At 35.5% G+C, this 72,089-nt stretch overlaps 3 protein-coding genes across 3 annotated transcripts; all 3 read left to right on the plus strand.

Moving 5' to 3' along the window:
• The first annotated feature begins 9,520 nt into the window (after nucleotides 1-9,520).
• Nucleotides 9,521-57,853, plus strand: LOC129305541 (nuclear pore complex protein GP210). Its single transcript, XM_054945543.1, has 36 exons — nucleotides 9,521-9,832; nucleotides 11,364-11,629; nucleotides 12,015-12,181; nucleotides 12,276-12,492; nucleotides 13,038-13,384; nucleotides 14,837-15,016; nucleotides 15,305-15,443; nucleotides 15,548-15,696; nucleotides 16,756-16,867; nucleotides 16,944-17,536; nucleotides 17,635-17,758; nucleotides 17,854-18,128; nucleotides 18,601-18,708; nucleotides 18,895-18,957; nucleotides 20,276-20,467; nucleotides 21,811-21,870; nucleotides 21,949-22,017; nucleotides 22,219-22,365; nucleotides 22,459-22,578; nucleotides 22,743-22,862; nucleotides 44,525-44,680; nucleotides 44,791-44,853; nucleotides 45,398-45,531; nucleotides 46,428-46,842; nucleotides 52,738-52,840; nucleotides 52,934-53,046; nucleotides 53,300-53,371; nucleotides 54,280-54,355; nucleotides 54,703-54,810; nucleotides 54,917-55,058; nucleotides 55,139-55,225; nucleotides 55,316-55,532; nucleotides 55,760-55,826; nucleotides 56,143-56,234; nucleotides 57,401-57,461; nucleotides 57,576-57,853. Exons 1-36 carry the CDS (start codon nucleotides 9,657-9,659, stop codon nucleotides 57,848-57,850), a joined length of 5,805 nt encoding a protein of 1,934 aa, XP_054801518.1. The 5' UTR covers nucleotides 9,521-9,656; the 3' UTR covers nucleotides 57,851-57,853.
• A 5,053-nt stretch (nucleotides 57,854-62,906) lies between these two features.
• LOC129306885 (protein kinase PVPK-1-like) lies at nucleotides 62,907-64,867 on the plus strand. The gene is given in 4 exon segments (XM_054947664.1): nucleotides 62,907-63,131; nucleotides 63,134-63,175; nucleotides 63,178-63,298; nucleotides 63,753-64,867. Coding segments are annotated over 4 exon segments (1,143 nt in total). The 5' UTR covers nucleotides 62,907-62,980; the 3' UTR covers nucleotides 64,582-64,867.
• Nucleotides 64,868-65,517: 650 nt separating this feature from the next.
• LOC129304471 (protein LOW PHOTOSYNTHETIC EFFICIENCY 1, chloroplastic-like) lies at nucleotides 65,518-68,299 on the plus strand. The gene is given in 3 exon segments (XM_054944141.1): nucleotides 65,518-66,752; nucleotides 66,754-67,023; nucleotides 67,025-68,299. Coding segments are annotated over 3 exon segments (2,232 nt in total). The 5' UTR covers nucleotides 65,518-65,918; the 3' UTR covers nucleotides 68,153-68,299.
• Nucleotides 68,300-72,089: the final 3,790 nt, after the last annotated feature.

Here is a 72,089-nt window from a genome sequence, read left to right on the forward strand (position 1 = left end):
CGACACCTTAGAGATTTGAGAATGAGAGAAGCCATAGTCTAAGAGTGAGTGTGGTGATTTTTAGCTGGATCACTCATAATTAATGAGTTAAGTAGTCCATTCACACAAAAGGAGCCCTCTTTAAATTGTAGCCTATAGTTTTGGTCGAAAGATGTAAATAAGATATAAGGATGGTTAAATCATCCAACATGACACATGATTATTAAGTTTATGACAAGTTATGCTATTTGCTTTTGCCATTGTCACATGGTTGTTATTATTATGACAATGTGCATTGTCAAATGATTGTAGAAAATGATAATGTGATTTCCTTACAAGTTGATAAATTTGTATGTTTATGAGTATTTGCATATGATAAGTTGTCAGTTAATAAGCAATTAGATAGGATAAACATACTTTGATTATTGAGTGGTTGTACTTACTGCTCTTTCTTAATATTTTATAGATTTTAGCTTAGGTGTAAGAAAAGGGAAAACTCCGAAGGCTTAGGGATCTAGAATTTCAACTGTAAAGCCTCATATTTTATTTTATTTATATGTAATTATAAGGATTATTGCCTTTAAAATCCTTAAATACTAAACACAATTAAAGCCAAAATCAAAGGTAATCTACGAATTAACCTACAAGAGATTATCAAGTTTGAAATTTGTAGAAATAGAACTCAAGTTTTTATAGTTTAAAATAGATTAAAATCACTTGTTAAACTTTTAATCATAATAATAACAATGAAACGGAAGCATATGATACCTTAGAGGAGTGAAATGATTCAAAAATAGTTGAAAAACATTAAAGGCTAAAAAATATAGCAATATGCTATAGCTTCTCACTCTGTGCCACATGCCGTGTTACATGATATCATATAGCATATCTATTATCATTTGATGACAATTTCAAATAACTTTTGACGTACCCCATTTCTCCTTCCAAAGTTTGAATAAGATGATTTAGGTGTTTATGGAAAACTCTTTTCATAAATTAGCTAAGAGCACTTGTTTTACTTCAAAATTAAGTCACACATAAAAGTTAGACACCTAAATATATTTTTACAACTTTTCACAACACAAGGGTGTCTGAAAACCCATACATATGTCAATTGTCATTCCTAATACCCAGACCATATTCATTGGAATTATGATTACCTGTATAACACTGCATGCATATAAAAATTACCATATCAAATTTTTACCCCTCAACCCCTTTAATACCAAAAATAGAAAGGGAAAGTTTTAGCATTGCATTTCAATATCAACATTCACAATTGTAATCAAATGAACATCTCTATACTTGCATTCGTATGTTGGCCTTATAATACATTTGAGAAACATACTAGCAATAACCCACGGCTCAAAATACATTTAAAAAATCATAAACATCAAAAGTACAAGTGTATGCAAATTATAAACCTAATTAGCAATATATCAATCATTACACAAAGAAAATAGGGTCAAAAGGCTATACAGTAGGAATCCTAGATCCCTAAGTCTTTGTAGCTTTTTCTTACTTCATACAGGAGCTTAAGCCTATAAAATATTGAAATAGAAAGGTGAGTCTAATCATTCAGTAACCAAAGTATTTTTACCCTATGCTGTTGTATATTAATTGGAATAAACACACATAAAAGTTAGTTAAATATTCAAAGATATCAATTACATATGATGCAAGTTATATTTTCACAATTTAATAAATATTCATATTCCTCATCTTAATCACAGAGTGCATTACCATAAGACACTTAGACACATGACAATGACTCAACTCATCATTTCAATACACATTACTAATATAATGGCACAATTTTTATCGCGACTTGCCATAAACTTAACAACCATGTGAAACTTCAAATAAACACATATACATGATTGAGCCATCCTTATACTCTACTTATGTCTTCTGACTAAAATCATGAGCTATAATATCAAACAAGGCTCCGTCCACGTAACTAAACTATCCAAGCTCACTAATTGTGAGGTGCGACCCAGCCAAAGATCACAATCCTCATTCTCGAACCACAGTTTTCCTTACTCTTGAATCTTTAGGGTGTCATATACCCTAAGCTAACTTCCTCACTAAACAAGTGGAGATAGTTAGGTTCTAGTTTCTCAACAAACTATAGGATAGTCGCTCAACAAACTATAAGGTAGTCTCTCAACAAACAATAGGACAAGGCTTATGTCGTTGTGTATCGAAAGGCATCCATAAATACCATATAGATTTTATCTACTCTCCTTAGACAAACTCTCGGTAACTAATTATGCAATGTAAAATGCTCACTCATTTCACAATTTTATTATTTTAATAGTAATATATTGGGCTTATGATAATACGCTATCTAAGTAAGCATTATTATTATTTTCACAATCATCACCCATTTAAATTCTCAATTTCATAACATGCTCCCATTTCTTGTTTAGCTATAGCATAATGCTCACATCTTAATGCAACCATGCTATCTTCATATCCCATATCACATACTTCTCATTCCAATGCAACATTGTATTTTCAAATTCACTTTTCCATTTGTGGTCAAATCAAAACAAATATACTATCACATGTTTCATAGCATGTTTACACATTCACAATCACAAATATACAAATAAATAAACACAATTCACTGTACAATATAATTAATAAACAACTACTCAAGATAGAATTTCTCTAATTACCTAAAACCTTTAAAAGGTCAAAGGTTTATCCTTCAATAATTAGCTTCCAAGCTTGCTTTTCAAGCCCAAAGTGGTGCTTGGGAAATTAATTTACAATCAATCAAGTCTAGACTCAATCAACAATACTGAAAACACATTTTCAACTTTCATTTTTCACTTCTAATATATTAAATACTTTTATTTCTCACATTTAGCCCTACCCAATTTATTAACTCTTTTTAGCTTTCAATAGCTTTATTAAACTCTCAAGCCATTATTAATGGTTCCTAACTAACTCTAACCCCCTTATTTGTTCCACATTTTCAGGCATTAATGCCTTCTCAACTATTAAAATTTGTAAACTCATAAATTTAATGTTTAAATATCTCAAACAACTCACATTAACTCTATTTGAGTTAATAGCTTTAGACCCATAATCTATATGGATATTAAAACAATCTCCTATTATTAAACTTTAACAAAAAACTTCAAGAAAATGGAAGATAAAGGGAGATTAAGGCTTGGAGAACTTACCTTAAGTGATTGGAGGATTTAAAATGCTCCCAAATCTTTGAATCTTCAAACCCTAGTAGAGCAAAGAATGTTCTCTTCATTTTCCCTTTCTTCCTATTTTGATTTTTATCTTAGTTTGCGATCGATTTATCAAAAATTTAGCCATGAGCCATGACACATAGCATAGAGAGCTTTCCCTCTTACGTTTGTTAGCTATGCACTATGGTGGATGTGTTGTGCACTGTGGCATGTGGCACAGAGACAATCCATTCATGTTTTCTTCTTATTTTGATGCCTAGGTGGCCTGATTTTACTTTGGACCCATAATTAGGGTTGAAATTACATCTGAATACACTTATTAGACTTCTTTAGCACCACACCATATCAATTCAATCAATTATCATAATTAAACTTGATTAATCCTTGGTAATCTAAGGATTAAAATTTAAGATGTTACATTACCAGTTAGGGTTGCATTTGATTATATACTTGCATTATAGGAAATTGCATGATTTGGTTGTTTTATTTTGGGTTCTAAAGTCATTGTAGATAAATTTAATTATTTTCAATAATATCAAAATACTAGTGCAAGTATAGGGAAGAAATTGTGATGTCTTAAATAATTGAATATTTTGAGTTTATGCAATGTGAACCCCTTTCTATTTTTTACATTAAAGGGTTAAAAGTTGAAAATGAGAAATATGTTTGATGACTGTGGCATGTTGCACAGCTAGTCCTAAATTTATTGAGTACGGTATAAGTGTTGTTTGTGAGGTTTAGCACTTGTGATGGTTTTTGGACACCCTTGCTGTGTGTAAATGTATGAAAATGGTATTTGGGTATTCAATTCCCTCGTGTGAAATTATTTAGGAGCAAAATCAGTGCCATCATCTAGTTTATAAAAAGAGTTTTATGTAGACACTTATATTACTTTGATAGAACTTTGGATGGAGAAGTGAGGTACATCAAAAGTTGTCTTAGGATGCTATCAAATGAAAACATGTTGTTATCAAAATTTTATATAATGTGATATAGGACATGGTGCCTACATCATGGCACACGGCATAAATGCATAAGCCACAGTGCGTCCCTTTATTTTCCTTCTTGCTTGATGTCTTTCACTAATTATGGGACTTTTTGGCTACTAATTGATATCCCATACTTTTGTACTTATTTATACTTTTTTGTTTTGCTTATAAAGTCATATTTGAATTGTTTTGTAAAGTTTAAACTTGGGTCCCAAGTATTAAAAGTAATACCTTTAGATTTTGAAATGCTTTTAAATGGTTGACCATGGTTGGATAATTCTCTTAAGTTAGTTATAGGGATTACTAATGGTGTGTTTAGTTAAGTATTATTTTAGTAAGGGTGATCTTATAGCCTTTATGTTTTAATGACTCATGCGCTGTGGCATCCCATATATACATCATGGTATGTGACATAGAGCCATTTTCTTTTGTTTTTCTACCTTCTTGAGCTGTAGATGTCTCAACTCAGCTTTAGATCCAATCTTATGGTTAAAACCATAACCTAAAACATTCATTAACTCTTTATAACTACACGCCACATTAATTTTCTTAATTGTCCTTGTTTAATTTAATTAATTAAGGCAAATTTTGAGGATGGTATGTATATGGTGTTGGGTGGATGTTGTATATGCATGTGTTGAGTTGTTGATGTGAAATGGTTGTTTGGAATGGGTTTGAGTTGGTCAAGTGTACTACACATTAGCTATGAACTCTGGTTTTAGGTTTGTGAAGTGTAAAAGTGTGTTTTGTCTCTAAAAAGGATTTTGTGAGTAAAATCCTCATTTGAAATTTTTTTTATACCAAACTAAAACCATTAGTTGGATCTTTTAATAAGCTTTGTGTGGATGCTGAATTACTCAATTTGAATATTTGTAGAGAAAGTTATGTTGATTTGAAGTTCGTTGTCACTGTTCATGTTGTTATTATGCTGATACGGCATCGTGCACCGAGACATATGTTGCGTATACTAGACATATGTCATAGAGATAGAGGGTGAATTTCTCTCTATGCGATATGTCTAACATATGGCACGTATGTCGTGACATGTGGTGTAAATTTTTTAAAATTGTCATTGTTATGTTTTTCCCTTTTGAAATGGCTCCTTTGACCCTTTAAGTTATTTTTGGATAGTTTTATTGATTTTAAACTATTGACTTTCAATATGACCCCATTATGGAGAAATACTTAGGTAGATCGGGTGCATTACATTATTTGTAGTCTGTCCAATTAAAATGCTCTAAGTAATCTAAATAAATCTCATATAACATTTTTTAAATTGATTTTATTCTTATAACAGAATGCATATTTGATTTCTTATCTATTCTCTCTTTATTATCATTAATATCATAATTAATTTATATATAATGTCATTTGAAAGTCATGTTTTTATTAGACAGACCACAAATAATGAGGTACACTTGATGTACCTAAGAATTTCTCTCCCATTAGGTGCAAATTAATTAACTTATCGTACTGATTGTTTTTTCTTATATATGCTGCTTGTTTCCAAAATTATCATGGTAAGTTTTATGCGTTTAGTTTCTTCTCCTTTGGTAGATCTTTTTCTATCATGATAGTCTAATTTGAGAAATATTTTATAGTAGAAAGACTTTTTCTGCCTTGGTATACTTTTGTGAAATGATTTTAATTCTTAATTACTATAATAGCCCTTCTTCTACCATGATAGGATTTCAAAATATTATTTAAAGGCTTTTTCGTACCCATGGTAAACCTTTATTTACTATAGTAGTGTTTTGAAAAGTAAGGTTTTACTCTTTATTAATATAATAGATTATTTTCTATCATGATATATATTTAATGGAGAAAGTTTGTTGTGAAATTATATAATTTATGAAAAATTGGTGTAAATTTTAGAGTGTTATACCTTCATATTTTTGTTTAAAATAGAGAAAATAGCAATCAAGAACTTTTGTATGAAATTATATTTGTCGAGAATTAGTTATTATCAAAATTTGAATGGATATTTGCCTATTTAGATTAGCCTTTTATCAACAAGTATTCATTTAGATTTTAATAATAACTTATTTTAAATTAACAACAGTGTATTCATGCTTATTTTTTATTCAGGTTTTGATAACAATTAATTTTTAATTGATATAAATTTCATACACAAGATTGCTATTTTTCCTTTTTCTATAAGTTGAAAATTGCATTTTATTTTCATAAATTTATGTAAAATGTGTAGAGACACATGTAAGTTATTCAGTATATATAAATGTATTCCACATGAAGATTAATATCATCAATATATATATATATACAAATCTTGTAGCTTTAATTTGATTGGTAAAAAAATTTGACTCTCATTGATTAATGGATTTTAGGTTAATGTTAATATCAAAGTTTCTCTTAATTCATTAATGTGATTTAATTTATTTTCTATTTTTTATACATTTTCAGTCTACTTTCACAAAAGTATTTAATAAGATTTAATTTATTTTTTTATTTTTTATGTATTTTCAATTTACTTTGATGGGAGCATTTAATGAAATTTAATTTATTTTTCATGCATTTCAACTTACTTTCACAGGAGCATTGATTCAAGAGCAGCCTCATTTTGTTAAAAAATTGACTCTTATTAGTTAATAGATTTTAAGTTGATATTAACATAAAAATTTCTCTTGATTCATTAATAAGACTTAATTTATTTTTTTATGTATTTTCAATCTACTTTCATGAGAGCATTAATTTAAAAATAGTCCTATTTTTAAATTTTCTCAATTATTAGCATTAGCTCTTATCATTTGGCATTTGTTATACTTTCTCATGCCTTTTAAATTTTCCTGATCAATGGAATTTAATTTTTTTTCTTATTTTTCATGTACTTTCTTAATTCATTGTACTCAATATCAATTAACTCTTATTATTCATCTATAAACATTATCTGTAAAAAGAAAAAAAGAAAATAAAAAAAAGTTTAAGTTTGATATGGATCATCAATCCTTATCTTATGGTCTAGACCCTTCAAATTGTGGATGTTTTGCCATATATTGCTCGTTGACAAAATAACGTGGCGACTATTTAAGTATTCTAAGCAGGAAAAATTTGAGTGGTAAATTTATCTTTTTGATAGTCCTTTTGTTTTACACATAAAAAAAGAAGAATATAAACCAACAAATACGAAAGAATCAAATACAATTTTTTTTTTTAAGAAGAGTGATCCTTTTAGATTCTTTCTTATATACATATGTATGGAAATACAATTTATGTTACAATTCATAAACTAGTGTCTACTTTTCTTATGTAATAAAAAAGAGGAGTTATGGATAATTCTAAAGAAATAATTTTTTTGGGCCAATATTCTTTGAGCATTCTAAAAACATGTATTTTTTAGACAGGCTTTTTGCTATTGATTCAAGAAATAAAGACAAAATGTGTGCAGATAAAATTTTTAAAAAGGAAAATGATTATAGAGAAATTTTAATTAACCAATGTGTCATAATTTATATTGATAATAACTTGTGTAATGCATGAGAAATTATTTAATTACAATTATAATTGTACACACTCGGAGGATAATCATCATATTATATTGGATCTGATTTTTATGCGTTTCAAGGTCAGACATCACAGACATACACAAGATTTTTATTTTAAAAATATGATCAATTGAGTAATAAAAATATTTTTCAACTACAGATGACATATGTTGTTCAAAAAAAAAAAAAAACTACAGATGATATATGGTGTTTCGTGCAGCGTTCATTCCTCTAATATTTAAATTTTGTAATGCACGTGAAGGGAAAAATTTAAAATATAAATTAGATTAGAGTTCTACCGAGCGTATTAAAATATGTGGAAAATATTAAAAAGTGAAGAATGCACAAAACAGAAAAAGTATTTTATAAATTGCTGATACTGTATTTATTAAAATTTTTTATATTAATAATATATTACTGTCAAACGATTACTACTTTCTATATTTAGTATTCCGTGCGAACCCTCAGTTTTACCAGCCAACCTTGTAAAGAAATCTATCTAACTTCAATTAATAAAACTGGTCTCCGAGGCTGGACATGATTGAAATGCTAGCTAGCATGTGATGAAATCCAACTTCAAAATATAAGCACAGCGTAACCAAGGATGCATTTATAAAATATTTGAAGAATATATCTAATATGTATTTAATTAAATTTAAGAATTTTTGTATATTTATAAGGTAATTTAAGCATATAATTTCTTTGTAATTTGCATCGGTTTGCCATTGTAGTTCTACAGCGCCATCGATGCAATTATTTTTTTATAAATTAAAATTGCTTTAAAAATTAATTTTTAATAGCATAAATACAAATAAAAATTACATTTTATATTTTAGATTTTTAAAATTTAAATTTTACTCTTTTATTTAAAAATATAAGATATTTTTTTGAGAAGTTTGATATTAAAAAATATAAGATATTTTTAGTATTTGAAAGTATAATTAGTGTGTTTTTTTTACAAATATCCAGAACAAATAAATAATTTTATATTTATTTTAAAATAAAAAATCATGTTAAATTATGGTAAGTATAAAAATATGGTATTAATTTAAATTTTAAAGGTAATTGACTACTTTATTAAAGTATAAAATTCAGTTAAAAATATTTTATATTTTTAAAAATAAAATATTAGTTTCATATTTTGTATAATAAATTGTGTGAAAAATAAAATAAATTATTTTTTATATTTCTATATTCTAATGATTAAAATTTTTTATATTATACTAGGAATAAAATAATTTAGATAATAATAGCTGTTAAAAAAATTTAAAAATATAATTTTTTTACTTGTTATTTTAAAAAATTAATAAATTTAATTTTTACTTTTCTCTCTTCTATTTCTCTGCAACAATGTGATTAAAGTACATGGTTAAAAAATTTAGTTATTTAAAAAAGGATTTTACGAAATAATGATAATATAGTATAATGATAGTAATAAAGCTAAATATCATTAGTCATACACTGTCTTTAGTCATACGACGGTTAATGTTACTTTTCCCTCGTTTTTTCTCCTGCGACAGCAGTACTTTTTCGGGGGGGGGGGGGAATAGACAGCATTGCTTTTTCTTTTTAATTTTTTGAACACATTGCTTTTTCAGTTTTTCTTGATTGGCTTAAAAAAGTTACTTTTCCTAGTTATTTAACTTATTATCGCCACGGGCCCACTCTTCAGAGAGAAAAAGGAGCCAGGTGCCCGCCGCACGAAAGCGAGAGCGCCAGAACGCCCTATATCCCCGCGAGTTGGCGCCCGACCCGATCTGACATAATTTTAATAATTAATCAATTCCACCTGTCACCTGAGAATATTTTTAATTTTTCTACGCTCCAAAACCCTAAACCCTCTCATTTTCACTGCACTTGCATTATTGCACTAAAAAATCTTACCATTTTGGCAGCGATTGCAAATCCGCAATGCAACTTGGGCAAGCTCCGGTGGACTTTCGTCGTCAGCCGTGATCCCTGCGGACTTGAAGATGATAAACCTCCTTTTGTTCATCTGTCTTCTCCTGGGACTAGGAGGGTCGTTGGAGAAGTCTACATCCTATGCTGGTTCTGGCCCTCACATTGCAGATGTTAATATACTCTTGCCACCGAAAATGACTTACCCTGTGGTGTACAGGCTACAAGGAAGCGATGGTTGCTTCAAATGGTTGGCTTTCATCTCGTTCCCTTTATTATTCTAAGTAATTAATCACTTTTGGATTTTGTTTTCTTTTTTAGTACAATGCAGTTTAGTATAGACTATATTATTCGACTTTGGTTCTGCAAGCTTGTTCTGCTGATCGTACAAGAATGGGTAGAGTATATCTTTAATACCAGCCTTGGCAACAGTTTTATGAAAGTTGCAACAGTACATACCGGGTAATACATGCTATGGAATGCTATTGATAAGTATGCAGCGTAACAAATGGCTATAAGTTATATGGCAGCTTGAACACTAATAGCTTAATTGTTTAATGATTATCAGCCTTGTATAGTTTGTAAATTGGCTGATCTTAATCCTACTCAGCTACCCCATAACAAATAGTTCCAATTTGATTGGCATGATTATTGACTTAAAATCAACCCATTTGATCTATTACATGTTCACGGTTAGAAAACTCCAGGGAACTTAATTATACATAAATATAATGTGAATTTCGCAATTTAATGGTGAAACTTTGTTCTCTGCTCTCGTTCACATTTTGCAAAGTGGAAAAAAACCAGTCAGTCGTGAGATATTTCAAGCCGTAGAACAACTGAAGCATAATCCAATTACAGATAAGGTCAAATAGGCATAGTTCAACCCATTTTGACTTAATTCAATGGGTGAGTACTCCAACCGTCTCCTTGCTGGCAGATTTCTTCCTGCCATTTTTTTTTAATTGAATCCAAAGGGTCCCTCAACGCAACAATACTTAGGTATTATTCACGTATTTTACGTTGTTTAGCAATAAGTTATATCTATAATGGGCTTTTTGGCATGCTTTGAGAAGGTTTCTTCTCAGGGTTTGGACATATTTTTGTTGATTTAGATCTAGATGATTTTGCAGAAGTAAATGAAGCAAGACTTTGTGCAAGTGTGCATATTGCTTCTATTTGGTCATTAAGTTGGTATGCAAGTAATGCTTCAACTTTTTCAAACAGTTTTCTTTCTTGTCCCCTAATATTGTATATGACCTTTTACTTGGCCACTATTTGGTGCTTAACTTTTAAGCATTTTCAAGGAGTTTCTTTGCTAATATGCAGGGTGGACTAAAGGCTCTGCATTGATGATATTTTCCTCTGCCAGTTTTGCTCTTATTTGCATTTGTTTTCGAAGTGGATATTGTCAAGGACAACTTCATCTCAAAAGTTTATACTATACAAGAAGGCCAAGAAGTAGTTTTGATACATATCTCTATCATGCTTCTTCACCCAGAAGTCCTTTGGGCTTAAGAGTGAAAAAAACATTGGTTCACTTCACCTTCACCTTAAGTAGAAATTAATGAGGAGAATGAAAGTATAAGGATTGAATTTCATACCATTTATTCATGAGGGTTATGGTACCATGTCATGGACTGTTTCCTAAAAGCTTTAGCTCAAGAATGGTTTGATATGTATCTCTAACGTATACTATATCCTCCATAAACGCACTTCCTTTCTCAGAAACAATATATTGTACCCCCCTGATATTTTACATTTCCTTATTAATTTTATAGGTCATGGGATCATCATGATATTTTATCTGTTGTACCTGAATACAATTCAAGCAGCCATTGCTCAACCAGTGCAAGCCTGAGATCAATTGCCCCATATAGTGGTCGAAAGGAGACTGCTGTTTATGCTGCAGATGTGCATACTGGAATTATGATTCGATGCAAAGTCTTCATTGACAATATATCCAGAATCCAGATATTTCATAATTCCATTAAGCTTGATTTAGATGGGCTTGCCACACTTCGTGTCCGTGCCTTTGATAGTGAAGGTATTCATAAATTTTTTATGTCTTTACGGGTAGGGGTAATTTAAATGCTAATGTGTGTATGAGTGGGTGCTTTAAATGATCACATTTTTATTAAGACGCATTATTTTATTGCCTTCACAAAGTTATTTACTTGAAGCATGCTTTGTTTTTTTCCCTTTAAAAATTAAAAACAACCTTTCAATGAATGATAGAAAGCATCTCATTACAGGATTGACATAAAAAGTATAGATTGGTTCATCTTGCTTTTTTTTTGAACGCATCATGCTGCCTCTTGGTTATTTTTTAAAGCCAAATATTTGCAACTAATTTCAATTTCCGCCTTTTTTCCTCATTATTATTTTTGGAGAATTCAGCATATTTATATCATTAGTCTACTGTACTGCAGAAAATGTATTTTCTTCGTTGGTTGGCTTACAGTTCATGTGGCGCCTCATTCCTGAAGCCAATAAACTGCCTCATCACCTTGTCAATGTTCCTCTAAAGGATTCCCCCCTTAGTGATTGTGGAGGACTCTGTGGGGACCTAGATATACAAATAAAACTTGAGGACAATGTAAGTCTGATGCTAGCAGGTTTAAATGAGTTAAGCCACCATGCTATAATGCTCACATGGTTATTTTACCATTTTATCTGGTCTTGTGGTGCAGGGTGTATTTTCTGATATATTTGTGGTGAAGGGAAATGAGATTGGCCACGAGAATGTTTCAGTGCAATTGATTGAGCCACAGTTTAAGAATTTGGCTGATCAGATTGTTCTAACTGTGGCAGAAGCTATGTCACTGGATCCTCCTTCACCAGTTTTTGTTCTTATTGGTGCTCTAATTCCCTATACCCTTAAAGTCATCCGTGGAAATGTTCCTCAAGGTTTTGTTTTTTAAATTATTTTTTTTGGGTTTTAATTTTCATAGCAATCTTCTAAAATTGTAATCTTATGGTTGTGAGATTATGATTTATGTTGTCAAAACATAGCTGCTAAAATTGTTTGTTATTTATAGATTGGGGATTCTTGTTTTGCTGTCATTTTAAGGATGATTTTTGTCTTCCTCCCATGAACTTTTCTTCTTGCTTTTAATAATCAATCATCAATACCAATGCCAACAAACCTTATCCGACCATATTATAGGAAGCCACACAATTCATAAACCATAACATTCGCTTTTTGCCTTTGACCAGGATTGATGTGAGGTTTTTTTCTTGCAAACAGTGTTACAAAATTGATGAGTGATGACCATATTGGCAATTTCAAAGATGATTTGTGTCTTTGACTGGGATTAATGCAAGGGTGTTTTTTTATTAACTATTATTCCACTTTTACTTTGAAGGTTTGACCATTAATTTGCAAACTTGTCCTTGCCAGTTTCTTTTATGTTTTTAGTGGTCTTTACCAGTACTTTTTATGGCACTTGCAGTGGTCATTTTACCTTCAGCACATCATATCTGGTCAGTGTCAAATACATCGATTGCTGAGGTTGACACTATGATGGGGTTAGTACGTGCGCAAAACTTGGGAATGACCACTGTCATTGCTGAAGATACAAGAGTTGCTGGTCATGTACAAGTGTCTTCGCTGAATGTGGTCCTGCCAGATTCTCTGTGTTTATATATAACACCTTTATCTAGTTCTGGTCACCTTGTTGAAGGAATTAATCCCATTCCTTCAATGGTCCGTTGGTACGTTATATCTGGTCATCAATATCTCATCCAGATGAAGGTTTTTGCTCATGGTCCTGATGCACAAGAGATTTATATTACAGAGGTAGCATGTATTATCCTACTTTTATTATTTGTTAACATTGGCAAAGCTCTTTTGTATTGAAAAGTTAATTTTCTTCTCTGGTTTGCATGTATCCTCTTTATTTCAAATCTGGAATATCTAGAATGAGGGACTACTTGCATGTTTAATGTCCTGAATTCCATTTTGTCCTGACATTTATTCTGTTGAATTTCAAAGGCCTCTGCCTGCACAAGTTGGCTAGTTATCCTCTCAGGTCTCTCCTCAAAATGGGAAATTGACTTTTGGTTTCAACTAGTTTCAGCTGTAGCCTCATATTCTGATTTTCCAGCATGCTGTAGCTATAAAAGTGAAATTATCCATGACTGTGGTAGTCCAGGAGTGGTATTTTACTCTTATACCTGTCTATATATTTCCAATAATAATATTCATAATTTGTTAGATCTACTATGGCATTTTCTTATGAGACTAACTGCCTCATAAAATAGGTCATTTTATAGTTTATAAAAACGTTGCTTGCAATATTGGTAAGATAAAATTTTTGGAGAAAACAATGCATTAATAATAGTATTGTAGTATATCATTCCATGATTTTGTAAATTTACTTATTTAATTTATTTTATCTACATGACTAGTGCATGAGTAAAATTTTTGTTTGTTGTGCATGATAATTTAGGCTCCTTTCCTAATGATGGCTTAAGTAGTTGGATAAATGGTAATTCATATTATAGGAGCCTGGTAACCTCCTCCATCTGCAATGGAGGGAATTCCCTGGAGGGAAAAGCTTTCAATGGGGATAATGCTCAACAGATGAAGTTCTCACAATTTTAGGCTTAAGCAGTTGGATAAGTGGTAATTCATATTATAGGAGCCAGATAACCTCCTCCACATGCAATGGAGGAAATTCCCTGGAGGGAAAAGCTTTCAATGGGGATAATGCTCAACAGATGAAGTTCTCACAATTTGTTGATGCATCTCTTTCAGCAAGATCTTGTCATCTAACAAAAAACTCCTGTTACCCCCCTGCAAACTGCTACGTATCAAATAAATGGAAGGATCTCTCTATGCCGCTTTGTTACTTCCTCAATGATGGCTCATAAAATTTTGAGGAAGACAAGTTGATCTTTTCCTTTCTTTCCTCTGTGAAAAGAGAATTATGTCCTAACATTTCAATATTATCTTTGTTTTTTCAAATTTAATCTGTCAGAGGTCAAGCATTGGAGGTAAATTAACCCTCCCTATCAAAGGGCATGGTTTAATCCAGGCAATTCATAATCCTAACTCTTCCATACTGACTCTGGCCTATGTATGCACAAAAATGCAGTAGTGCCTTCCGTCATCATTGTTTTGAGTTACTTTGACTAGTCTTACTTCTGCTTTATGTATGAAATATCTTGACTAATCCTCTCGTGTAAATTGTTAACTTGCTTTTCCTCTAATTGTTGTTTACTTACAGGATTCTTCCTCTCAATGCAGAATGATGATGTTAAGATATATGATGATCAGTCTGATTATGGGAAGACATTTTGGGTTTTGAATGGTATTGCTGTCGAACATGGTTGGCGAAATTCTAAGGTGTTGAAAGCATATTCACCAGGACTTGGAAAGTTGACAGCTTCTTTGAGCTATCTTAATGGGCATGTTGACAGTAAGGAGGTCATGACTATTTCTTCTAATTCTTTTATATTTTTCTTCAATTCCTTTACTTAGTTCAACCACTTTTTTCTTGATGAGCCTCATTTTGGTCTTATCTGCAACTATTTTATGCATACTCTAATCTATCACTATTTTTTCTTTTTTGTTTGTGAATGTAGAGAGGGTTTGTGTTTCTTGATTGTAGACTAAGCAGCCTCCTATATAACATTCTAATCTGTCACTGTTGTAGGGTGGGTTTGTGTTTTTTTGATGGAAAGGATTTCTCACTTGCTTATTTAAATCTTTTAGGTTATCAAGGTTGTGCAGGAGATCATGGTTTGTGATCAAGTAAGGGTCAGGTTGAGTGGTGAAAGTGATCAGCCACGAAGCATCCTTCTGCCCTGGGTCCCTTCTGTTTATCAGGAAGTGGAGCTGAAGGCTATAGGAGGTTGGTAGCTTTCCCTGTTCAGTGACGTTGGAAGCAGCTAAACTTTTTTTTTTTTTGACAATATTTACTTTTTATGTCCCTTTTTGCCCCGCTATATGCTATAGGTTGTGCAGAAGCTGCCAGTGACTATAAATGGTTGTCTACAGACACATCTATTGTATCTGTGTCAGCTGTTGGTGTTGTCCAGGCCAGAAAGCCTGGTAAAGCTACTATTAAGGTGCTATCCATATATGATTCGTTAAATTATGATGAGGTAATGTTAATGGATAGTCCTGATCTCTTGTTTTGCTTTTTCCCCACAAATAACACGTAGTTCTGTTTGCCCTACACCAAATATATGTTCATTGATTTCTTTGCTAACTTCATATGTGAATTATGCTGTATGATATTGAATTCTTCCCAAATTCTGAGGTCAATTTTAATTTAGTCATACTATAGAAATTGAAAAGTAATCAAATATTGAGAGCCCTGTTAGTTTGAGATCTTGGAAAGTCAAATTACAATTTTCCACTGCGTTTAAGACTTTTGGATTGTATTATATATCAAATGGTTTTTTAAAAATTTAGGCTCCTGTTGAGTGTGATGTACTGTATTTTATTCTTTCAGTTCTGTTATAATCTCTCTCTCAGCATTGTGCATTGTTTCCCTAGCACCCGCTCTTGGTATCTATTTTATGATAAAATGTACTAGTCAGTCAAGAAACACACATTATTCACTAGTGGGTTAGAACTCAGCACCCAACCTTCACTCTATAATCTTATCCTTCTCTACAAAGGAGGTTATTTGAGGTCCAGAATAATTTTTTCCTGTAAAGGGGGCAAACAATAGATGAATGACATATTCCTTTGAGTTATATTTCATTTGAATTGCCATGGCAAAATTGTGTTAAGTTATATGCTACATTTATAAACCATTGCAACAATTAAAACATTCTTTCCTCAATCATGCAATATGATATTTGTTCGGGCACTATAACCCACACGTGCCTTTTCTATAGCCATTTCATTTTCTTTAATGCTGATCTCATAAGATTTTTGAGATCATGACTGTATATGATGCAGTTTGTTCTTTGCATTATCATGACTGAGGCATGATTTTTCATTTATGTAGTCAATAAGTTGATAGTAGGATGTTTTCACCTTTTGTAATTAGAAAATGTTTTAGAGAGATGTTTTCAGTATAAAATTCGTTGTCCCATTTGTGTGTGCTCAATTCATGCACACTATATTCAATATGTTCTTATTCAATTTATTTTTTATATCTGCACAAGCTGAATCATGGTTTTATTTCTTCATCTATACTTTTCTTCTAGGTGGTTGTTGATGTTACGGTCCCATCTGCTATGGTTATGGTTCATAATTTTCCTGTGGAAACTGTTGTTGGATCGCATCTTCAAGCTGCTGTCACAATGAAAGCATCAAACGGTGACACCATATGTCTGAAATTTGTTTTACACTTTTACTGCTTTGCATTTTTCTGATGTTGATTTGTCCATTCCAGGTGCCTATTTTACTAGATGTGATGCCTTTAGTTCTTTGATAAAGTGGAAGGCTGGAAGTGAGTCCTTTGTCATTGTCAATGCAATTCAGGAGTTGCCATACTCGGAAACATTGGGAAATAATCAGCTGCTTTCAACCACTGATTACTTTCCATGTTCCTGGGTCCATATTTATGCTTCAAGTCCTGGTCAAGCGATGATACATGCCACATTCTCTAAAGAATATCCCCAGTTTGACCACTCTTTCCACGGACCTATTGTCTTTAAGGCATCTTTACGTGTTGTGGCATATCTACCTCTTGTTGTATATCAGGCAAGTGATGGGAACCGATTTGGTGGTTACTGGTATGATGTGGCTCAAGAAGAAGCTAATAAGCAGCTAGATAACTTAGAGAAGTTATATCTTGTGCCTGGATCAAATTTAGATATATCGTTAAGTGGTGGACCTGAGCCATGGGGCAAAAATGTTGACTTCCTTGAAGATGTGGAAGTTTTGAATGAAGGTGATGCTCTGACTGAAGCTGGAGTTCTTGTGCATCGGGTATCTGCCAGAAGGAGTTTATACCGGGTTTTTTGTCAAACACTGGGAACTTATGTAAGGTTTTGTATTCTGTTCTTGCTAGATAATTTCCTAATTCATCTTTAATGTAGTTGTAATCATCACAGTAACCTTCTCTGGTTTAAATGACTCAGAAACTTCTTTTTAGACGTGGGAATTTGGTAGGGGATGACCATCCTCTTCCTTCTGTGTCTGAAGCTTGGCTGTCAGTTACATGCAGCATTCCTTCTTCGATTGTGCTTATAGCTGATGAACCAGGTTAAGTCTATTTTTTTATCCTAGTTGCAGTGATTGACAACATACACTTGAAAACTTTCCTCCCTATTCTTTTCTGAGAAAACTGTGCATTTCAGTGAATGAGCGTGATGTTATTAGAGCAGCAATTCTAGCTGATCGTAGTTCAGAGAAATTGCGTGATGTGCCTATTACTGTGGCAAATGGGCACACTATTCGGCTATCTGCTGTTGGAATCGATGATTCAGGGGAACCTTTTGCAAACTCATCTTCTCTCAGTTTGAGTTGGGGGCTTAACAGTTGTGATGGACTAGCATTATGGGATGATGCTTATGATATAGTGGAGCCCAACAGTTGGGAGAGATTTTTGGTCTTGCAAAATGAATCAGGACTGGTACTTAAAAAGTATTGAATTTGTCTTTTTATTTACTGCTTGAGGTATTACCTCAACTAGTTGTTTGTCAAACTTTTGGTCTTAATTTGAATGACTGGAGTGGCTTTCAAGAACATTGTCTCAAAATTTATTTATTTTGGCTTGCCTCAAAACGTTCAACTTGTTTATAGAAGCCCTACTTTTCTTAGTCGCATTGCTACTAATGCGATGATGAATTTAAGTTTAATATTCATCACTTTTGAGCTATAATTAGGGATTTTATTGGGGCTTTCCCTAGTGGATTTATAAAGGGATCTGAAATTTCTTTTTGAGCCTTTTCTTTATTTCTTTTTTCTTTTTGAAATCTTCTTTCCTTTTTTTTTTTGTTAAATCCTTTTTGTTCCTTTTTTTTTATTCTTCTTAAGCCGATGCTGATAATATTGGTTTATTAATGTATGGTTGACAATAGTGGCATTAAATTCTTTGTTTCTAGTGCATTGTTCGTGCAACTGTCACTGGCTTTCATGATAGGTTGCAAAGTAAAACCTTTCATCATTCTCCTGAATCTGAAATTATTCTGACAGATGCAGTTCGTCTACAGGTACTTTTTGCTGGAATTAATTGTTCTTCAAGCTGAGGCTTGTTCTTCACACATTTGATTAAAATCAATTATGAACAACTGCTTGTCATTATCATTGTCAATGTGCATTACTGCTGCTCATGTACATTATCATTTTGTTTGTTTTAAAATGTTAAATTTTATCTTGACGTTGTTCCAATGTTGCAGCTTGTTTCTAGCCTACGAATTGATCCAGAGTTCAGCTTGCTTTATTTCAATCCTGATGCCAAGGTAACACTAACATTTGTAGGCATATGCTATATTGCTTGACTTTAACCCATAGTAAGGCCCAAGCTTGTTTAATTGGCTGCACTATGGTGTTTCTCTTGACTAATTTGAGAACTATGTGGGTTAAATTTTAATGTGCAAGGTCAGAGCAGTATTCTATTATCATTTATTAGCTGATTTCATGCAGAAGAGGCTTATTTTCACACTGTATAACTTAATTGTTCCAAAATTATGCCACACCATGCTCTCAATGGCTGCACCAAATAAGGATTATCAAAATTTTGATGGAATTACCCGCATAATAAATTGAAAAATTATGGTATTTAGGGCTTTTTTAGGAGGATATCTTTACCTCATTCTCTCTTCTTCTTTGTTTATTGTAAAGAAAATGATTTTATTAAAGAAAAGAGGAGCAATACAACAAACGATGACAAGTAGTCCTCCCATAACAATCAAGATAAAGGAAAGGAAACAAAATTACAGACTCATAATCAAAAGAGCTTTCCAGTCCTTTTGTGGATCATGATGGAAAACTCCTTTTAAAAACCATAAACTCATCAGCTGTAAACCACAGCCAGGCCAAGAAAATAATCCGCTCCCAAAAAAGATGGGGCAGATGAAATGCTGATCAAACACTCCAGCATTCTGCTCTTATTAAAGACACTAAAACAAGAAAACCGCTAGACTTTCAAAAATTTTATGCTCCTTTTATCTCCCTAAATTCATGGACAAGATAGATTAAAGGGCTTGAAAATCAGCTGGACAAATTCATAATTGTTTCTCTTATAATTAAATATACTTTTTTTTTTTTTTAAATTACCTGATCTGATGCACTCAATTTTGTCAGCTCACACATGTAAATGTCTGATACCATTATTGTTACGTTAAACCAATAGAGATGAGTAAATTTATATGGGAGAAGTGCAGAAGAGCATGGGTAACTCTAAATAAAATTTAAATTTAATGCCTACTCTTTTGTCAGTGCTTGTAAAAAAAATCATTTATTAGAAATTGCCGAAATGTGTTTGAATACAAAAAAGATTGTAGTTAAAAGTAAGAACCCTTATTAGTATCAATGGCCGTGAGATATCTGATTGGCTATGGTTTGGGAGTATGGTTGTCAAGTCTTGAAGGGTGTATGTGAAATATTAGAATCATTTCTCTTCCCCAATGCCACTGTCCATCTTATTCAGGGTTATATGGATTAGTTACTTATATTTGCAATGCTAATATTTTCAAATGTTGTGTTCTTGGAATTCAGTTTTTATGTATCATATTTATTACTTAAAGCTTCTTTTCTATTTCATGTGCTCGCTTCCAGATAAATTTGTCAATTACTGGTGGAAGCTGTTTCTTGGAAGCTGTTACAAATGATTCTCAAGTGGTAGAACTTATCCAACCTCCATCAGGATTACAATGCTTACAACTAATTTTGTCCCCTAGAGGATTGGGGATAGCTAATCTGACTTTGTTTGACATTGGGTTAACACCTCCACTCACAGCTTCTGCACTTGTAAGTTTCGTTTCTGCAATTTGAATTGCTTGATAAATAAGGAAATTGTATGGTTTTCTATCTCTAGTCTATTTTTTCCAACCGGTTAAACGATAATATATTCTCTCTTTCTCTTACATTATGGCATGTCTGACTCTGAGTAATCATCCTGTTTCCCTGAAAGCCTACCATGCTCCTTAAAAACATCCAGCTCCAACTAATTCTGACTGAAATTAAGTTGTCTCATAGAGATAATATTTTATACATCTATCAATTTTATTATAAGAGGATTTTGCATACATGTTGTAGTAGTGGTAGTAGTAATCTTTTACAACAGTAAGAGCCAGAAAAAAATTCTTTTGTTTGGAAAGAGTGGATCATAGTTTGTTAGAAACCAACTGAATTAGAAATTAAAAATTCAAGATGAAAATGATTAGATTTATGTACTTTTATTTCTAAAATATTGCTGAATATTTCTTGTATTTCACAATTCTACTCGATAGAATATTTGTTACCAAAATATCTTCAATCATAATATAATATTAATTTAAATGATAGCCTGCTAGTATATTAAACCTTTTCTAAACTTTTATGCTGTAAATTTAGGAATTAATTTTTAATGAAAGAACATTATATAATAGACTTGTTTTGTATATATGATACAACTACAAACTTGACTAAATGGTTGCCAACGGCAAATGCAAGCACCATTGCTTAAACCTAGTGGTAGTACTTTGCTGCCGATTCCCATTCATGCTTGAGTCCAGGTATTTCCACTAAACTGGCCAGCTCAGTGAATCCTTGGGCCAGTTGGCTTGAGTGGACTAGAAGAAAACAGCTTGAGCTAATATGTTCACCAAACGCCAATCATCTAGCTGGAACAGTTAGTCTGTTTTTCAAACCTATGCATCTTTCCGCATGCTTATGAATCACAAATCTTAGTTTTGACTAGGCAAGCCCCCTTTTACATGATAAGAATGGGTAACTTTTGCATGATGTGATTTATGTATCTCTTGCTTATTACATAAATTGATAGTTGCAACTTGGCTCAGTGTGCAATTTTGCGGTGTGATAATATGTACTTTATTTGCTTAAATGACAACTTCAATAGGGACCAGATTAACAAAATTCAGCTGCATATGGTCGTATATCTAGTTTAGACTCTTTACTTTCAGGTTGAATCTTACCATTTTAAGAATTGACTGAGCCAGATTTAGTAAGAAAAACTATCACGTACCCTCTTAATGGTAAAATTTCAAGTTGTCTTTCAGTTTCGCAAAGGCAATGCCATCTCGTATTGTGTTAGTCAAGTGATGTCTTCTTTTGTGGAATTCTTAAGAGCCACTGAACCTTCAATTTTACAGGTCCAAGTTGCAGATATAGAGTGGATTAAAATTATATCAGGAGATAAGATTAGCCTAATGGTATGCCTTCTATAAAAGTTTTTTTCTCGCTTTTTTGGTCTAAATTTGCTACATCATGTGCCATTTTGATGTTTTCAGGAAGGAAGTTTACAGACAGTTGACCTATTGGTTGGTACTAATGATGGAAGGAGTTTTCATGGCTCTCAGGTTTAAATTGTTTCCTCCTATTTTAAAAAGCCACACTCAATTTCTTGTGCACGTTGTACATAGATATTATTGTTCTACAATGAAACTGGTCAATGGAGGCAGTTATCTTCTAAATTTTCTAGACCTTGATGACTCATGTATATGTCAGACTGAAGTCCGCACCCTGATATAAAACTGAATGATTTGGAACCTACGATGCAGATTGCTTACATGAAAATTAGGGTACACATTGAGGATCATATAATTGACCTCATGGATGATGGTGATTTCTCAAGTCTTGTTGATGGGTATGTTTCGGCAGCAAGTTTTAAAATCCAGGGAAGACTTCTTGGAATAACATCCCTTTATGTAAGTCCATTTTCTATCTCAGTCAATTTGATCTTTGTCTCAGTTCAAAGTAAGTTGAAAATTCAAATCTTGTTGATTATTCATGGAAACCAGGTCAGTTCCGTTCAGCATTCTGGACATGAGATACAGAGCCAAGCTGTTAAAGTGGAAGTCTATGCAACACCAAGAATCCACCCTCATAATATATTCCTCTTACCTGGTGCTTCTTATGTGGTATGTTTCAGATTGCAAGTACTTTGTATATTACCTTGAAATTCACAAGTTTGATTAAAGGATGTAATCATAGAAAAAAATTCATTGAGTAGTGTTCTTTTTAAGTTTATATTCTCAACATGTTGCGTTTTTTATGATGACATTTTATTAATTTATCTGCTTAGGTTACCATGAAAGGAGGCCCAACCCTTGGTGTACATGTTGAATTTGCAATTGAGGATGATAAAATTGCAAGTATCAATCGATATTCTGGACGGCTCTCAGCAATTTCAACAGGGAACACTGTAAGATGCAAAACCCTTCTCAACCTTAATCTTTTTTTTTTTGTTTTTGTGTGTGTGATAATGCATACTCTTTTTGTTTGAAGCTTAGTTTAGCTGATTGTCTTGCACAAGCCACTTGTGATGATACATTTTGATATGATAGATTGTGTACATTTTGATAGCATAGTTTAGCTGGTGCTTCAGTGCTTTGGATTTGAGGTTCACTTCGTAGCACACTGTTGATTTAGGAGGGTTTTCATTTTCAAGTTATAATATCAAGAGCTGAGTGAAAAATGATTATTGATAACTATAAGACTTCTAGACAATGATAAACTTCAAGATAATAATGAACTCCTAATATTTTAATAGTTCCTCTTAATTTATTGTGGGAATATTATGTCATTATTGTGAATAATTAGCATTCATTGTCATTATTAGGCTTTATTAGCATTTATTAGGTTTTACCTCACTTGATGTGTATATATAGCCTCAGTTTGTATATTAGAAAACACATTAATGACAAATATATTTTTCTCTCAAAATTCCACATGGTATCAGAGCATCAGGCTCAAAAATTCAAATTAGGTTAGTTCTAGAGTGGCTAGGATGAGACTTTCTGAACAGTACGTGAGGGCGTTTGTTTGGACAATGGTGGAGCGAGTTTTGAATCTCACCGCCACCTTAAACGTACTCAGGAGGCTCTGAACAGTGAAACCTAGGACGGTGATGGCGAACAGCAGTGCGTGTGGAGCACATGCGCCACCCTCGTGAACTGCGTCGGCAAGCTTCCGGTGGCGCGTGGTAGTGCAGTTCAGGATGCGATCTTCTCGGATGGCGGCGACGCACTCTCTCCGGCTAGATCTAGCACAATCCAATGTATGGGTACATCGTTTTCGAACCATATCAGGTCGTATGGTGTTGTTAGTGCCCTGTTTTGTTGGGTTTGGAGTTATATTGAGTTGTGGCTTTTGTTTTTAGTCTATTATGAAGCATTTCCCTTATTTGAAGTGCTATGTATACTCCTCATAGTGTCGTGTCTAATTTTTCCAAATCTGCACCTATAACATTAGTGGCAAAAACGGGTTCCTTTCTTCAAGCTTTAAGACAACTTGAAGTGCAGTGGCATGGATTGTGGATTCTAGGGTATCCGATCATATGACTAACTGTCATCAATTGTTCACCACTTATGCTTCGTGTGCTGGAAATGTTGAAGTAAAAATTGCAAATGGCTCCTTAGCACTTGTGGTGGGGAAAGGGAGTATCCATATGTCATATTCTATTGTTTTGGAATCTGTTCTCCATGTACCAAAACTTGATTGCACTTTGCTTTCAATCAGTTAATTAACTAGGCTGTCAAATTGTTTTGCTAGATTTCTCCCGTCTCATTGCTTGTTTCAGGACCTATCATTTGGTGCAACAATTGGCAGTGCCAAGGAATACGAGAGGCTCTATTATTTAGAGATCGTCATCGAGTGGATAACTCACCCATTGTCGGTAATTCTGTGTCTACCTCTTACATTGATAATTTTATGTTATGGCATAAGAGGATGGGTCTTCTTAATTTTTATTACCTTCAACAAGTGTTTCTAACCTTATGCACCAACCTGAATTATAGTGAAATTCAGTGTGAGGTGTGTGAACTTGCCAAACACCATCGAACTTCCTTTCCCAGAGCCAAATACACACCCACCAAACTTTTTACAATCATTCACAGTGACCATGGGGCCCATCTTGTACTCCAAATCGTACTCAAACAAAATGGTTATTTCCTTCATTGATGACCATACTCATATTTGTTGGGTTTATCTTTTAAAGAACAAGTCTGAGGCTGTATCCACGTTCATGAGTTTTTTCACCGTGATAAAAACCAATTCAATGCTAGCATTCAAGTCTTACACATGATAATGGTATTGAGTACTTTAACCAATCTTTGAGTCATTTCCTCCAAAATCATGGTATTATCCATACAAGTACTTGTGTCCATACCCCTCAACAAAATGGGATTGCAGAAAGGAAAAATAGACATATCTTGAAGTTGCAAGAGCACTCATGTTCACTTGCATTGTGCTAAAATTTTATTGGGGGATGCCATTTTAACTGTGACCTATCTCATCAATCAAATGCTCAGTCGAATCTTATCCTTTGAAACTCTTCTCCAAAAATTGCAAAGTGCTTTCCTACATCTCACATTGAAACCAAACTTCCACTTCGCATATTTGGTTGCACAGCCCTTGTTCATATCCACCAAAATAGTAAACTTGAACCTTGAGCTATCAAGTGCATCTGTCTTGGCTATTCTCCCACTCTGAAAGGATACAAATGTTTTGATCCTATGTCTAAACGCATCCTTGTAAACCTTGACATTACTTTCCACGAAGAAACTCCCTTTTATTCCGATTCTTCAATTCAGGGGGAGAGTATAGGTGAATCTCAGACTTGAGAACTAGCACCTTACACAGAATATGTGGTTTTTGAGCCCTCACCAAATCATTACTGAAGATATTTGAGGAGAAATTCTTATATTTTCACTGGACCCTTTCAAGGGAATATATACAGGTATGAAGACACAAATCTGGCCTTAAAACGAGGGATAGGCCGAGATACAAGGAAGGAAAAAAAAGGAAAAATCATCCTGACTAAATAAACATATATTTACACTATATAATTGATATTAATTGTAAGGACATTAGGATATCAACACTCTCCCTCAAGTTGGATCATAGATGTTAATCATGTCCAGCTTGCCTACAAAATGTTTAAACTTGTCTCGAGCTAATCCTTTTGTAAGAATATCGGCAGTTTGTTCTCTAGATGGGATATAGGACAATCGAATAACACCATCATCAATTTTTTCTCTGATAAAGTGCCGATCAATTTCAATATGCTTGGTTTTATCATGTTGAACAGGATTATGAGATATGTTAATGGCTGCCATATTATTTGAATATAGTTTAATTGGTAGATTCATGCTTTGCTTTAACTCCTCTAAGACTCGCTTGAGCCAAATTCCCTCACAAATTCCAAGAGCAATTGCTCTGAATTCTCCCTCAGCACTACTCCTTACAACAACACTTTGCTTCTTACTTCTATAGGTTACAAGATTGCCCCACACAAATGTGCAGTAACCTGAAGTAGACTTTCGGTCATCTTGATCACCTGCCCAATTAGCATCTGTAAACAACTCCACATTTCTTTTATTAGATTTTTTAAACCACAGTCGATGACCAGGTGAACCTTTCAGATAGCGAAGGATTCTATAAACTTCATTTAGGTGTTTCTGCTTCGGATCATGTGAGTGTTGACTAATCACACTTACAACAAATGCAATGTCTGGCCTGGTGTGAGAAAGATATATCAACTTTCCTACCATACGTTGATATCTTCCCTTATCAACGTCTTCCCAAGATCTTCATCTTGACTGATCTTATCTACTCTGATGAGAGTATCACTTGGTCTGCATCCCAACATGCCTGTCTCCTTTAAGAGATCCAGAACATACTTCCTTTGAGAGATGTAAATCCCCTTCTTTGATCGGGCTACTTCCATCCCGAGGAAGTATTTCATTTCTCCGAGATCTTTTATCTGGAACTCTTGGGCTAATGCAGTTTTAATATGGTCAATTTCAGTTGTGTCATCTCCAGTGAGAACAATATCATCAATGTAGACAGCTAGAACTGTCATTTTTCCCTTTCTGTGTTTGTAGAACATAGTATGATCACTCTGTCCCTGAGAGAACCCTTGCCTCTTCAACACCTTGGTAAAGCGTTCAAACCATGCTCGAGGTGATTGTTTTAATCCATACAGTGACTTCTTCAGCATGCATACTTGGTTTGATTTCTTCCTTGGAAACCCTAAAGGCATTTTTATATATACCTCTTCCTTTTTAACCATTCAAAAATGCATTCTTAACATCTAACTGATGTAATGACCTGTCATGATTTGCAGCTAATGACAATAGAATTCTAATAGTATTTAACTTTGCTACTGGTGAAAATGTTTCTGTGTAATCCATCCCATATACTTGTGAGGAGCCTTTTGCAACAAGTCTAGCCTTATATTTTTCCAAGCTTCTATTAGCTAGATATTTAGGAGTGAAGACCCACTTACAACCAACAGGCCTTTTTCCTTTAGGGAGATCAACTACTACCCAGGTGTTATTTCGCTCAAGGGCCTCCATTTCTTCTAGAATTGCTTTCCTCCATTCAGGCATGACTAGAGCTTCATCAATGTTATTTGGTACCTTGATACTATCAAGGTGGGCAACAAATGCACAATATTTTGAGGAAAGTGCCTAATAGGAAACGAATTTTTCTATGGGACATCGTGTGCAAGCTCTAGGCTTCTTTCTGATTGCAATAAGGAGATCCAGGTCTTCTATTTCTTCTTTCTGTTCATTGCTATAACTAAAACCTTGTTTCTCCGTTGGACCTGCTGCTGGTTCTGACTCTTGGTGAGTGCTAGGGCTTTCGGGCACAATACCTGTCTTGTGTCTTCGTGTATAGAACTTGTCAAATTTCCTGGCAGTCTCTACCCCTGGGTCAGACTTTTTTGTTTCATTTGGCCTTTCCCCACTCACTATTAGTATCTTGGGGGGTATTAGTATCTTGGGGGGCAAGTTCCACAGACAACAAGTCAGGTTCAGGTTCATTTGTGGGCTGAAATTCACTCCAACTCTCCCCCTGAATTGAAGACTCATGGTAATAGGGGACTTCTTCGTGAAAGGTAACATCACAAGTAATATACAGACGTTTTGCAGTAGAATCAAAGCATTTATACCCTTTTTGAGAGGCAGAGTAACAGAGGAAGACACACCTAACAGCTCGGGGGTCAAGTTTGTTACTATGATGTAGGTGGACATAGGAAGTACAACCAAACACACGTAGGGGAAGGTTATTTGTGAGATAGGGTAGGTTATAAGTGGCACAAAGAAGCTGTAACGGAGTTTTATAAGATAGCGTTCTACTTGGTAGACGATTTATAAGGTAAGTGGCAGTGAGGATAGCATCATCCCGGTGATATTTGGGCACATTGCTACTAAGCATTAGGGCTCTAGCTATGTCAAGAATATAACGGTTTTTTCTTTCCGCAATCCCATTTTGTTGAGGACTGTGAGGGTAAGTGCTTTTATGAATGATTCCATGGTCTTTAAGGAAAGTGGAGAAATTTTTGTTGAAATATTCAGTGCCATTGTCACTATGAAGGATTTGAATATTTGTGTGAAATTGTGTTTGAACCATTTTGTAAAAAGTAACAAAAGTTTGATAAACTTCTATTTTATCTTTCACAAGAAAAACCCAAGTTACGTGAGTGTGATCATCAATGAAGGTTATAAACCATCTAGTTTGAGTTCGATTTGGAGTCCTAGAGGGACCCCACACATCGCTATGGATTGTAGTAAAGGGATGAGATGCATGATATTGAAGGCTAGGAAAGGATGAGCGGTGATGTTTAGCACGTTCACAAGAGTCACAATAAAAGATAGATGAGTCTTTATTAGAGCAAATTGAAGGAAACAATTGAGACATATAATGAAGATTAGGTGACTTAACTGTTTGTGCCATAACTCCAACTCACTAGACCTAGGGAGGGACACTTTATTACAAGTTCCAATACTCTTAACATCACTTTCATCCAGGTAGTAAAGCCCATCAAACTCTAGCACTGCCAATCGTCGTCCCCGTCAACAGATCCTAAAATAAGCAATGGTTTGCAAAAAAGTTAACATGGCAATGTGTGTATTTTGCCAATTGGCTAACAGATAGTAAACTACACTTTAACTTTGGAACGTGAAGAACATTATGTAAAGTTAAGGCAGCAGAAATACGAACGTCGCCAATACCAGCCACCAAACAATTAGAATCATCAACAATTGTAACAACAAGTTTTTTCTTGCATGAGACGTATGTCGTAAAGAGTGTAATATTATCAGTCATATGGTCAGATGCACCTGAATCTATAATCAACAGCTCCTTGAGCACTTACCTTTAACGGTAGATAGTGCTTGAGAGAAATTACCTCGTTTAACCATAGTTGCAATTGGTTGTTTGTCGCTTTTCATGGCAACAAGCATCTCCAAAATCTTGTTGAGAGGATCATCTTGTGAAGACATGCTGGGTTCCTTGGCAGCTTTAGCTATATATCCACGACCTCTGCTTTTCTGAGGTTTTCAATCAGGGGGTTTGCCATGTATGTCCCAGCAAGTATCTTTAGTGTGTCCTACCTTGCTGCAACGATCGCAAGTAGGATGTCCCTTATTATTCTTTTGCTCATTTGAACGTACAGCAAGTGCGGAATACGATTCAGGCAATGTAGATTGTGTTGTAGAATCTCCTTTTAGCATGACTTTTCTCCGGGATTCTTCCCTTCTTAACATAGCAAATGCTTCTCGGACAGATGGAAGGGGTTCTGTGCTCAAAATTCAGCCTCTAGCGTCATCAAACACAGCATCCAAACCTATAAGTAATTCAAATAGATGCTCCTTTTCTAATTTTTTTTGGGATTTGGCAGCGCCAGTAGGGCAGCACCATGTATCTTCACTTATTAAGTCTAGTTCTTGCCAAAGAGTTTTTTTCGAGATAATACTCACCCAAACTTCGACCATTCTGGACAGAAAGTGAAAGTTTCTGTTTTATCTCAAATGCCTAAGAGACATTTTCACCATCACTGTAGGCTTCACGAACAGCCTCCCAAATGGCTTGGGCGGTAGAAAGAAACATGAAGCTCTTTTTAATGGTTGGAATCATAGCATTTATGAGCCATGAAGAGACAAGAGCATTTTCAGATTTCCACTTCTTCCAAGCCTTGACGTCGGGTGTTGGAGGAGTAGGAGATTCACTTGAGATGAAGCCCAGTTTGGCACGACCTTCGAGAGCGAGCGTCATTGACTGTGCCCACTCATGATAGTTCTCGCCATTCAACTTCTCTGGTACGATCAGAATCGCGGAAGTCTCAAGCCCAGAAGAGATGACTCGTGTGGACCCATTTGCGGCGGAATCCTCTGTTGCCGGCAGCGTCGTTGACTGCGACTTGCTTTGCCCTGGTCGAGGACTCATCTCCGACTCAGTATCCAAAGACGAATCAAGTTCTCCCTCCTGTGGCTCTGATACCATGAAGATATTTGAGGAGAAATTCTTATATTTTCACTGGACCCTTTCAAGGGAATATATACAGGTATGAAGACACAAATCTGGCCTTAAAATGAGGGATAGGCCGAGATACAAGGAAGGAGAAAAAAAGGAAAAAATCATCCTGACTAAATAAACATATATTTACACTATATAATTGATATTAATTGTAAGGTTATTAGGATATCAACAATTACCCTCACCATCTTTTCCGTCAAACACCCCACCTTCACCAACCTTTTCTCTTATGCCAAAGTTTGGCGAAAACAAGAAAACAGAGGGAGATGTAGAAAGACCACAAGACGAAGAGTTATTGGTTTACACTTGAAAGAAGAAATTAAAAGATAGTGAGCAACTTGTATCTGAGGCACTAAGAGAGTCAAAACTAGAGATAGTTCTTGAAGCTGAAGTACCAAAGACTGATCCATCTAGTAAGGTAGATGATTTAGAACAAGGAAGTGAATCCGCTGAACTTGATCTTCCTATTGCTCTCCAGAAACAACCTTGGACTTGTACTTTACATCTGATTCAAAAGCATGTATCATACAAGGCTCTCTCTCTTGGTTATCGAGCCTTCATCACTAATTTGGATAAAGTTGTTATTCCTAACAACATCCAAGAGGCACTGGAAATACTAGAATGGAGAAATGCAGTTATGGGGGAAATGAGAGCTTTGGAGAAAAATGGAACATGGGAGATTGTTGAGAGACCTAAAGGTAAGAAACTAGTTAGTTGCAAGTGGGTCTTTACCCCAAAGTATGAGGCTGATAGCACACTTGACAAGTTAAAGGCATGGTTAGTAGCAAGGGGTTTCACCCAGACATATGGTATAAACTACAACGAGACGTTTGTGCTAGTGGCAAAACTAAAACTATCAGAATTCTATTGTTAGTAGCGGCCAATCTTGAATGGCAACTTCATCAACTAGATATCGGAGAATTGAAGGAAGAAGTCTACATGACTCTACCTCCAGGGTTTGATAGAGGCAGAAGTGACAAAGCATGCCGGCTGAAAAAATCCCTATATGGCTTGAAACAGTTACCTAGAGCTTGGTTTGACAGGTTTTCAAGAGTCTTGAAGTTAGAAGGTTACAAACAAGGATTATTAGATCATACGATGTTGAGGAAATAGCAAGGATAAAGACTATCCTTAGTAAGGAATTTGAAGCCAAGGATCTCGGGAGCTTGAAGTATTTTCTTGGTATGGAAGTTGCAAGGTCAAAACAAGGCATATATGTATCTCAGAGGAAGTACGTACTTGATCTTCTCAAGGAAACTAGCATGTTAGGTTGTAAACTTGAGGAGACTCTTATTGTGATCTCAAGAAAGAAGAAGCCTAAGAAAAATAGTAAGGAGTTAGAAGGATATGACAACTCTAATAATGAGGTTGAAGAAGAAGAAGACAATGAAAAAGAAGAAACGGTTGATAAAGACAGATATCAAAGATTAGTTGGAAAGTTGATTTATGTACCCCATACAAGGCCAAATGTTGCATTTGCTGTTAGCGTAGCAAGTCAATACATGTGTGATCCACGGAAGAAACACCTGGAACCTATATATAGGATTCTCAGATACTTAAAGGTACACTTGGTAAGGGATTGCTGTTCAAGAAGCATGATTAGAAGGTGATTGAGATCTATACAGATGCAGACTGGGGCAGGACCTATGGAGACAGGAGATCCACCTCTGCATATTGTTCATTTGTACGGGAAAACCTAGTGACTTGGAAAAGTTAGAAACAAAGAGTCGTATCTAGAAGCGGTACTGAATCAAAATTGAGGGCATTAGCTCAAGGAATCACAAAAGAATTATGGATAAGAAGGGTCATGGAAGAAATACAAGTAAGAATTGATCCACCAATGAAGTTGTATTGTGACAACAATGCGGCCATAAGCATGGCATTGAATCCTGTACAACACGAGAGATCTAAGCATATTGAAGTAGATAGGGATTTTATCAGAGAGAAAGTAGAGGAAGGCATTGTATGTTTGACATACCTACCTACCAAGTTACAAGTTGCTAATGTGCTCACCAAAGGATTGCCTAAGCCTGCCTTTGAGAGTTGTACAAGCAAGTTGGACTTGATTAGTATCTATGGTCCAATTTGAGGGGGAGTGTGGGAATATTGTCATTATTGTGAATAATTAACATTCATTGTTATTATTAGGGTTTATTAGCATTTATTAGGTTTTACCTCACTTGATGTGTGTATATAGCCTCAGTTTGTACATTAGAAAACACATGAATGAGGAATATATTTTTTCTCTCTCTCAAAATTCCACATTTATAATTGAAGAGATATGAGCAAAACTGAACTACAAATCATTCATGGGTGTCTCTTGAATATATACAAGAGAGCAGCCATGATTTGGGCTGAGATTGTAGGGATTTACAATGAGAAAAAGTGAAATCAAAACTTCCCTAATATATGTGATCCTATTTAACGTATAATATCTAAGAAAATAACTAACTAATATGTACATTAAATATTATATTTCCATACTTCCCCTCAAGTTGGAACATAAATGTTAATCATGTATAACTTGTTAATAAAATAATTAAATTTATCTCTGCTCAATCCTTTGGTGAGAACATCAACTGTTTGCTCCCTTGTTGGTATGTGCCTTATCTTGATGATGTCATTGTCAATCTTCTCTTTGATAAAATGTCTGTCTATCTCAACATGCTTGGTCCTATCATGTTGGATTGGATTGTGTGAGATGTTAATTGTTGCCATGCTATCTGAGTATAGAGTGATAGGCAAGTTCACATTTTTTTTAGTTCATCAAGGACTCTTTTGATCCATATACCTTCACAAATCCCTAAAGCAATGGCTCGGAATTCCACCTCTACACTACTGTGGGAAACTACACTCTGCTTCTTGCTTCTCTAACTAACCAAGTTTCCTCAAACAAATGTGCGGTATCCAGATGTAGATTTTCTATCCTCTTGATTGCCTGCCTAATCTGCATCATTGAAGATTTCTACATTCCATTTCTCAGATTTCTTAAACCATAAACCTTTTCCAGGGGTACCTTTCAAATACTTGATAATTCTATAGACCTTGTTCAAGCGTTTCTGTTTAGGGTTATGTAAGTATTGACTTTCCATATTGACTGCAAAGAATATATCTAGTCTAATGTGTGACTTTTTATCTGGAATTCTTGGGGCCTTTTGAAGGTTCTCAATTTCCTTAATACTATTATCTATAAGGACTATATCATTCACATAAACCAACAACACAGTAATTTTAATACCTTGGTGTTTGAAGAATGTTGTGTGATCGCTTTGACCTTGTGTGAACTTTGCCTTGGAGATTGCTTTAACTTGTGTAAGTCTCTCAAACCAAGCTCTTGGAGATTGCTTTAATCCATACAAGGACTTCTTCAACTTGCATACGTGATTTAATTTATTCCCTATGGACTAGGGAGGCAACTTCATATATACTTCCTCCTTCAACTCACCATTTAGGAAAGTGTTTTTTTACATCTAATTGATGTAATGGCCAATCAAAGTGGCTACTTGTGATAGAATTATTCTGACAATGTTGAGTTTGGCTACTGGTGAAAACGTCTCAGTGTAGTCTATACCATACACTTGGGAGAACCCTTAAGCAATAAGTCTTCCTTTGTGTTTGTTTAGACTTTCATTAGCATTGTATTTGGGTGTAAAGACCCCTTTACATCTAACTGCTTTTTTACCTGGAGGTAACTCTACAACATCCCAACTATCGTTTTTTGTCAACACCTCCATCTCCTCCATTACAGCTTGCCTCCACTTAGGTACAGCCATGGCCTATTCAATATTCTTTGGCACTGTGACACTTTCTAGATGGGCAGTAAATCCATGAAATTTGGTAGACAATGCTTAATAGGATACAAACTCTCGATAGGGTGCCTAGTGCAAGCTCTTGGCTTCTTCCTCATAACTATAGGTAAATCAAGATTATCATCATAGCCTGATTCTTCCACAATACCACTATTATCTCCTTTTAGACCTACATTCTGTTCTGACTCTTGATTAGTGCTTGGGACATGGATCTCTTTACCTGTCTTGTTTTTTTGTACATAGGGCTGTGCAAATCTAGTGTCTCCCCCTATCTTGGACTTCTCCTTTCCCTTGGGATTAGGATTTGGCACATCACTTGTTTCAGTTAAGGTGGTGGTATCGGTGTTGTCGGTCTCAATTTCTAGGCCAAGATCAAGATTTGCGAGTTTAAGATTTGCGAGTTTAAGGGCCAAATGGTGAAGTATAAGGTTAGTTGTTTCAGGTGTTTCACTCATGGCCAAATGGTGAGGTACTAGATTAGTTGTTTCAGATGTTTCCCAAATGGTGAGGTATAAGATTAGTTATTTCACTCGTGTTTTCACTCATGTTAATCTGCAATTCATTCCAAGTCTCCCCTTGAATTGTAGATTGGTAGTAGAAGGATTCATTTTCATCAAAAGTGACATCACAAGTGATAAAGACACGTTTGGTGGTAGGATCAAAGCACTTGTATCCCTTTTGAGTGGCAGAGTAACCTAGGAAAATACAACGGACAGCTTTGGGGTCAAGTTTATTTGTATGGTGAAGATGAACATAGGTAGTACACCCAAACACTCTCAAGGTAGGAGTGTTTTCCAAGTAGGGAAGATTGTATGTTTGGTGTAGAAGATCAAGGGGAGTTTTATATGACAGAGTGCAGTTTGGAAGACAATTAATAAGGAAAGCTGCAGTTAGGACAGCATCATCCTAGTGATATTTGGGAACATGGCTACTGAAGAGAAGTGCACAAGTTGTTTCAAGGATGCGCCTGTTTTTCCTCTCAACAATACTATTTTTGTTGAGGATTATATGGGTAAGTGCTTTTGAGTACAATTCCATTGGAAGTTTGTTGAAATATTTAGTGCTATTGTCAGTGTGGAGAGATTGAAGAGATGTGTGAAATTGAGTTTTAATCACATGATAGAAATCAATGAACAACTTGGAAACATCAGATTTGTCTTTTAGTAGAAACACCCAAATGACATGAGAATGATCATCAATAAATGTGATAAACCACTTCGAGTGAGTTCTATTAGAAATTCGTGAGGGTCCCCATGGATCACTGTGAATGGTTGTAAAAGATTTGGATACAATGTATGGTAGACGAGAAAAAGTACAATGATGTTTTGCTTTTTCACAAGAATCACAATAGAATTGAGAACAATCATTTTTATTCCAAATTGAAGGAAACATTTTCGACATATAATTAAAATTAGGGTGACTTATATGTTTGTGCCACAACTCCAACTCAGTAGTCCTACGGAGAGACAATTTATTGCATGACCTAACACTGCTGACTTCACTTTCATCTAGGTAGTAGAGACTGTCAACCTCTTTAGCATTGCTAATTGTCCCTATCAATAGATCTTGGAAGAGACAATAAGTAGCATAGAAGTTAACATGGCACCTTTCATCTTTGGCCAATTTACTCACAGAGTAGGCTATACTTTAAATTCAGAACAACAACAACAACAACAACAAGCCTTTATCCCACTAGGTGGGGTCGGCTACATGGATTGCAAGACACCATTGTGCTCTATCATTTATCAAGCTTTTAGGAATATTATTAATTAACAGATCGTGTTCAATAACTTCTAATAGTGTTCTCTTAGGCCTTCCTCTACCTCTCTTAATCAGATTCAAAGTTATATGTTCCACTCTTTTCACCGGTGCCTCCCTTGGTCTTCTTTGTACATGCCCAAACCATCTCAATCGATTTTCTACCATTTTTTTCTCAATAGGTGCCACCCTCACTTTTTCGCATACGTTCTCATTTCGAATTTTATCTTTACGTGTATGTCCGCACATCCATCGTAACATTCTCATCTCTGCCACTCCAACTTTATGCTCTTACTGTCCCGTTAGAGCTCAGCATTCACTACTATATAACATTGCCGATCTGATAGCAGTGTGATAAAACTTTCCTTTAAGTTTATTAGGTACCTTACGGTCGCAAGTAACTCCTTTAGCTTTTCTCCAATTAAACCACCCAGCTTGAATTCTATGTAAAATATTTCCACTGATTTCGCCATCATTTTGAATAATGGCTCCCAAATATCTAAACTTTTTCACTTGAGATATAATTTGATCTCCCAATTTCACTTCCAAATTATTGTCGAATAGTCTTTTACCAAATTTACAATATAAATATTCCGTCTTACTTCTACTCAGACGAAAACCTTTCGACTCCAATGTCCTCCCCTTTAACTCAAGTTTGCAATTAACCTCTTTTCTTGTATCTGCTATAAGAACTATATCATCCGCGAAGAGCATACATTTCGGAATTTCCCCTTGAATATGTTCCGTCAAAACATTTAAGATCAAGTTGAACAAATAAGGACTCAGAGATGATCCTTGATGTAGTCCAATCTTTATAGGAAAATCTTTTATTTGACTACTAGGCGTTCTTATACTAGTTTTTACCCCCTCATACATATCTTGTATGGCTTTAATATAAGCAATCCGTACTCCCTTTTTTTCTAACGCTTTCCAAAGCACTTCTCTTGGTATACGGTCATAAGCTTTTTCCAAATTAATAAAAACCATGTGTAGATCTTTATCTTTACAACGATACTTTTCCATTAATCCCCTTAGTAGATAAATCACCTCTGTAGTTGATCTACCTGGCATAAAACCAAACTGATTCTCAGAAATACTTGTCTCCAATCTCAACCTGTGCTCAATTACTTTCTCCCACAATTTCATTGTGTGGCTCATGAGCTTAATCCCTCTATAGTTAGTACAATTCTGAATATCTCCTTTATTTTTATAAATAGGAATTAATGTACTTCTCCTCCATTCATCAGGCATTTTCTTGGACCGTAAAATCACATTAAATAACTTAGTTAACCATCTCACCCCTTCTTCACCTAAACATTTTCACGCTTCGACAGATATACAATCAGGTCCGTTGGCTCTACCATTTGCCATTTTCTTAAGAGCTTCCTTTACCTCCTTATTACGTATTATTCGATAGAATGACAAATTTTGTTCTCCTTCACCAGTTACTAAATCCTCCAAGTTACTAGATGAAGCCTCTCCATCATTGAAAAGTTTAGAAAAGTAAGTCTCCCATCTATTTTTAATTTCATCATCTGTAACTAAAGTTCTTCCCTCTTCATCCTTAATACACCTTACCTGTTCTAGATATCTTGATTTTCTTTTCCTACTCTTGGCAATCTTATAAATATTTCGCTCTCCTTCCTTCGTCTCAAGGCTCTTATAAAATTCTTCAAAAGCTTTAGAACGAGTTTCACTCACAGCTCTCTTAGTTTCCTTCTTAGCCATACGGTACCTCTCCCAATTTTCCTCATTGTTACACAAATGTATGGCTTTAAAGCAGTTCTTCTTATACTTGATTTTGTCCTGTACACTATTATTCTACCACCAAAACTTCTTATCTCTCGGACCAGAACCTTTTGATTCTCCCAAAACTACTTTTGCAACCTCCCGTATCTTTTTAGCCATATCCTTCCACATGATGTTAGCACTTTCCTGAGATTCCCAAATTCCTTTATCCAAAAGATTTCGCTTGAAAATATCTTGCTTCTCACCTTTTAATTGTTACCACCTAATCCTTGGTGCTACTACTTGTCGACGTTTTTGGATTTTACTCATAATACACACATCAAGGACTAGGACCCTATGTTGTGTCATTACAGCATCACCGGGGATCACCTTGCAATTTTTACAAAGTCTTCTATTTGTGTTTCTAATCAAAAGAAAATCAATCTGTGACCTTGAGGCTCCACTTTTGAGAGAGTAGACGAAATCCATACACTCCCAATACCAGTAATAACAGATTCAGATGCATTTGCAATCTTGACTATAATTTTCCTTTTGCAAGGTACATATGTTGTAAACAATTTAATATTACTAGTCATATGGTGTAAAGCCTATGAATCTGCTATCCAACAATTTCTAGTACATACTCGTTTAATTACCTCTTTGAACCACCATGGCAACAAGTTGCTTACTATTATTTTGTAGAGCTGAAAGCATCTCAATGATTTTGTTTAGTTGATCATTTGAGGGATGTAAAGAGGAGGGAGAACTATCATCCCCCATAGAGTTTTCAATGACATATCCATGGCTTCTTCCTTTCCTTGGCTTCTAGTCAGGGGGTTTGCCATAAGGATCCCAGCACTTATCCTTTGTGTGATGAACCTTCTTACATTGTTCATACGTAGGATGCCCTTTAGTGTTTCTAGGATCATTAGACCTGCCAGTAAGAGCAAATGCTTCAGGAGTGCGAGAAAGGTTCTAGGCTCAAAATTCTGCCACAAACATAATCTAGATCTGAATTGAGTCCTACTAACAACTCATGAAGATGTTTTTTCTCAACATGCTTTCGAAACTAAGCGGCGTCCTCAAGACTGGTCCATTCCTCAGCGGTAATCAGGTCAAGTTCTTGCCATAAAGAAATCTTTTCAAGGTAATATTCACTTGATTCACGATTGCCTTGCTTTGCGAGCCACAACTTTGATTTAATTTCGAATACTTGAGAGGCGTTTTCACCATTAGATTATGCCTCCTTCACAGCGTCCCATATTTCTCAAGTTGTTGGTGGAAATAAGAAACTTTTCTTCACTGCTGGCATCATTGAATTCACCGGCTATGAGCACACCATTGAATTTTCGGCCCTTTAGACTTTGAAAGCCTTGATATTCGTTGAGTCTGGACATTGGGACCTGTCGAAAACATACGCCCATTTGCCTCAACCCTCTATTGTGAGTCGAACAGACTAGGCCCATTCTTGATAGTTGACGCCAGCAAGTTTGTCTGAGACAAGGGAGATGGGTGAGCTCTCTTAGCTGGCCATGAAGGAGTCGAATTGATGCGAGCCCATACTGGATGAACCCTCTAAACTAGTCGACTTTGTTTGTGGTGAGTTCTAGGCTGAGAGTTTGAATCCATCTCTGTCTTTGATGATTCAATTTCTCTTTCTTCCTTGTGCTCTGATACTATGAAGAGAAATGAGCAAAATTGAACTACAATTCATTCATGGGTGTCAATTGAATATATACAATAAAGTAGCTATGATCTGGGCCAAGATTGTAGGGATTTACGGTGAGAAAAAGTGAAATCAAAACTTTCCCAATATATCTGATCTTATTTAACATATAATATCAAAGAAAATGACTAATAAATATTTACATTAAATATCATATTTTCATGGTAACGATTATACTAAAATAACTATGTGAGATTTTTGAGAGGAGAAATATGATTTTTCATTTATCATAATAGTAGGATGCAGGAGACTATACATACACAAAGCTAGGAGATAAGCGAATAAATGGCTAATAAATACTAATAATCCTAATAAATCCTATTAATTCTTAATAATCAGATAAGAATATTTACAACCAATGCAATATCTCTATGCTCCCCTTCAAGTTGGATCATAGATGTTAATCATGTTCAACTTGCTTACGCAACTTTCAAATGCGGGCTTATGTAATCCCTTAGTCAGAACATCTATGGCTTGAAGGTTTGTAGGTAAATAAATCAAACATATGATTCCATCTTTCACCTTTTCTCTAATAAAATGTCTATCCACTTCCACATGTTTTGATTTCTCATGTTGAACAGGATTTAAGGCCATGCTTATAGCTGCCTTATTGTCACAATAAAGTTTTAATGGTTAGTCCACTTCGATATGTATCTCTTCTAGGATTCGTTTTAGCCATAACTCTTCCATTATTCCTTGAGCCAAAGCTCTTAACTCGGACTGAGCATTGCTTTTAGAAACAACCTTTTGCTTTTGATTCTTCCAGGTAACCAAGTTCCCCTAAACAAAGGAATAATAACCAGAAGTTGATGATCTCCTATTAGGATGAGTTTTTCCCTAGTTTGCATCTATGTAGACCTTTATGGTTCCCTGTACTTGTTTCTGGAAGAATAACCCTCTACCAGGAATACCCTTTAAATATCTCAAAATCTTGTAGACTGCTTCCATATGCTTCTTCTTCGGTTCAGACATATATTGGCTAGCCATACTTACTGCAAAGCCAATATCCGGTCTTGTATGGGAAAGTTAAATCAACTTTCCAACAAGCCTCTGATATCTTTCTTTATTAGTGGCCTCTTCATTCTCATTGTCTTCTTCTTCAACCTCATCATAAGAATCATCATTTTCTTTTGACTCTTCTTTATTCTTCTTAGGCTTCTTTTTCTTTGGAACCACAATAGGGATTTTAGCTGGCCTACAACCTAACATACCTGTTTCCTTCAGAAGATCAAGCATATACTTCCTCTAAGATACATAAAATACTTTTCCTTGACCTCACAACTTCCATCCTAAGGAAGTATTTTAAGGCACCAAGGTCTTTTACCTTGAATTCTTTGCCCAGAACAACCTTTATTCTTGTGATTTCCTCAAGATAATCTCTTGTACGAATAATGTCATCAACATATACAATAAAGATGCACCTCTTACCTCCCTCAACTTTAACAAACATTGTATGGTATGACAATCCTTGCTTATAGCCTTCTCGCTTGAGGACTTTTGAGAATCTGTCAAACCATGCCTTAGGAGATTGCTTTAGGCCATATAGAGATTTCTTCAACCTGCATACTTGATCACCTCTGCCTCTATCAAATCCTGGTGGTAGAGTCATGTAAGCTTCTTTTAGTTCTCCATTTAGGAAAGCACTCTTGATGTTAAACTGATGAAGTGGCCATTCTAGATTAACTGCCATGGATAAGAGAACTCTAATGGTGTTTAATTTTGTCACTAGTGCAAAAGTCTCTTTGTAGTCAATACCATACGTCTGGATAAACCCTCTTGCTACCAAGCGTGCTTTTAACTTGTCAAGAGTACCATCGGCCTTGTACTTTGGGGTGAAAATTCACTTGTAGTTTGCAGGTTTCTTGCCACTTGGCCTCTGAACAATCTCCCATGTTTCATTCTTCTTTAGGGCTCTTATTTTCTCTATGACTGCATTTCTCCATTCTGGTATTTCCAATGCTTCTTCGATATTGTTGGGAACTACAACTTTATCTAGACTAGTGACAAAAGCACGATAACTTAGAGAAAGAGCTTTATAGGATATGTGCTTCTGTATTGGGTGTAAAGTACAAGAGCGAGGTTGTTTTCTGAGAGCAATGGGTAAATCAAGATCAGATTGATCACTCACCTGTTCAGGACTTTGCTAAGGTGATTCAAGAGCTACCACTGGTTCTGACTGCTTTGGTGCTGAAAATACAAGTTGCTCTCCTTCCTTGGATTTATGCTTTCAAGAATAAACCAACAAGTCTTTGTCTTTTTGCCTCTCTATATCTTCCCCTGATGTTGAATTATCTTCTATGACTGGCACAAGAGATGGTGATGGTGGTAAGAGTTCAGATGCAAGTGATGGTTCTGGTAATTGAGGTGGTAATGACTCTCTTGGTAAGCACTTGTTCTTTGTTAATCTCTTGTTCCCAAGTTTGAGATTTATACTCTCCCCTTGAATTGAAGAATTGGGGTAAAAGGGCATATTTTCATGAAAAGTAATATCAAGGCTTACAAACATGTTTGGAAATAGGATCAAGACATTTGTATCCCTTTTGAGTAGGGGAATAACCAAGGAATATGTGTTTTGTAGCACGAGGTCTAAATTTACTAGATTGATAGATGTGAACAAAGACTGTGCACCCAAAGACACGACGAGGGACGTTGGTTTCAATATGAGATGTGAGAAAACACTTCGCAATTTTTGAAGAGGAGTGTCAAAAGACAAAATACGACTGGGCATTCGATTGATGAGATAGGTTGTTGTGAAAGATGGCATCGCCCCAATAAAACTTTGGGTCATTATGGGTGAACATGAGGGCCCTAGCTACTTCAAGAATCTGTCTATTTTTTCTTTCTGCAATCCCGTTTTGTTAGGGTGTATGGGCACAAGTGCTTCGATGGACAATGCCATGCTTGTGAAGGAAGGTACTCAAGACCTGGTTAAAATATTCAGTGCCATTATCGGTGTGTAGAACTTGGATATTTGTGTTGAATTGGGTGTTTATCATGGTAAAGAAATTGATAAATACGGATGCAGTTTCAGACTTGTCTTTTAGGAGATACACCCAGCAAACACAAGTATGATCATTGATGAAGGTAATGCACTATTTTGATTTGGTGTGGTTTGGGATATAGGATGGACCCCATAAATCACTATGTATGGTAACAAACGGTTTGGTAGGGGTATACGGTGTTCTAGAAAATGACATTTGTTGGTGGTTTGCTAGTTCACGCACTTCACATTTGACATCATGGTTGGTAGGGCAAAGGTTTGGGAACAAACGAGATAAATAATGGAAATTAGGATGCCCCATCCTCTTATGCCATAACGAAATATTTGTATCTTTAGAGGTCAATATAGAGTTACATACTTTAGTGGCTTGATGGTGACTCACTCTAGCATTCTCAAGGAAGCAGAGTCCCTCGCACTCTTTAGCACGTCCAATGGTCATACCTAATGATAGATCCTAAAAGACACAATGGGTTGGAAGAAAATTAGCACAACATTTAGATTGCTTTGTTAGTTGGCTAACAGACAACAAATTGCATGCTAATTTTGGTACATGAAGAACAGATTCTAGAGTGATAGATTCGAAGATACGAATACTCTCTTTCCCCAAAATAGGAGCAAGAGACCCATCTGCAATTTTGACTTTCAAATTTCCATTACATGGAGTATATGTAGAAAATAATTGGTGGTTATCAGTCATGTGATCCAATGCTCCAAAGTCAACAATCTACAATGCTTCAGCCCTCGATGTTTTTAAGGCTCGAAGAGAATTACCTCTTTGTGCCAAGAAGATAGAGACCGACTGTGAAATCTGATTGGCACATACTGCATCAGATTCAACAACTTTTGATGGCAGTTTTGCAAGCTTCATCACCCATTATCGAAAGTTGATGAGAAAAAGGGGTATAAATCTGATCAAGAAGACTGAGACATACTACTTCTAAGATTAGAAGCCCCATTTCCCTTAGGAATTTCTGGGTATTTGTGTTCTTTAAGTCCATTTTGTTCTGACAGTATGCACATTCAACGAACAAGTGAAGGCTTGGAAGACCCATAACCGAAAAATGCTGAGACTAGGTCGGGAATGGTCCATTGTTGTCGGAATAGGTCGTCGTTGCCAAAAACAGCTCTCCATGCGCTGCCACATGCTCAGACTCTCCCTTTGACATAGAATGGATGAGTGGCGCGTGTGATCGTCTTGCGCCGTCGATTGACGCCAGACTTTAGGATTGCGCCAATCAGAGGTCTCTAGTCCTTCCTTGGCCGGCGGTGAGATCTAACAGCACCTCTCGTCCTCCATTAGGGTTTTTTCCGTCAGCTAACAATCTAAAACTATGCTATACGACAGAACAAAAAACTAGCTAGGGTTTTGATCTAATGTGCTCTAATACCATGTGAGATTTTTGGGAGGAGAAATATGATTTTCCATTTTTCATAATAATAAGATATAGGAGACTATATATACACAAAGCTAGGAGACAAGCGAATAAATACTAATAATTCTAACAAATCCTATTAACTCCTAATAATCAGATAAGAATATTTACAATAAATACAATATTTCCACAAATCGATTGGTCTTTTATGGGAAAAAGTGACAGGTCTTCCAACCCAGTTCTCAATGGAAGAGCTTAAAATTTCTAGTTTGGGCCCTTCAAAGTTGTATTGTGACAATAAGGAAGCAATAGGTATTGCTGCTCACTACCCACTTCATCATAGCCAAACCCACTTCATCATAGCCAAAACAAGCATGTTGAGGGAGATAAACACTTAATCAAAGAAAAATAAAGCAGTCTTATCTGCATGACATATGTGGATGTGCCTACCAAACGAGCAGTAGATGTTCTAAAGGTGCTGGTTGATAAGTGGAGTGTCAACATTTCATCCTCTTTATAGTCAGGTTCATTTTTTTTTTTTGGGGAATTAGTTCTAAATTTTGTTTCCTTTTCTAGGCAGATTTATTTCCAGATCCTTGAATTTCTTGTCTCTTGCAAATTTCCCAATTTTTAGGGTCTTTATTGTAGGTAGTTTTCCTTTTACATTACTTTTACCTATCCATTCAGTAGATGTAGGTTAGAGAATATTATTTGCTCTCTTTTTGGGCTCAATGTGAGAACTTCTGAAGAAAGCGCTTTGCTTTCCACTTCCCATAGGGTGGAAATTTTTCCATGGCATCTCGATGGAGGATAGCCAATGCTTGTTTTAAGGGGGGTTATTTTTCTGATGTTTAAGAATATTAGAAAGAGTTAATGGGATTCCCCCCCCCCCAATACTTATGAGTGTTGTGGTGCTTCTTCACAATTGCTCGTGTTCTTCTTTTGATAATAATTGTTTCTTCATCCAAAAAGAAAGTGGAGGATGGAATGCATGTACTAGTTCTTCATATTTTTTGTTGCAAATAAACTAGATTTTATATTTGTTTTCTTTGACACAGACACAGTGCAGTCATGCATTCTGCATTTAATTGCATTTGATTGGTACAAGATTTTTTGTTTAATTCAAGATATCATTACTATCAACAGACAGTTCTTGCCAGAGTCTTTATCAATGATAATACTGTGATTTGTGAAGCACATGGCAATCTAAGAGTGGGAGTTCCATCTACTGTTATGTTGCGTTCACAAAGTGAACAACTTGGAGTTGGCCGTGAATTGCCAATTTATCCATCCTTTCTTGAGGTAACATCAAAAAGCGTAATGGAAAAATCTCAACCAATTTATTATTTCCTTTTTTTGGCTTGACTTTCGTGTATTTCAAACCTTAATATTATCCACTTTTTTATTGTCAGGGAGATCTGCTTTCTTTCTATGAGCTCTGTAAAAATTACCATTGGACTGTAGAAGATGACAAGGTTTGGTTTTATCTTCAAGTCTATCTTCTCCTTTGAATATGGGAGTTAGTAATATTGTTGTTGCAGTTATTTGTACTACTAAAACTGTATCATTTGATGCTTTGAAGATTGGTATGGGGGTGTAAGTCAAGTTCATCAAAGGTGCATAACTATTTCCACCCGTGAACAAAATGCCAATTTTGCTTAAAAGTAATACAATTGAAGAACTCAAACACACATTAAAATTAGAAAAATAAGCATGATTATCCCTAAAGAAATGCAATATGTGAGTGTGTGCGTATGTGTGTCTATTTATGCTATTAGAACTAAGTGGAGGACACTAAGGATAGCTAATGCAAAACCAGGCCACTGATTGATGATAGGAATGATTTAACCTAGCCATCGCACTTTTCTTACCCCCCCCCCCCATGTAGATTAATGACTCAAGCAAGTAATCCATTCACTCCTTGCTTTCCTAAAATTTCCAGCTAACTAGTCTCCTCCAAAAAGGAATTACTCTCGAAGGTGTAAGGTTGTCTAACAACTTTGTCTTATGCATCTACAGGTACTGAGTTTCACGGGAACAGAGAGTTTTCAAGGGGAGGAGTATAGCACCCAGTTGGCTGCTTCAGAAGAAAGTCGAGCTGGTATTTCTTCAGATGACATTGAGCTTGGCTTTATTAAAGTCTTGTATGGAAGGTATACATTCTGATATTTCTTAAACTAAATGATAGTTGGTATATAATGCTTCTAGTTATCAACCAGATAGTTATCCCTAATTGTTCTATATGGCTGGTAGTGGGTTGTATTAATCTTTACGAGTTTTATTATGTTATGTCACTTGTCTTGATGATGTTGGCTAAATTACTTTCTTATAAGGGGCACTGTGAGGAGACCAATTGTATTTTACACATGGTCACCTAAACTCATGCTTCCAATTATATAGAATGGTATTTTAAAAATATTTTTCTAGGGAAGTTCCATGAAGTGTCAGTCTTTGAGGATTTTATATATACATAGGTGACATATCTAGTGAGAGCACCAGTTTGTTATGAGAGTTAGAGGAGTTGACTGTTAGGTCTTGTGTGTGATTGGTCAAAATTAAATGAAAGTCACGTGGTCCTGAGTGTTCTTTTAATCCTGCAAATTTGTGTAAGATTCTTTGGTGTTTGCTTGCATAAGAAACTAATACTATATATATTGCTGGAATCTTTTGATTCTTTGCAAAATAATCACATGGGATATTGGCAGTTAAGGGATGGCGATTCATGGGCAGAATCACAATGGTTTGTTGTGCGTTAGAGGTTTTAATGTAAAGTTCATTGGTTGTGTTCCTGTTTGTTTCTTTTTCTGGTTAAGCATATAGGCTGAAACTTTTTTGGCCTACATTTTCTTAAAAATTGCAACCATGTTGCTTGAAATTCAGTAAGAATTTTCAAGGTCATCATTTTTTTTGGGGAAAATTATCATCATATCTCCTTTTGATAGCTTAAGCCTTTTTAGAAGATATGGTACTTAAAAGTGCATGAAGAAATACATCAGAACCACTGATTAATATCGCTTCACTGTTTCTTATGATTTTCTTTCCCTTCCAGATCTGCAGGGAAGTCCACTGTTGCTGTGTCATTCTCATGTGAATTTCCAACTTCTGGATCAAAGATGCAGTCAAGGTTTTACAGTTCATCTTTATCAATCAATGTGGTGCCTGATCTTCCCTTGGCTATGGGATTTCCGATAACCTGGATCCTTCCTCCCCACTATACATCCACAAATCTTTTGCCTTCATCTTTCGAAAGTTATACACAACTAGATAGTCAGAGTCACCAAGGAATTATCAACTATTCTTTACTGAGAAATTTTGGGGAGAGAAGTGAAGCGCTACAGAAAGATTCCATTTTCATTGAGGGAGATAGAATAAAGACAACTGCAAGTAATAATCTAGCATGCATTCAAGCGAAAGATCGCACCACAGGAAGAACAGAGATTGCTTCATGTGTTAAGGTTGCTGAGGTATGATATTTTTATCTTTTCCATGTGCTGCTGGTGGGCTACATGTCAATCCAACAAAGACAGTTCGGGACATTAGAGTATTAATCAACTTGACCTCCACTGTCTATCCTTTGGACATGCTAGTTTCTCCCACAACATCTCATATTTTTAACTTTACCTCACTGGACGTTATGTAAGCATATGAAATGGTTTCAAACTGATATTCTCTTGAGTAAGATACTGTGGTCGAAGACAAGCCAGAGGAAGGAACCGAATAAATCTTATTCAGTAATATAGTCAGATTATATACACGTACCATAACCTTCTATAAAAGGAAAAAAACAAAAAGGAAATAAAATCAAATATTACTCCTAATGACCCAATCCTATCAAATCTCTATTTTTATAGGACGTATCCCTCTAATTCCTGTAATTATTCTCACACTTCCCCTCAAGTTGGATCATAGATGCTAATCATGTCCAACTTGCTTATACAATTATCAAAAGCGGGTTTGTGTAACCCCTTTGTCAACACATCTGCTGCTTGGAGATTTGTCGGTAGGAAGGCTAGGCATACAATTCCATCTTCCACCTTTTCTCTAATAAAGTGCCTGTCTATCTCCACATGCTTGGACCTCTCATGTTGGATAGGATTCAATGCCATACTTATGGCAACCTTATTATCACAATATAGTTTGAGAGGCAGATCAAGTTGGACATGTATTTCTTTCGGAACCCTTTTTAGCCACAACTCTTCCATTATGCCTTGAGCAAGAGCTCTCAACTCAGATTCAGCACTGCTTTTGGATACAACTCTCTGCTTTTGACTCTTCCAAGAAACCAGATTTCCCCATACAAATGGGCAATACCCAGAAGTAGATCTCCTGTCTTGGTGATGTCCACCCCAATCTGCATCTGTATACACCTCTATGTTCCTTTGTTCATGTTTTTGAAACAGTAAACCTCACCCAGGATTTCCCTTTAGGTATCTTAGGATTCTGTATGCAGCTTCCATATGTTTTTCCTTCGGTTCACACATATACTGACTAGCAACACTCACAGCAAATGCTATGTCAGGTCGTGTGTGAGATAGATAAATAAGTTTCCCAACAAGCCTTTGGTATCTCTCTTTATCCGTTGGCCTCTCTTTCTCTTTATCTTCTTTACCCTCTTCATCTAAATTGCCCTCTTCTTTCTTGGATTCTTACCTCTTCTTTGGAACAACAATAGGGGTTTCAACAGGTTTACACCCCAGCATACCCGTCTCCTTTAAGAGATCAAGTACATACTTCCTTTGAGACACATAAATACCTTGCTTTGATCTTGCAACCTCCATTCCCAAGAAGTATTTTAGACAACCCAAGTCTTTGACCTTGAATTCTTTTCCAAGAACAGCCTTTATTCTTGCCGCTTCCTCACTATGATCACCAGTGATGATTATATCATCAACGTATACAATAAGGACACACCTCTTGCCCCCTTCTACTTTAACGAACATAGTATAATCCGATAGTCCTTGATTGTAGCCTTGTAGCTTTAGAACTTTTGAGAATCTATCAAACCATGCTCTTGGAGACTGTTTCAACCCATATAATGATTTCTTCAATTTACATACCTGATTCTTCCTTCCTTTATCAAAGCCAAGAGGTAGAGTCATATAAACTTCTTCTTTCAATTCTCCATTTAGGAAGGTATTTTTGACGTCTAGTTGGTGTAACGGCCATTCAAGATTGGCTGCTACAGATAACAATACTCTGATGGTGTTCAATTTTGCCACTGGTGCGAATGTTTCCTGGTAGTCAATGCCATAGGTCTGTGTAAACCCTCTTGCCACCAGTCTAGCCTTCAATTTATCAAGATTTCCATCAGCCTTATATTTAGGGGTAAATACCCACTTGCAACTAACCAGCTTCTTGTTTCTTGGTTTCTGCACAACCTCCCAAGTCTCATTTTCTTCCAAGGCTTTCATTTCTTCCAAGACAGCTTCTCTCCATCCAGACGTTTTCAGGGCCTCATGAATGTCCTTAGGGATACAAACACCATCCACATTCGCAATAAAAACCCGATATCCTGGGGATAAGGCTTTATAAGATAGGAACGTCTGAATAGGATGTTGTGTACATGATCTTGGCTTCTTCTTGAGAGCAATAGGCACCTCCAAGTCATCTTCTGAACTTTCTGAACCTTCTTCCTCATCAGGATTATCATTCTCATCTTCTTTAGGACTATCTCCCATAGGATCTGTCATCGGTTCTGATTCCGGTACTGCTTCAGGTATGAGAGCTTTTGTACCATGCTTCTTCTTCCACGTGTAAACTTTGATCTCTTTACCTTCTGCACCTGTGTTCTTATCTCCCCTTGAACTTGCATTTTCTTTTGATTCTGGAATAGAAGAGACAGGCTCAAGCAAAGTGGGATGGTCAATAGGGTCAAGAGAATCAATAGGTTCAATGGGAGAATATTCCTGAAATTCACTCCAACTCTCCCTCTGAATTGAAGGTGATGAATAGAAAGGTTCAGATTCAGAAAAAGTAACATCATGACTGATAAGTAGGCGTTTAGAGGATGGATCGAAGCATTTATATCCCTTTTGGTGTGAGGAGTAACAAAGAAACACACACTTGACAGCTTGTGGGTCAAGCTTGGAAGAGGAATGGAGATGCACAAACGCAGAACACCCAAATAACTTTAATGGAAGAACGGTTTCAAGATGGGTGAGAGAGTGGGTCTGCCGGAGACACTCGAGGGGTGTGGTGTAGGATAGAGTTTTTGTGGGCATGCGGTTAATGAGATAGGTGGCGGTAAGAATGGCATCTCCCTAGAAATATGTTGGCACATTTGTGGTAAACATAAGGGCACGGGCAACATCCAACAGGTGTTTATTTTTGCGTTCGGCTACCCCATTTTGTTGGGGTGTATTTGTACAGGAAGTCTTATGGATAATGCCCCGAGCCTTAAGGAAGTCACTTAGGGACTTGTTGACATATTCAGTGCCATTATCTGTTTGGAGAATTTTGATGGACGTATTAAACTGATTAAGAACCATGGTATAGAATTCGATAAAAATAGAAGGTACCTCAGATTTATCTTTCATTAAATATACCCAACACACACGGGTATGGTCATCAATAAAGGTAACGAACCACTTGGCTCTAGTTTGATTAGAGACACGAGATGGACCCCAAACATCACTATGGATAAGAGAGAAAGGCTTAGAAGGCTTATATTTAGACCGCGGAAAAGAAGAGCGATGATGTTTGGCTAATTCACAAATATCGCAATGAAAATTAGAAATTTTATTAGATGAAAAATTGGGAAACAAATGACTCAAATATTGGACATTGGGATGACCCATCCTTTTATGCCATAACAAAAGATCAGCTTGTTCAGAAGTAGTCACAAGGTTGCAGTAGATTCGGGACCATAGATTACTCACGGTTGATTCATCAAGGTAGTAGAGCCCATCACACTCCTCAGCACTGCCAATCATCCTCCCCGATGAGAGATCCTGGAAAATACAGTGAGTAGAGAAGAAGTGAACACTACATTTGGCTTGTTTAGTTAACTTGCTAATGGATAGTAAATTGCACGCAAGATAGGGAACATGAAGGACAGAGTCAAGGTGCAGAAATTTAGAAACAATGATACTACCCTTTCCTGCAATGGGAGAGGATGTACCGTTTGCTGTGTCAATCTTCTCATGGCCATTACAGGGAAAGTATGAGGTAAACAAGGTAGAGTCTGCAGTCATGTGATCTGAGGCTCCGGAGTCAACAATCCACTTTGATTTAGTGGAACATACATTAAATGCAAAATGCGAATTACCTTGCTTAGCAACGGAAGCATTATGAGATGGAGGCGACTGGTTGGATTGTAAACTATGGAGCATCTCTAGAAGCTTATTTAACTGATCCTTGTCGATGATAGGCAAGGTACCCGATTTGTCTGGAGCAGAACCAGATTTGTCTGAAGTAGAATCAGAAGTAGTTTGATAGCCACGAGATTTACCTTTACGTGGTTTCCAATCAGGTGGTTTTCCATGAGGTCCCAACATTTATCTTTTGAATGGCCTGTCTTTTTGCAATGCTCACAAACAACATTTCCTCTTGATTCCTTTTGGCCTTGATCCGATTGTCGGCTCACTAAAGCAGACACCTCAGATGAAGGAAGGGTTGATGAAATTCCAGGTAACATCACCTTGCGTCGAGAAGCCTCACGACGAACCTCAGCAAATGCATCCCGAGTAGATGGTAGAGGAGAGCGAGCCAGTATGCGACTACGAACATCATCTAATGACTGATGAAGACCAGCCAAAAATTGGAAAACTCGCTCATCTTCAATAAGCCTCTTATACCGTGCTGCATCACTCGGACAAGACCACTCGGTTTCTATGTTGAGATCAATCTCTTGCCACACTGAAACTAACTCCAACCAGAATTTCGTAAGATCACGCTCACCTTGTTTGATCTGCCAACTTCGAGGTTTGAGATCATAGATTCGAGCACCATCTTCCCCATCCGAGTAAGACTCCTTGACTGCGTCCCAGATATCCTGTGCTGTCGGGAGAAACATAAAGGACCGTCTGATTTGAGGGGTCATAGAGTTAACCAACCAAGAAGCCACCAGGGAATTGTCGGTCTCCCACTTCACCAAGGCAGCCGAGTTTGACGCGTCTGGTGGTTTGGATGTACCTGAGATAAGACCCAGCTTCCCGCGGCCTCTAACAGCCAGTCGAACACTCTGGGCCCACTCACGATAATTGGTTCCATTGAACTTTTCGGAAACCAGGACAAAGGACGCCCCCTTGGCAAAACTCAACCCGAGAGGAGTTCCGCCATTTGGAGTGATTTTCGAGTCAGCCTCAGCGCCGGAACCCATGAACGCAGAGGGTCGAGTGCGCGAGTCTAACTCTCGGTCGGCTCTGTCGTCTTCGTCTGAGTGATGGTGTTCAGTGTCTGAGTGCTCTGATACCATCTGGTCGAAGACAAGCCAGAGGAAGGAACCAAATAAATCTTATTCAGTAATATGGTCAGATTATATACACGTACCATAACCTTCTATAAAAGGAAAAAAACAAAAAAGGAAATAAAATCAAATATTACTCCTAATGATCCAATCCTATCAAATCTCTATTTTTATGGGACGTATCCCTCTAATTCCTGTAATTATTCTCACAGATACTGAAAACTGGATTTGTCATTGAATCGATTAAGGAACTGATTCAAGGGTTAATTGCTTTTGGATGAGATCCTTTACCTATCTTCTACTTATATCTCTTCTCTGTTCTCACTTCTTTTATCATAATAAGAAGTTATTACTATTTGTCTCATTGTGATTGCTTTGTATTTTGATCCTTTTTTATTGACATGATAATTGGCTTTGTCATGGGGAGACATGTTGGTCAAGGCATATCTTTTGTGCATAGGTGTTCCTTTCTGTCTTTCCATTTTCTGGTTTTGTTAAACCACTCAAATGATAAAAGGGAAACGGGAAGAAAAATTCTATTAAGATAATATGAAACAAGAATCTCGTTCTATATTTTCTCAATAGCCACATTTAGGAGAATCTCCAAAGGGCTTAGGAAAGTACTTTATTGATGATGATATGCTAGCTTCTAAGTTGCTAAGAATATTTATAAAGGTAAATACAAATGAAATCTAGATAACTAGATAATGAAAGACTAAATAAAATCTAAATCTAAATAAGATCTAAATAAATGAATAAAAATCTAAATCTAACTAAATATCAAAATAAAATCTCCTACATAATATGTAAATTATATAACAAAATATTAAATCAAAAACTAAATAACAAAATGAGATTTAATTTATCTTCTATCATTTCTTTTGCAAATAAATCTTTAAGGGGATCTTATCAGGTTTCAACTCACTTTTGCTAATTTCTTAACTATGATTAGGTGGCTCAAATCAGAATAACCAGTAAGGAGGTTTCACATCGTGTTATTGACCTTGCTGTTGGTGCTGAAGTTGAAATTCCAACAAGCTGTTATGATGCTCTAGGTGTGTTTGTTCCCATGCTGATTAATTGCATGTAAGTCATTTTTGAGAGCCAGAATCCTTACTTTTCATTGTGTTGTTATTGTCTTTGAGCAGGAAATCCTTTCTACGAAGCATATGATGCAGTTTCCTTTCATGGTGATACTAACTACCCTGATGTTGTCCGCATAAACTTTTCAAATCATGTAAAAGGAAATGTCCATCTCAAGGTTTGTTGATGGTTCCTTGATAAGCCATTTATTGATTGTAATTTTTTTCTTTTGGTAACTGTGCAAGAACCTGTTGATTGGACATAAAATTTTACTATTATATTTTTGGCTTTTTATGTTGAAAAGTGTATCTTAGTTCATGGTTTTGGAACATTGGCTGGATCCTCGTGTGGTATTTGATTTTGCTACTTAATTGCGTTTCTCGGCTATGTTACCTAATTTAGATCCTGTGCTGACTGGTTCTTGGTTGAAGGCAATTCGGCATGGCAAAGCTCTCATGCGTATTTCACTAAGTGAAGCTCCACAAAAATCAGATTTCATGCTTGTAAGCACCGCACCTTTCTTCTGCCCATAATCTCATGTTTAGACTTATTCTTTGTTCTTTAACATGTTAAGAGCGATTTGATCCCAGAAGCTTAATCTTACAGAAGGCACATCAATGGTTTTATTCTATATCTCTAACAATTGTCACTCAATGCAATAGCCAAATGCATGAAGGGTTTGATAACTTCTAGGTTCTTGCTGAATAGGCTATGAATGTGATATGTTAAATGTAATCACCATTGAGTATAAATTTGTTCCTAAAGGAAAACTCTTTTCAAGGAAAGAATCTGAACGAAATTTTTTATTAATTTCATGTACCCACTAAATAAACAAATCTTTATGGGATAAACAAAATGTTATTGTAAATGCAATTTTTTACAGGTTATAGGCTATGCCAGTGTACTAAATTTCCAATATTATGGCATGTTTGGCTTAGGAGAGTGAGGGTTTTTAGCTAGACGTTTTGACTATCTCATCTTTGGGAATGGATTACTTTTATTATTTGATGTATAAAATCGTTGGAAAGCCCTTTTGATTGGAAGGAACTTTTCTTTAAAATGTGGTAATCTCTTTGTTTTTCTATTGTTAAACCCATTTCATCTATGAAATTTTGTTGCTCTTTTTTTTTTTTTTTGGGGGGGTGTGGATCAATTGGTAAGAAGGCTTTAGAAGGTACTTATGAGACAGAGTCTAGGGTTCTTAATGGCTGGAAATATTGTGGCCTTTGGATCTTAGGTTTAAAATATGTTTGATACTAATCTGAATCAATCTATTTATTATTACTTCCTGAGTACTAAACCTATGTGCTAATTACATTTCTTATCTCCACTGGTCAGCAATCCTTGTATTTTGGCTTGTCTCTTGTCTTCCTCTACCCTATTGCACTATTTGAATCAATGAACTTTTCAGATTAGAACTGGTGCCCATATCAATCCTCAAAACCCAGTCCTTCACATTGGAAGTCCTCTCAACTTTAGCTTAAAAGGTGAGGCTTTATTGAGCCCTTATAGTTAATTCATTTTTCTCACAACTAGTCTTGCTTGAAACATAATGTGAAAATTTTTTATTTACAAAATTTCATCTCTTTATAGATGGCTTCGTTTTATAATGTGAAGAACTTACATCTTAATTGAACCTAGGCTGATCGAATTTTTGTTTAAAGTATATATAGTATAATGAGGTTTCTTGGACTTGTTTGTAATATCATTCCTCAGGTCTGGCAAACTAATTGATTATATCATATTGGTTGTGGCTATTGAAAATTTCACATTTTTATTAGCTAAATTTTCTTGGGAAGTATGGTGTCATTCTGTCTTTTTTTCCCCCCCGCAGGTTTAGAGGATAATGTTTCTGGACAGTGGTTTACCTCAAATAGAAGTGTAATGTCCGTGGACAAGCAATCTGGAATGGCTGAAGCACTTGGGCAAGGTTCAGCACAAGGTGCTGAATGCTGAAAATTTACTTTCCTATATTTGTTATTGTCTATGTTTGTTTCTTTAAATGCATTATAAAATGTTCTTATTGTGAACTTTTTTATTATGGGCAGTGTCTTTCCTAAGTGCAACTTTGAAACTGCAAACCACAGTTAGAGTTTTGAAAGGAGATATTGTTTCTGTGGATGCTCCAAAAGAAATGTTAACTAATGTACCTTACCCTACAAAAGGATACAATTTCTCTGTGAAGCTCAGGTTTGAGAATTGTAAATGAAGTCATACGCTTGATTTGAATGACCCCACCTTAACAACTGTTATGTCTGAATTTATTGCAGCAGGGACACCTACAGTAAAAACTTTGGAGCATCAAGAGCAAATCATGGAGTTTCATTTGATTGTAGAGTAGATCCACCATTTGTTGGGTATCTCTTTATCATTACTCCTATTTATGTAGGATTCTCCTTGAATGAGTTCATTCTTAGAATAACATCTTCTATATACACGAACTGAAGGTACACGAAACCATGGTTGGATTTGGATACTGGTAACTCCTATTGCTTATTTTTCCCTTACACCCCAGAGCATTTGGTGCGCTTAGTAACCAGGTCAGAAGGCATGAGGCCAGACATATCTCTCTCCATCTATGCTTCTCTTAAAGGAGCCAATCATGCTTCAGGATCTGCATCAGCACTTTTTGTTGGAGGATTTTCTATAATGGAGATGAGCAAGGTAATGGCATACTTGAGAGGCAAAATCAGTCCTTTGTTTCCCCATTGTTTGAATGATCACATCTGCATGTCATAAAAGTTTGATTTATTAGGCTATGCCATTGCCTGCTGTTTAGATAGGGCAGTTATGTGAAACTTCAAACTGTTAAATTTCAGAGTACTAGATCCTCCGAAAACCATATTTGAATACAAAAGTTCCTTCTTTCTGTTTTTTTCCCATTTCCCCAGAGTTCGATGCAGCTGAATCTGACACCGGACTGTAACAAAGCTAGCATGACCATCTTGGGAAATACTGGTAAGCTGTTATGCCTTGGTAGAGCTTTCAAAGTGCATGGGTCAGGTTACTTGATTTATCCCTTTCACTCATTTAAATGGCTAAGATAGTTGCAAGTCTTCCCTCACCTACCATACCGCTTCTCTCTCTGAAAAAGAAAGGGGGGGGGTTTGTTGAGATGGATGTGCTTTAGTCGGTGACAGTGATACAACCCATGCAGGTTCTACTAGCACACTGCTTTAATGTTCACGTAACGTGGAGCATAATTGCTATAGAAGATTGGGTGACCAATATTTCGTCAGTGATCTGACATCAAGCTCTGTATTTGTTTTAATAGATGTTGAAATTCAGTGGCGTCACACGGATTTAATTATGATCAATCTCATCCGTAAAGAAGATTTTGGTATTGGAGGGTCTGCACAGTATGAGGTGAGTGCTTTTAACTGTGATCATCATTGCTTAACTTGGAGGTCCTAAATTCAAATGCTGGTGGTACCCCACACAAACATAAATTATGATCATCATTGCTTGAACTTGAAATTGGTACATTATGCTGAATTGCTTAATGGGATTTCACTGATGTCTTGAAGAGTTCAGCAGGGTGCCTTACCTTTATACTAAGCAGAATTTAATGTCAGCACGTTCCTTCAAATATTGTCGCAATTTAAAGCATGAGGTTTATTTAGGTTATGTTTATATGGAAAATAATGGAGAATAAAGGACTGAGGGAAAATTTTGATGGAGGCCTTACCCTTGTTCGAGAACTTTATTTGGAGGAAAATGACAGATTTTAAATCAACCTCCATAATATTTCGGTGTCCACCATTGGATCATTTATTATCTTGCTTTAAATATTCCATTTTTCATTCGTCATGAATTATGGGTTGAAAAATGACAGATTTTCATCCATCCCTTCACCCAACCCTCCGCAATATTTCATTCTTGGAGTTTCTAAAATTGCCGCAATTTGTTTCCATTCCCTTGTTTTCTGTTAAATTTCGTTCTTTTTATGTACTGAATTAACCATTTTCCACTTATTTTGCAAATTGGATTCTCTTCCTTCATGCATTTATGCATTTGTAGAGAGTGACACAAGAGGAAGTAGGCGTGTATGAAGTCTACTTCTTATGACTACACTCACCATTTTTTTCTTGCTATCTTACTATGATTGAACTCTGTATTCACTTTTGTGAATGTCGAGGATCTGGACTACTTATTTTCCTGTACTGCCTGCCTCTAGAATCAATCTGATAAGAATGAATATCTTTTTGTTGGATGAAGTTAATTTCTAGTGGTACAATATTGAAAGTGAATGCAGAGGATCTGGACTACTACTTTTCCTGCACTGCTTGCTCTCGAAACCATTGAATAAGAATTAGTTTTTTGTTTGATGAAGTTAATTTCTGGTGGTAAAATATCGTTTGAAAAGCAAACAGAAGAATGTAACTTTTTTTTTTCTTGTTCGTTTGAATAATGTCCCATGCTGAAAAATTTCACCTGAAAAACTAACAACCGGACTGGTTCCAATGGATTTTATCATTTTTTGTATGCAAAATCTCCTCTTGTTTACTGACTGTTCTAATTCGTTGTGTTAGATCGAACTGCTGAATGCCAAAAAATTTGAAGACAAAATCTCCATTACACTCCCAGCTACTGGTTAGTATACATGGTCCGAGAATCTAGATGCAACCCTTGAGCAGAGCCCTTCTAAGGGCTATAACTCTGTGAAGGTAAAGTTTGGCTTATGTTGTTTCCTGTTTTACAGGCCAGAGAGTGAGATAGACGTGAATTATGAACCTGTAGAAAAAGCGCCATCCATGACACTTATTGATGTAGCCAGCTGGGTAATCATGCTTGGGATTGGTTCTACTGCTAGTGTACTGGGTATTAAAGGACACGCCAAGGAGGTCACAGCAACCAGGGGTACTGCTACCTCGAGCAGTTTAGCTCCGAGCACTCCTGATCGAAGCAGCCTTACTGTTGTAAATGACAAGTCCCCCACGGACACCTCAACCTTTTGTGGACTATGTCAGGAGAACTATTGATGAAACTCCATACTAACAGGCGGGAAGGAAGAAGGATTAATCACAGAATACTTATTAGACTCTGCCCACCCACTGTTATTCATACCATTTTTTTTGTTTACCATGTATTCATCCACATTAGATGTAGTGTAAATTTTTTTTTTTTTTCTTTCCTAGGCCAATGTTGTCGTGTTAATTTTACTATGTAATACTGTGGTTCTATGTATGGGGATATTCGAATGCTATGAATTGTAAAATTCAACCCAGTACCCTAGGGGGTGTTACTGGAGTGTATTTTGTAGGACCTCAGTTAAATTCTTGATCGGAGCTAAATTAATCAAGGAATGAATTTTGTTGGTATGAGAATATTTTATCACATGATACTTTTTCATGCGAAATAAAAAATTACATACTTTATTTTGTTGCAATTTGCTGTGAAATGTTGGATATTTTTTTGAAAAATGGTGATAAAATTTTTTGAATTATATAAATGACAATTTGATATCTTGAAATGTTATAATTTTATTGAAGTTTTATCAGTTTTTTTGTAAATACATTTTAAATTGAAAAGATTATTTTATCTTTAGTAATAAGTTGTGATTTTGTATTCAATTCTTGTGATTTTTAGAATAAAAATTGTAATTCTTTAAATAAAAGTTGTGAATGATATTTAATATGTTGAGAACTTGTTTTTTTTATATAAGAATTATATTTGGCAAATTGTGATTTTTTTTGTAAAATTCTTGTGATTTATAAAATAATCAAACATTCAAGCAAGAAATAGAAGTTGAATATATATCATATGCATATATATAAACCTCAATAGCTGCATTCTAGGTTTGACACTGTTCAATTATATTTTATATATATAAGGAGAATACAGTTGGCACTCCTAAGTTTGACACGTGTTTCAATTTATAAAATGTTGTGATTTTCAAAGTTTTACATGAAATTTAATAATGTTATATAAAACAATCTAATTTATATATTTTAAATTTTCTTATGTTTTTTTGTATTTTCAAATCTCTCAATCTATCTATTTTAATCATAACTTTCAAACGTCTTAAATAAATAAATAATCATAATTTTCTAAATTGGTTTAAATTTAATATTTTTTACCATGAAAAAACTTAAAAAAAAAAAACACATTATAACTCCCCCTACACACAATTTTAATTATGTTACATAAAATCATCTATTTATATATTTAAAATTTCTTTATATTTCTCTAATTTTAAAAATTTCACAATCTATCCACTTTAACCATAACTTCTTAAATGTGTTTAAATTTAATATTTTTAAAACATATAAAAAAAGTCTTCACCATGAAGAAACATTTAAAAAAAAAAATCGAAAATTATACTTCCCCTACAGTTAATTTTACGTATCTTTTATAAAATAATCTAATTTGTATATTTGAAATTTCCTTATTTTTCTCCTATTTTTACATATTTCACAATCGAACCTCTTTAATCATAACTTCCTTGATGTATTTTAAATTTAATAGTTTTTAAAAATATAAGAAAAGTCTCCACCATAAAAAATCTTTAAAAAAAATTCAAACTTATAACTTCTCTATACTTGAAATTTCTCACCTATCACAACTCCCCCACCTAACAACTTTCTCACTATCCTTTCCACCATGAAAAATCTTTAAGAAAATTTCAATGTTATAATTTCTTCTATACCTAAAAATTTCTCCCTATCACAACTCCCCCCACCCAGACTTTCCTACTATCCTGTCTTCCCAAACTTCTTATTCCCACATTAAAATTGAATTATAAGTTAGGAAAAATTTTTAATTTCATAATTTTCTCACTCAATTATAAAAACCACTCCTTATCTATATTTTTAAGCAATCCTCATTTTTAATTTCAATACAACCATCACATATCATCCCCTCACCTTCAGTTTTTAGAATGTTAAACTCATTTTTTTATTAAAGGCACAAAAACCAAAAGATAATCAACCCGTATCATCATTCCTATGCTTGCTCTCCTTGCTTAGTGTAATGTAGGATCCAAATGAACATGATTGATGATATGAAAACCATAAAGCACACAAGGCCGTGATGGTTTTTGTGTGAAGAGAGTGAGAGATTAGTGGAAAAGCTACCAAGCATGTTTTGATATGTAGATAAGGTAGACAAGTTGTTGACATTGTTCGACATGTTAGGAAGTTTTGGAGAAGAGATATTCAAAGTCTTCTCATGATGATCTTAATTTTTAGCAACATAATTAATATATATGGAGACCTAAATATCATTTTGACAAGCATTATGTAAATAAGGTTAGCTTCCACAATGAAATATTTATTCTATGCCATATACATAATAATTTATAGTAATTTACCCAATATTTACTAATTGTAAGAACCATTTTTTATTGCTATTCAATTGGTTTCTATAATAGGCTTTAAAGTTACGCTACAATAAGGCTATTGTAGAAGAATTGTTGGAAAAGAATGTAGAGAGATATACGTTAAGAACAAGAATGGAATAATTAAAATTTGTATTCTGACCAAAAAAAAGCAAATTCTTTAATGCTCAAGTACAAATTTTTTAACAACATATCAAATTGTCTCTCTCCTTATGTTGGAGGCCAACATTTAAGATGCTTTAAAAGAAAATGTTTCACCTCATCAGGTCTTTTCTATCAAAAAGTGAAACTAATTTTATTTGATAAAAGCCATCATTGTCTTAATATTGATTTTAGGTCTTTTTGGATAGGGGCTCAAATTGGGAGAGCAAGTTGAAAAAAAAGATAAAGCGTAAGAGGGTATCAATCAATAAAAAATAAGAATGAATTGAGTGGTTATAATTTTGAGAATCACTTATAATTATAGAAATTAAATTCTTGAGATAAGAAATGAGTTACATTATTATTGAATGAGGCATTAAGTACAGTTGGATAACTTTTGTCATTATGCATTGTGATATTATTAAATTTTGGGTCTTGTAATATCTCTAAATTAAATTTATGAGTTAATCTTTTTATTTAAAGGCAATTTATTCTATGTTTTAAACTAAATATCATCCTTTATTTAATTATTTTTAAGATTTTCACATCCCATGCTATGCATGGGTCACATACTAATTATATAAAATTTGACATTTTACTTGTTAATATAGGTACTATCTTTAAAAATACATCCCTTCTCAAATTAGCTCGTTTAAACTTTCCTTTCAATCATCTAACTTTATATATTAACCATTTTAGTTCAATTCATTTATCTAGAGAAGTTATGTGAGCAAATTTTTTGAAAACCAATAATCAATTTTTAAAAATAGGATTATTTAAAGGCAACTTATTCTATGTTTTAACTAAATATCATCCTTTATTTAATTATTTTTAAGATTTTCACATCCCATGCTATGCATGGGTCACATACTAATTAATATAAAATTTGACATTTTACTTGTTAATATAGGTACTACTTTAAAAAACATCTCTCTCAACTGACTAATGATAAACGAGAGCTTGTCTTCTGGTTGAGTTGCCAAAAGCAAAAATATATTCTTATTTCAGATTTATTTGCTTACTCCTTTTTTCTTGCTTTTGATCGGATTTGAGGCTCTTCAGAGTTAAGAGGTGCAGAAAGATCAACGAAAGTTGCTTTACTTTCGGCGAGTTGCTTTTCCTCAAGCATACCAACGTGTTCATCTGCATTGACGTTCTTCTTTCTTCACTCATCTGGTGCTTTTTCTTACCTTCTACCTTTGTTCCTTTCTTATACGCCCCCCCCCCCCCAAAACGCCATTCTTGCTGCTTCTTGATAATATAGCCGTTAAATATAGAAAGATGATGATTGTTTCTAAAGAATCTCAGAACTTGTGTTTCATAATTGAAGGTGTTGGCATCAACTATTCGATGTACTTTAATTAATCTTTTGGTTAAGCCGGTTACTTTGTCTAGTTATTGTTTGTTTGTCCTTTTCTTCCCTCTCAATGTGACCTGGGTTCTTGAGAAACTTGTTATACTTGAATCTGCCACGACACATCGTAGTGGTTTTTTCTTGGAACTTCGATTAAAATAAGTTCGGTTTCTTCCATTTTGGGTCCGCCATTGCTAGCCGATTTTCTTTGTGACGGTTGAGATTCATATGATCTTCTTATGATCGCATCCGCAATCGTTTTCTTGCTGATACTGTAACGTTGTTTTCTTTTTGCGCTTTTTGAATTCTCTCCGCGGCCATTCTTATTGATGTATTTTGATTCAGCCATCATAACTGTCATTATCTTTGAAAAGAGAAAAACTTATACGTGTTTACTGCAGGAGATTCTGTAATTAATGGCTAGGTCTCGGAGCTTTTCAAACAAGTACGTCTTGGTAATTCGCTATGCTTAGTTGAATTTTGATGCGAGAGTGTGTGGTCAATTTGTTGATGGCGACTCCTGTCAATGGAGTTGCGCCTTTATCAGAGGTTCAGAATTCAGTTTCTGCGATAGATCCCGATCCTCCTTCAACATTTTGGATTCCTCGGCCCTCCCGGCCTCCCCGAAGAGCATCTAGAAATCATGGGGTTTCTTACGTCTTATTTACTGGTCTTGATGACAATGGAACGAATCCCATCAACCATCACAAGAGTGTGTAATTAATCAAAGGCATTCTTATCTAGAATCCAACATTGTGCCACACGGAGAGTTACCAAATGCGTCAAAGTTGTATTACAACTACGGTGGAAATCTGGTCGTGTAAGCCTCCCTGAAACTGGAGAAAGTTGTTTCGGGAGAACATTTGCACCATTGAAACATATGATATTTCCAACAACTGTGATTCGAGTAGCAGCATATTAGAATCTGTAGGTCCATCAAGAGGGGTCGATCCAATTAAGAGTTACTGTCATTCAGAGGTTACTTTTTGCCCAAGCCCTCAGAGTAGTTTCTATTCTGCCACTTGCTATTCAGAAGCCAGACAAAGTTTTTCTAATACTGAAATCAGTGAAGGTGTTAGTGTTGATAGGTCAAGTGAGATTGGCGGGGTTACTAATTCCTGTTATTTTAAGGAGAGCAGAAAAACAAGCGTCTGTAGAAGTGTGTAAGTGATGTTAGTGATGAGAGCAGCAACAGCACTTAAGCAGCTCCCCCACAAGGCAAATGATGTAAGATGGGAAGCAATTCAAGCGATCCGAGCACGTGATGGGATCTTGGAAATGAGACAATTCAGGGTGTTGAAGACATTGGGGAGTGGAGACGTAGGAAAAGTTCATCTAGCAGAGTTGATTGGCACAGGAGCTTATTTTGCCATGAAAATTATGAATAAAACGGAACTAGCGACTCGCAAGAAGCTTCTTAGGGTTCAGACAGAAGAGAGATATTGCAGTCTTTGGATCATCCATTTTCTGCCCACATTATATGCACACTGAGACACAGACATTCTCTTGCCTAGTAATGGAGTTCTGCCCTGGTGGGGACCTTCATGCACTCAGGCAAAGACAACCTGGGAATATTTTTTCAGAGCACGCTGCCAGGTTAGTCATTAACTTTTGAGCTTGGTTAGCAGCTTTTGAAAATCTTAAATTCTTTCAGATAGCCTCACTAGTAGCTTGCGATAGTAGTCATTCAGCCAAAAATGACAAATGAATTAGGATTGCTGGTAACTAGGTCACATGGCCTGCTTAGGAGACAAGACATCAATGAAGATAGACTTGAATTTCTGTTTCTTTTTCTTCTCTCTTTTTTGTTGGGTACATTATATAAATCTCTCTTATATTTTATCAAATTTACACTAACCTCCCTTCTATTTTGGGAATTTACAAATCGCCTTTGAAAGGAAATTGTCCGGCAACTTACTCCAATTACAAAATTTTTGACAGAAAGATCATCCTTTGATCTATATGCATATTAGTTTGAATAGATTGGACAAGATGAGAGAGGTTCCACCAAAAGTGTTGGAATTTCACCAATATGCACTGTGCTGCGCAGGTTCTATGTGGCAGAGGTGCTTCTTGCTTTGGAGTACCTGCACATGCTGGGGATCATCTACCGAGACCTTAAACCTGAGAATGTTTTAGTGAGGGAAGATGGTCACATAATGCTGTCAGATTTCGACCTCTCTCTGAGGTGCACTGTCAGCCCAACTCTAGTAAGATCATCAAACCCTTCCATGAAGACAAAAAGCTCAAGATACTGTACTCCACCAGCTTGCATTCAACCCACTTGTGTAATGCAGCCAGATTGCATCCAACCTGCATGTTTCACACCCCACCTACGATCCGGAAAGTCCAAGAAAGAAAAAAAGTTGACAGCCAGATATGAAATGCATCAGCAGGTGGCCCCTCTTCCTGAGCTTATTGCAGAGCCAACAAATGCACGTTCGATGTCCTTTGTGGGCACTCATGAGTACTTGGCTCCAGAAATTATCAAAGGAGAAGGGCATGGCAGTGCTGTGGACTGGTGGACTTTTGGGATATTCTTATATGAGCTTCTGTTTGGGAGAACGCCGTTCAAAGGTTCAGTAACTCGAGCAACTCTGCTCAATGTGGTGGGCCAGCCCTTGAGATTTCCAGAATCACCTGGTGTCAGCTTTGCTGCTAGAGACTTGATAAGGGGTTTGCTTGTGAAAGAGCCACAGCATCGTCTTGCTTACAGACGTGGAGCTACCGAAATCAAACAACATCCATTCTTTCAGAACGTTAATTGGGCACTCATTCGTTGCACTCATCCTCCAGATGTCCCCAGACAGGCCATGAAAGCAGCTGCCACTGGTTTAAAGCCTTCCTATGGTAAATATTTAGATGTTGATTACTTTTAAACCCTGAGAGCCTAGTCGGCTTCTCCTTTTTCTATGTAGATAGCCACCAAAGAATTGTATGTCACAACATTAGGAGTGATTCCTGCTTGAGCCATTTCATTCATAATTGTTTCCATTTCTGCAAATTGTTGAGACTTGATACTGTTTGCCTGCATCCAACAGACTATTATATATGGAAAGATTTGGGCTGAAACAACCATTTGTATATGATTGGATTCTGACCATGTTCTCTAAAAATTACTGGGAAAAAATTTCTAATTTCCCTCCATCTGAACAGCCTTGGTTGTGGTTTTTCCTAATCACTATAGTGGTCCTTAATCACCTATGCAATTCTTTTTCAATTAATAGTTTGTAACGTGCTCATAGCCCTGTTTAATTCACAGGTTTCATTTTAACTGTCTTTTGAAGTTGCGCAGATAGTCTTAAAATATCAAGAATATTTAACGTGATTGTCGCTTCAATAACGATATAAAAACAACTGTGCTATTAAAATTTGCAATGTCGCCCGATATTTCCCGCTTCCATGTCTTTTACATGCATACATAAATAAATATAAATATAGCGGGAAATGATAACTTGGGCCAATACGTGAATTTAATTCTAGATTAAAAATTTTCAAAATTTTAATAAAGTAACTTTGGTTCTTAAGAATTTAATATAAAATCACGTAATTATCTTTTCTCCTAACAATTAATTTTGAATTTTGACCATATAATAATTTGTAATTGATTTTCAAAATTTAACATGAAATGCTTTAGAGAGTAAGGATAATTATATAATTTTATTAGATTATTCAGTACCAAGGGTTTTTTTGAAGTTTTAAAAAATTTTATCTCTAAAATTAAATTCATGTATTGGTCTCCAAAACCTCATTCCCCAGTATATTTATATCTTTTTATACATATTTACTTCGATTTCCCTCTTCCGCGTATTGCTTCCGGCCTTTCGGGTTTTCGCTTTCAAGCAATACGATTCATTCATTTCGATCAATGGTTGCAAGAAGGCCACGACCTGCTCCCGACAAACATCCTAGCCTGCTGAACTCACCCGAAGCTTCTCCTACCGAAGGACAGGATCGTAGGATTGAGATTTGAGAGCAACCCAATTAGCTAAATCTAAATGAATTTCATAGCACGAGCAATCTTCATTGATTAATTCACCAAAGATTCGTAAATCTAGAACAAAGTATTTCGAGCTTCAGTTGCTGTTCTCATCCATTTCTGCTTCCCCAGAAAAGCTATCATAAGCAGAAATATTTTGCTTTTCCTGCTGCGAGTAAGATTTTTTTGAGTTGGGTTTTTGTTTTATCGTTGCTTTTCAATTTCATAGAAAGAAATATGCAAACTTTAAGTGCTTGGTCCTCAAATGGCAGCTACTGTTTAGTTCCTCCTTTGAGCGTTGAGGTAGATTATTATTTCTATATCTGTGCGACAATTAGAAGGAACAAGAAGTTGGGTCCTGTTTTTGCTGTTTCTCGGAGTAGAATTATAGGTGATTTTGACTCTTCGAGAAATTCCAGAGTTAATAGAAGTGATGCTTGCAGTGGAATCCGGAATTCCAGAGTAAAATTTAAGTTCGCTCCCCTTTTCAAAACGAAGAAGAATGATATTGGATTCTTAGCTCCCTTGGCATGGGCATTGGAGGACCAAGCTGTTGGGGAGAATACTGATTCCATGAACGATTCATCACTTGACAATGACAGAGATGGTTTAAACTGTTTAAATTTGGATGAAGTTCAATACAGTAATCATGAGCAACAAATGCGAGAAGAGAATGACACTAAGATTGATGTTCGAGCACTTGCATTCAGCTTGCAGTCTGCTAAGACCGTAGACGAAATGGAGGCAATTCTTACGGACAAGGGGGAATTGCCACCTCAGGTGTATTCAACCATCATAAGAGGTTTTGGTAAGGAGAAGAAAATGGATTCTGCATTAATTCTTATGAATTTTTTGAAGAGGAAAAAGACTGAAACCGATGGTTCTTTCAGCTCAAATCTTTTCATATATAATAGTCTGTTGGGTGCAGTCAAACAGTCTCAACAATTTGCAGAAATGGAAACGATCATGAATGAAATGGATCAAGCAGGAATCACTCCTAATGTTGTGACATATAATACTTTGATGGCTATCTACATAGAAAAAGGAGAAGCCAGCAAGGCCCTCAGTGTTTTTTGAGGAAATCCATAATAAGGGCCTCACTCCATCTGCAGTATCCTATTCTCAAGCCTTGCTGGCTTATAGAAGAATGGAAGATGGACATGGAGCTTTAAATTTCTTCGTTAAATTTGGAGAAAAATACCGTCTAGGTGAAATAGGAAAAGATGATGATGGGGAAGATTGGGAGACTGAGAACATCAAGCTCGAAAAGTTCACAATCCGTGTTTGCTATCAGGTAATGCGCCGTTGGCTTGTCAACAATGATAACTTGAGCAATAGAGTTTTTACAGCTGCTGGATGATATGGATAAAGCGGGGATTCCACCAGGCCGATCAGAACTTGAGAAGCTTGTATGGGCCTGTACCCGTGAAGACCATTACACGGTAGCAAAAGAGCTGTACAGCAGGATAAGAACTAGGCATAACGAAATCAGCTTGTCTGCCTGCAACCATGCAATTTGGTTGATGGGGAAGGCCAAGAAGTGGTGGGCAGCTTTGGAGATATATGAGGATTTATTGGACAAAGGGCCAAAGCCTAATAACTTGTCATATGAGTTAATAATGTCACACTTCAATGTTCTTCTAAGTGCAGCTAAGAAAAGGGGGATTTGGAGATGGGGTGTCAGGTTGCTAAACAAGATGGAAGATAAAGGTCTGAAACCTGGAAGCAAGGAATGGAACGCGGTTCTTGTGGCCTGTTCTAAGGCTTCAGAAACTACTGCAGCTGTGCAAATATTTAAGAGAATGGTGGAAAATGGTGAAAAACCTACTATCATTTCCTATGGGGCATTACTCAGCGCTCTGGAAAAGGGAAAGCTCTACGATGAGGCCATTCGAGTGTGGGATCATATGATCAAAGTTGGGGTTGAGCCAAATGCATATGCCTACACAATTATGGCTTCAATTCATACTGCCCTGGGAAATTTTAACAGAGTTGGTGACATCATTTCCGAGATGGTAGCATTGGGAATTGAGCTCACGGTAGTCACATACAACGCAATAATCAGTGGCTGTGCACGGAATGGCATGGGCAGTGCAGCCTATGAATGGTTTCACAGGATGAAAGTTCAGAAGATCACTCCCAATGAGATAACTTATGCAATGCTAATTGAGGCTCTTGCTAAGGATGGGAAGCCAAAGTTGGCATTTGAGTTGTACATGAGAGCACAAAATGAGGGCCTTCATCTATCTTCGAAACCTTATGATGCTGTGTTGGAGTCTTCACAGGCTTATGGAGCTACCATTGACTTGAGTCTATTAGGACCACGTCCTCCAGAAAAGAAGAAGAAGGTGCAAATTAGAAAGACACTGACTGAATTCTATAACTTGGCAGATGTTCCCAAGAAAAGCAAACCATTTGATAGGAGTGAAATATATCACTCTCAGACAGAAGGGAGTGAATCAGTCATTTAGTACTGTGATATTTTATCATTGTCAATTGTTGTTTTGTAAGTTTGTATATTTTGCTCTGAACCCAGCTTGAGCTCTTTGTATTCTCAGATCAAGAAAGAAGAAAAGAAGTGCAGTTTATTCTGCCTTTCCTCTTTGTTAAGTAAATAAGAGATGTGATAGTTCCTCTGGAAAATGTAGTTCTAGATCGAGCCTTGCTCAAATGTTTGGAAGCCAATTGACGTGCCTTTCTTTGTTCATTATTGAGCCGCTTGTGCTTTTGAAACTGAATGTCAAATATGCAAGGTAGTCCCTAGCTCTTCATTCCTACCGCTTCCATTTTCATAAAAATCTTCATAAAAGTCACAATAATTAATCACACAAAGGATATTTTGATTTTTGAAAGCAACTACTAATACGTACCTCTTGCCTATGTTCATGATCTTCTTCATATTTCTGTGAGTAATTGGAATAGTCATCCATCTTAACCCAACAGGATAAGAATCACTTTAATTGAAAAGTACAATTTTCCTCTATAAGAAACCTTTTAAACTAACTCTCGTAAATTTTCAAATCATGAGATACGGTTTTATCTAACTTTCAAACCCAGAATCTCAATTAAATCTGAGATAATATTGGCATTCAAATGAAAGAGCCACGGCATGGTGTTGCTTGCAGGCGTGGAGCTACAGATATCAAACAACATCCATTTTGACAACGCCCATATATGCATCTATTCCTCTCTCTCCAAATGCCTGTGTTATGGGTATTTTACCTGCTTGTTATCTCGTCCTTGATCCATGCACCACTAGGCTGAGGATCATACTAACCAAATATTATTGAAAATGATCCAAAACTTAGAGACAAGTGCTGAAATAGAGCACTAGTGTCTTCTGGTTCAGTTGAGGGTTGAGAATAGAAACCAACACTTTCAGAAAACATTAGCGTCAATGGACAATGTTATTGTGTAGCAAATACAAGCCAAAATGGTAGAGGGTCCTTTCCACGCTTTCCAGCTAAAACCGATTCGGCAATTTAAAACACGTTTAGCTAGCTCTATAAAGATATCTAAAACAATAAAATAATCACCCCCAAAATTTTTACTTGATAGTACGTCTCCAAGTCGCTTTCCATCTTCTCCTGATTTAATCAGGACTTAGGGGCATCCTTACTTTATAGTCAGAATCAATTAATTAGCATTAATACTTTAATTTCTCACGGGAGTGTTTGAACGGTTTCCAGACACTGAAAAGCCAATCCAATCCAATTAATTAAAAATTCCGGTTGTCCTCAGCTTTAATTTCTTGATGCTACTTTTCGATAATATACTAATAAACAATTTCATAAACACTCAAATAATCCGTCACTCCAGCTCAAATTTGATAATATTGTGATTTTTTTTTTTAAAATGAAAAGGTTTTGTCAACTCTGAAGGCCGCAGAGGCTAGGCTCAAATTGGCATAATTGTTGTAACATACAATTATTCCAAGTTTTGCCTTATTAAGATCTTTTATTGGATGTGTCTGTCACTTTCATTTGTAAAAGATGTAATCTTGAAGATGTATTTCCTGTGGAAAGCCAGAGACCCTTTGAGAAGTAATTTTGAATTCAGATTACCAGTACTCTATGCTTTTTTTTATTTATACTGAATATAAAATAATAGTAGGAAAAATCTTAGTGATGATCCTTTGACTAAACTTTATTTCAGTCAAAGTCTTTAAAATTCTAAAATTTTATTGTATATGTGAATGACTAAAATACAATTAAAGAACTAACTGAAATGATTTTATTATCCTTGGTGAAGCTAGACATATAAATAACTTGTATAGGAAAATTAACAACTGCCGTAAGAAAAATGAACAATTAACGTAGGTGAAATATATAACTTTTATTAATAATATAATTATAAATTTACAACTCTTATTCCACTTATGTCAATTGTTCATTTTTCATGTGCTTAATTTCACTTGTTTATATTTATAATGATATTTTGTTGTTAATGAGATTTGCAAATCCTCATATATCAATTGTTTATTTTTCATCTATTAGTTGTTAATTTCTTTACACGAGTTATTTATACATCTAGTTTCACCAAGAACAATAGGATCATTTTAGTTAGTTCTTTAATTTCATTTCAGTCTCACACATGTGAAATTTCAAAATTTTAGAGGCTTTACTGCAATTAAATATGATCAAAATGTCCTCACTAAAATTTTCATAAGTAGTATTAGTTTACATTCAAAGTCATATTCTTCAGCCATAGAGCTCTTCAGAGTTCAAACTATAATTCTAAGGAAAGCTATGTCCATAAGACTAAAAGCTTACTTTAGAGATTGGGATAATAAAGAAACCAGGATACCATCAAACAATTTAAGGTTTGTTTGGAATTCTATTTAGTTGGTTTTAAATATAGTTTGTAGTAGGAGTGTTCAAATTGTATCCATCTCGATTGGCCCACACTTGTCCCAGTTATGTCGGGATGGGTCTATCTTATAAAAATCAAGACGGGACAAAAATAAGGATGGGATGGGATTCAAGTCTACCATCGGGACATCCCGTCTTGTCCTGTATATTAGAATACCTATATATATATATATATATATATTTATTTACATATACTTATTATCCCGTCCCGTATATTTTACGTTCATTATTTTATTTCTTTCATAGCATTCTTTTTTTACCTAGTCTTTAGTACTACACTTTCCTTACTTCATTTTCCTTCCATAGTTCCTTGAGATCTCTACCTTAACAGACTTTACATTTCCAAGCCCGCACACCATCAACTCTCCATTCTTCTCTTTCGTTGACGATTCTACCTAGGCTTTGCACCTCTTCCTCATCTCTTCTCTACCTTAACTCAGCCTCAGATCTCTTATCTTCTTCTTCCTTGCTATCCTCAAATTGTCTACTGCTTGTTTTTGGCATGGGTATGAGTCGTGAGTCCTTCCTCTTCCTTACTCTGTTGTCATTGTAACATCCTCAATTTCAAATTTTAATTTTGTAAGTGTTAAAAAAGGATAAATGCGTAAATTTGAGTGATTAATGAATTAATGTTTTTAGAACACTAATGAACCTATTAGATCGTTGGACAGCCTTGAAGTAGACTAGATTAAAGTTTAAGCTAACCAGCATCGAGTAAGGCCCAAAATTTGGTTCTGGCCTCACTGTGCCTTTGTCGTGGCAAACACACCATGTACCATGATGGATATGCAAAATTTTGATTTAATTAGATCTCATGCATGCGAGGAAAATAAAGGGAGAAGAAGAAGGGATGCAAAGAGGCGATAGAGGAGGAGCTGAGGTCTATTAGGGCTTCATTTTATTGGCATTTTAGAGGCAATTTGAGCTTGCAACACCTTAGGGTAGGTGTTCTTTCCTCTTTCCTTCCCTTACATTCAAATTTCTAAGGTTGTTGGCCTTTAGATGTGGTTTTTGTTCTTCTTCGGTTTAAGACCAAACCCATTAGCTTTGTTAAAGACTTGGGAAGTTAAATCAAGTTTCTAAACCTAGGTTTAAGGATTTTATAGTAATTCAAGTTTTGAATTAGGGTTTGGACAAACCCTAAGTGAAAATTTGAAGATTGGAAGCAATATGGGTAGAAATTTATTGTTATCTAAGTGTTTGGGTGTTAAATAAAATTAATGGAGTATTTAGAAGTGTTAATTTTGCTAAAGAGAGATTTGGGTATAGTAGATGCCTAAAATTAGGCAAAAGGGGGTTTAATTAGAGTTACAATAATGATTAGTGTTTAATCTTATAAATTAAATATTGATCGAGTGTTGAACTAGCGAAATCTAGAAGGGTGATTAAATTGCCACAGTAACCCTTTTTTTTACAAAAGAGTTGAGATAACTAGATAATCTGATCATTTTATTTGTATATTTGGTGGTTATAAGTGTTACGAAAATGTGTATGTGTGTATCTATTGTGAAAATTAGTGATTTACTTGAGTTTGGTG

The sequence above is a fragment of the Prosopis cineraria genome, unplaced genomic scaffold, assembly GCF_029017545.1.
Source record: "Prosopis cineraria cultivar Desert tree isolate PC_DT_omini unplaced genomic scaffold, ASM2901754v1 PC3, whole genome shotgun sequence".
Taxonomy (NCBI): Eukaryota; Viridiplantae; Streptophyta; class Magnoliopsida; order Fabales; family Fabaceae; genus Prosopis; species Prosopis cineraria.

What these genes read in the sequence shown, in the direction of transcription:
- LOC129305541 (XM_054945543.1), top strand. Translation starts at nt 9,657, where the DNA reads ATGATAAACCTCCTTTTGTTCATCTGTCTTCTCCTGGGACTAGGAGGG. An exon ending in CAGATGCAGTTCGTCTACAG is followed by an intron (nt 18,709 to 18,894) that starts GTACTTTTTGCT and finishes CCAATGTTGCAG; the next exon opens with CTTGTTTCTAGCCTACGAAT. An exon ending in GAGGGTCTGCACAGTATGAG is followed by an intron (nt 56,235 to 57,400) that starts GTGAGTGCTTTT and finishes TCGTTGTGTTAG; the next exon opens with ATCGAACTGCTGAATGCCAA.